General features: G+C 44.4%; 1 protein-coding gene across 1 annotated transcript; it reads right to left on the bottom strand.

Moving 5' to 3' along the window:
* Nucleotides 1–14,602: 14,602 nt before the first annotated feature.
* nrip1b (nuclear receptor interacting protein 1b) lies at nucleotides 14,603–61,823 on the bottom strand. The gene is given in 4 exon segments (XM_078265869.1): nucleotides 14,603–18,206; nucleotides 18,208–19,771; nucleotides 39,846–40,009; nucleotides 61,516–61,823. Coding segments are annotated over 2 exon segments (3,624 nt in total). The 5' UTR covers nucleotides 19,315–19,771; nucleotides 39,846–40,009; nucleotides 61,516–61,823; the 3' UTR covers nucleotides 14,603–15,689.
* Between the last annotated feature and the right edge of the window lie 10,266 nt (nucleotides 61,824–72,089).

Genomic DNA, 72,089 nt, shown 5'->3' with positions numbered 1-72,089 from the left:
TACAAAGCCGACAGGTCTGTAGACGACACAGTCGTCCCCCACTGACATTGACTCTGACATTGATTTCCCTGTTGCTATTATCTTTTATTTTGTGTTGTTTGTTCAATATAGTTTTGCTTGAGCTAGATAAAGGCTGTTATAGCCTACTGCACAACCCAATAGCATGTGCCACTCAGTATACCTACTGAAGATCAAGGTAAATGTATTTATACCCGTAGGTAGATGTGGTTTACAGTGAGTGATGAGTGGGTCAGCCTCCTTTTGTTTGTACACACACACGCACACACACACACACACACACACACGCACGCACGCACACACGCACGCACGCACACACACACACACACACACACACACACACACACACACACACACACACACACACACACACGAACAATCAGCAGCACACAGTAGGACTTAAAGGTGCTGTAGGATTGTGAAGATCCAGGACTTAGCCAAAACATTTGAACATCAACAACTTCTCAGTCCCTCCCCCCCTTTCTGCTAAAGCCCAAAACGGTCTGCTAAGCCCCTCCCCCCACAAGGGAGAATGAATGTGTGTGCATGAGCAGTGATTGACACGCAGTTAGACACACACCCCCCTGGCCCTGATTGGTGCATCTGAACAGGGAGCTGTGGATTTTTGCAAATCTCACTTCAGGCTGTAGGTGGAGCCAGAGGAGCTGGATTTATTATAAATGACCTGCTTCCTGTAGTTCTACTGGAACATAGGGTCAGTTGCAGCAAATATGACAGAAAGCTAGTTTTATAAGTCTTACTTACTGCTCCTTTAACTTGATAAAGTGACAACAGTGCTCCGTACCAATCAAAAATAATAGTAATGATAAAATAAAATGAACACAAATCGAACTGTTACCTCTTGCTCTTTATCTTCAGCTCTTTTAAAGGAACACGCCGACTTATTGGGACTTCAGCTTATTCCCCGTATCCCCCAGAGTAAGACAAGTCGATACATACCCTTCTCGTGTCCGTGCGTGTTGTAACTCTGTCCGACGGTTCCACCGGTAGCTTAGCTTAGCACAGAACCTGCAGGTAACTGGTTCCAACTAGCCTACTGCTCCCAATAAGTGACAAAATAACACCAACATGTCCCTATTTACATGTTGTGATTTGTATAGTCACAGCGTATACAAATGACAAGGTCGCATGAGACACAGCCATCTTCTAACCGTATATAAACTGGGAACTATATTCTCAGAAAGGCGAAGCTCTGCTACTTCTGCTACTTGGGCGGAGTGATTTGCTTTGCAGCACCTGAGAAGCCCCGAGCAGATCAGCAGTGCTTCGCCTTTCTGTGAATATAGTTCCCGGTTTGTTAGAAGATGGCTGTGTCTCATGTTACGTTGTTTTTTGTACACGCTGTGACTATACAAATCACAACATGTAAATAGGAACATGTTGGCGTTATTTTGTCACTTATTGGGAGCAGTAGGCTAGATGGAGCCGGTTACCTGCAGGTTCTGTGCTAAGCTAAGCTACCGGTGGAACCGTCAGAGAACGTTACAACACGCACGGACAGGGGAAGGGTATGCATCGACTTGTCTTACGCTGGGGGTTACGGTGAATAAGTCCCAATAAGTCGGCGTGTTCCTTTAAGTGAAGAACTATCATTTGGCCTCTGGGAGCTGCTATAACAACAGCACAAACTTGTAGAGCCTCCACGTTGCTGATATTGAACCCGTTTTTTTAATTTTTAATTTTTAATTTTTTTTTATCAATCTAGAGTGTTTTGGTGTGAGTTGCCCACTGTTGGTGGATCATCTTGAGTAACAAGGTCATGATTTCTGAAAAGACACATTGCTGTTGAGGTGGGTTTTTTTTTTTAAATGTATTTTTTATGGTGTTTGAGCACCACAAGCAGAGTGCCTTCTAGTTCCATTATATTTGAGACAAGGCAGACATCTCTACAGCTAATATCTCCAACGCTGGGCAACTCACAACTAAACAATCTAGATTGATAAGTAGCACTAGTTAGAGAGAAAATTTAATTTTGGGGTGCACTGTGCCTTTAATGTCATCACATTTTGGCCCACTTGTGTTTGAATATCAACACTGAATATAATGGATAAAGGGACTACATTCAGTTGTCCAATACCTGCCCTAATCATTCAGATAGAGAGAATAACACCTACATCCAAACACTGGGCATTCAAATGTGTCAGCTGTGATGAATTCAGTGCAAGATGGAGGAGAACACAGAACTGGGTCATCCTTTAGATGTTCAGGAATAGCATTGTTGTAATAGTTATAACTGAAGCAGTCAGCGTGCTTTGTTAACATGAACTGTGTCATCTAACTAGCACATTTAAATATTAATGGGAATAGTCAGAACTTTGTGGTTTTAGTGGGGGAAGGATTTAGCAACAACGCAGACGTCATGGAGGAGGATTATTAGGATATATATTTTGCAACTTCATTACAAGAATAATGGATATCAGAAGCATGCTCGGTGCCATTTGACTGCATATGCACAAACATATAGTAGATATGTTTTGTTTTTTTTAAATTTTTATTCAGTACACATTTGCTGTTTAATGTTGCGCTGTCGTTCAGCCTTTCTCCAGCAGATGGCGACATCCTCCTTTGGAGCGGCAGCTTGCATGATGTCACAACCCACAATAGCAGCAGGAAAAGGGAAATGAATCATGAAAATGATTCCACTTGGTAAATCAAGTGGCATTATAAATCACAAAGTCTGTTTCCAATTTTTTCAGCACTGCACCTTAATCAATATTTTATACTTTCTGTGTGCAGCGTGCTGAAATACTGTCTGACCAGCCGAGTGTGTGAAGGTTTCCAGAACACCTCTTCAACACGGTTTGACCTCAAGGCAGGAAGTAGCGCTATCCGTCAGAGGATCTGGGAAGCTGTCAGGAAACCAATCAGAAAATAAGTTGATGAGTCAATTGGCAAAGTCAAACAGGAGCTGCTGCAGTCTGAATGGATCCGTGGCTGACAAGCAGATATATAAAGACTTGTTTGTTGAAGATCAAAACAGATCCGGAAAGTGAGCCCCAGTTCTGTGTAATAATAGCTTCGCTACACCAGGACATGTAAAATGCCCCCACGCTCTCTGTCTCATTCGCTAATCCACCACATATACAATCTGGGTTAAATCACAACTGTACTTTGATGTAAAATTCGAAAAATCAATGATAATAAAAGAAGAAGAAGAACTCATTCCTACCACAGCCAATACAACTTTTTAACACTTTATCACTGGGTATGATAAGACTCATCTACACCACGATACTGCACTAAGTGCAACTTGCACAAACATAGGTTTTACTTACATCTTTATAAATACTATTTACGTAGGCTGTACATTTTTATTCGCCACGTTTGTAAATTTTTTCCTTTGTATTTTTTTTATTTCTATTTTTGAATAGTTGTTCTTGTATTCTATCCTTTTTATTATGTCTTGTATATTCTGTATGTGTGCTGTGTGTCTTGTATGTTGCTGCTGTAGCACTGAAATGTCCCAATTTGGGATCAATAAAGTCTATCTAATCTAATCTAAGGTAATCTAATATTATATAGATTAGATACAACTGATAAATTAAAGGTCTCATTTCTTAACATACAGGTCCCACATGTTTCTCGAATGTATCTGGAGTGGATGTGTGTGTGTGTGTGTGTGTGTGTGTGTGTGTGTGTGAGTGGGTGGATGTGCTTGTGGGGTCCAGGACATCTACCTAACCTGTGGGAAAACCTACCGCGTCTTACTATCTGTATCATGGGAGCAGAGGATTTTTTTCTAGTGCATTAATACCTTCAATTTATTTTTTAAAAGAATATTTTTAGGGCATTTTAGGCCTTTTTCACAGCAGACATTTTGACTTGTCATAGTAGGAAAAGCACAGCTGAAATTGATAACCTTAACGATGGCTCCATTCCATCAAGTGTCCCAGTAAGCTATTTCAGAGTCAGCATGTACAATACCAGGGCCTCTCCTAAGTGGAATGCAGCCACCATTAATGGTTTTGAATACACCTGTGCTTTTCCTACTATGACATGTCAACATGTCTGCTGTGAATAAGGTCTGTAGGACAGCCTAAGACATGAAAGGAGAGAGGGGGAATGACATGCAGCAAAGGGCCACAGGTTGGAGTTGAACCTGCAGCCACTGTGTTGACGAGTAAGCCTCTGTATATTGGCACATGCTCTACCATGTGAGCTACCCAGGCGCCCCTTCTCTGTATTTCTCAGTATGGCTATGTTCAGAAGATTGTGCGCAGAAACTCGAGTGAAGATAATGACCTCTTCTGAAGAGTCCATCATGTTTTTTTAATCCTCCGTGTCCTCCTTGGCTACTAGCAGCTGCGTGGAGGAGGGGTGGGGCAGAGCGCGGTCACGGAAGGCTTGTATCATGTGGACGTGCCGACAGTTCTGTTGTCATTAGACTAGCACTAGTACTAGTACCTAGACTTCCTCATGGGTGCGGCAGAAATTACGCACTATAGCTTTAACTATGAGTATTTTACTTTGGTGTCAGCATTCCTGGGATCCTGGAATCCTGAAAAAGAATGAGCAGGTTTCACTCACTGTCCTGTTAGAGACTCCAAGGCTGCAGATGGATACTGTAGAGTTATTGTGACTAAAGCGATTTGTCTTTTCTTTTTTTTTTATTAACTAAGGCCTTGCGGCAATTATGTGGCTCTGAATCTGGCTGACAAAGCAGAGTCCATTATCATCCACCCGCTCTGGAGCAGCAGACCATTGTGCTGGTCAGTATAAGGAATTGGGTTGTGGTCATTTTTACGAGTGTAGTCTATCACATAAAGGCTTTACGTTCAAAATGAGTTGGCAAGGTCATTATGAAATTTGATAAAATTGTTAGGATCTCTTCTTGAAACAGGCAGTTTTGTCCAAGCATACTGAAACCCATTATCTTTCCCCAATTTAAAGGCACAGAGAGGGCAACTGCTTAATTGGTAAATCTTAATACTGGTTATCCAATTACATATCATTTCAATGTCATACTCTCTAATATAAGGGTTTGTTCATGCATAGGAAACTACAACATTAAGTAGATACACATGGATTAGAACCAGCAAATTGCTTTCCTGAAAAAAACCCCAGTCAAATCTATATATAATAATAATAATGATAATAATAATAATAATAATAATAATCAAAACACACCTTCAGATTAGCTTTCCACATACAATAGTCTTCTCACCTCATAGTTACTGGTTTTATTGTTTTTAATTGCTTTTAATATGCTTGTTTTATGTGTCGGTTTTATTGCTCATCTGTTTTTAATGTGCTATATATGCTGGTTTTACTGTAAAGTGTCTTTGAGTACTATGTAAAGCGCTATATAAATAAAATGAATTATTATTATAAAAACTGATATGTCATCTAGAAGCCTTTTTTTTTCTTCTTCTTCCTCCAGACTAAAGCATGGGACCATATATGCGGTCTTAGTCTTCATATAAGCGAGATAAGCCTCAGTGTGTGTTTTGCAGTCGAGGGAAATTACAGTGCCACGCAGAGATTTTTGCAGCTGATCCTCATATTTAATATCAAATGCAGACACGGACGTCTATCATAGATGTTAATATGTGATACAGAAGATATGAACGCGGCGGATACCCGAGAGAGGCATCACAGCGCAGCGTGAGGTTATAGGCAGTGAACACATATCAATGTGGTGTGTTGGAAGCAATCATGGCAGCAATCATACAAAGTTAATTTCATTATGAACAACACTGATTGTGTCCTTTTCCTTGGCTGTTTTTTCTCCTCAGAGTGCAATATGAGCATTGATTTTATGACAGTGTAAAGGATGAAGTAGTTAAGCCCTGCCGTGGCTGGATGTAGGGCATCCTGACAAGATCTTTATTTGTCAGGATTTCAGCCATTTTCTAGGTTTCTTATTCTTATTATGGCAGACATTGTCCATTTCCACTAGTCAGTCTCCTTCGGTAATATACTACATTTCATATTCATTATGATTTTAAAAAATAAATAAAAAAGCCAAGTTAATGCCCCAAACCAGAATCTGTCCATTTAAATTGAAGAAAATGACCAGTGTTGAAGATAAAGGGAGAACACAGTTCCATGATCCTTACCTTACCTGCTTCGTATCATGTTTTTTTATACTCACCTGTGCTGAGTACAAATATAGTTGAAATCAATGTAATCTATAGTCACTCAATTGTAGATCCTGCATCCTTTGAAATGTAAAACAAAATCACATTTAATAATTTCAAGAGTAAAATACATAGACATCTCATTTCTTCTCAGTCTAGAGCCACGCTATTGGCTCTGTGAGGCTATACAGTGGTGCTATTAGCTAAATGCTAACGAAAGCATGGCAATATGCTCCCATTATGACAATGCTAACATGCTGATGTTCAGCAGGTAAAATGTTAAGCATGTTCGTCATCTTAGTTTAGCATGTTGGCATGCTAACATTAGCTAATTAGCACAATAAACACAAAGTAGAGCTGAGGCTGATGGGAGTGTAAGTTTGTTTTGCAGTTTTTGGTCATAAACCAGAGGAGAAATTGAAATTTGGACCTGATGATGGTGCTAGAGTTAAAGTTGTCATTCTGAGGGAAACATCATTAGATCATTGCCAAATTTCATAGCAATCCATACAATAGGTCGAGATATTTTAGTCTGGGCCAAAGTAGTGGATCAATCTCCATAGAGCCACACTGCTAGCATGGCTAAAAACTCAGTCACCAAACCAAATGTGAGCAATGCCAACAGTTAGATGACACAGACTGTGATTATGATTTGGAGCTTTTATACTGCTGTAGCATTACGACATATAATAAAACATATTTCTGTTCCCTCCTCATACTTTATCTTACAATGTGATGGCTCAAATTTGGTTAAGTGCTCTTTACAATCTTTTTGAGATGTAGCAAAATCCCCTCTGAATGCCAGATGCAGCTTGATTATTATTTTTTCTGTATGACTTGGAACATCAGAGCACAAACTCAAAAGAGTTCAATTTGGCATGCTTGGTTCTAAATGGCCCTAAGCCCCTGCAGCGCAAAGTTCACATCCCAAGCTGCTCTTAGCCAGACTGGTGGACACTGAAGTGCCCTTTGTCATTCTACCGGGGATTTTGAGAAATGTTTACTTGGAAAGTTCATGACCCTGCAGATCAACTGAAGTGTCAGAGTTTGTGATGAGCCATACAGGAAATTAGTGGTAAATACATTTCCTGATTAAGATGTTTGAGAGTTTGAATTTGGTAAGAGATGACTGTTATCATTGCTTTCTCTAGGTCCAAAGTTATTGTCAGGGTGAAGACATTTCTCCCAATTTGGTAGCCAATTACACCCAACCTATTATCCAGTAGCAATGGACTACAGATGGAATGTAACCCTAACATAGGGCCTACTTTTAAGAAAGATCTTAGAAATGTGGGAACATAGGGTTGTGGGAACATAAGGCCTAATTTTCAGTGAAAGACTTACCAAGAGAAGGCTTCCACTTCTGAGCAGGGCTGCAAAGGTAGAAGACAAGCAGACGGGAGACTGACATTGCTAGTTCTCCCCAGCCAGTTTGTAAAACATTTACCCTTGTGCTTATCTGACATGGCAAATATCATCCATGTTCTTCTAGTGTCAGCCAAGATCCCTCAAGCTGACAGACGGCACTGTGGACCACAGGGACTCTCTCTCATCATGAATATTACATTGGGTCTGTTTACTGTACATGCCTGCACATGGCCACCAATAGGGAAGCTTTACAAAATAGCTCTTATTGATCTGAGCAATTCATTTAAAAAACACTGTAAATTCTTGCACTTTACTCTTGTACTTTACATCTAATGGGGTCACAGGTTAAGTTAAGTAATGCTATGTTCACACTTAGCGTCTTTTTGAACCACCACCAACTTGTTTTTTGTAGCTCGGGGTGTCTTTTTGAAGTTGAAAAAAATTCAACTTTTCTGAAAGAAAGCAGCCAGACCTGTCGTTTCCATAACAACAAGAAAACATGGGAGTCGGAGCACAGCGAGTTATATGGAATATAATAACGTTAGCAGCACCACTCTCTCTCTCTGTTCTTTTTCTAGCTCGCTCCACCGCTTTGTTTTATCCAACGTTAGCACCGCTCCACATAGCGCTCTAGCTAGGATACTGTAGCAGTAGCTGTTGTTATACCACACCAGCTCTCTGCGCTGCCAGCTTCTTTTTTTCCACTACAAAATCGCCCTAGTCAACTTTTTCTTGTCAACAACTGTTGACAAGACTGTGAAAATGCGTAATTAGAAAGACTACTCGCCCCAAAGTCGCAACGGTGACGTCTCGCTGAAGCTACGATGTCTGTCTGTGCGTTCATGGACATCGGAAAAACGTTTTTCCGAGTGAAGACGTCATCATTCACGTCCCCTCCTGTGGGAATCAGAGGTGGGAAACTCGGGCCAGATTTTGCTAACCGAGTTTCCCAGTTGGTGACGCGTTGTTGACAACTGACGTTTGATGGAGGCGAATTTGGTTCACTGAACATATTTCAGTGACAATAAACTTATTTATTGTGGACAAACGCCTCTGCTGAGAAACATACACAGACATAACATGTTTAAAATTATTCATAAATAGGCCTATGTATATATATAAAAAAAAAAAAAAACACACCTTATCCGTGTCCTTTCCCGTTCGTTGTCCTGCAGATAACACAAACACTTGACGATGTGCTGTTTGTATGCTCGTATAAGAAAACAGGAGCAAGTTATTGTGGCCTCCATGTTTTCACGCACCTGATGCTCTGGGCTACGCCCAACAGTTGGTGGCAGTCATGCAACAAGTTGTTATGCCAAACGCCAATATAACAGAAGAAGAAGAACACGCATCCTGACCATCCTAACCATGTGAACGCTGGTAGTCGGAAAAACAACGTAATCACGGGGGCGGTCCCTGTCATTCCGAGGTGACATGAACGCGCCATTAGTGCTTCGTACCGGGATGTAACGTTACTCACACGAGGGGACGTCTTGCTCCTTCTTTCGCTTCTTGGGTGGGAAAAAGACGCTGGATAAAACACATCAATTAAGCTAACGTAACATGTGTTGTGGAACGTAGCTAACTAAGCTAGCTATCGAGGAAGCCAAGCAGCAAGCACGTTGTGACCAGGGTTCAAAATAAGCACTATCTATCAGCCAAATGCTGGTAAAATACGAAATTGGCTGGTAGCCAAAAATACAATGGTTTTCTATTGAGTGGCTGGTAAAATTTGAACATTCACTAGCCATTTGGCTGGTGGACGCAAAAGTTAATTTTGAACTCTGGTTGTGACGTACATTGTGCGAGACGAAGAGATGTGTAGTTCACTGAGTGGTTTCACACCAAACTGAGTGGTAGACTACAACGACAAACCTACGACAAACTGTGACTTTCTTCACTTGCAAAATGATCCTTTAAACCACGTGTCAAAACCCGGCCCCTCGCAGATTTTGAGCCGGCCCGCATATCAATTTAGGGTCCAAAATCAATTTTGGCCCACCTCGTTTTCGCTATTTGACGCTTTTTATGAAGTTTCTGTCACTTTTGCCGACGCTGTTGTTCAAAGGTTTTGCCACTTTTCCCTATGTTTTTTCCTACGATTTTGTCGCTTTTTTTCTTTGATAACTAAGTTACTTTTTGGGGGGCTTTATGTCGACCAAGCTGTAAGACTATATAAGATATGCTAAAGTACAGTAAAACATTTTTTGACTCACATATACTGAGAGGCTTATGCCTCAACGCAGCGGTCCAGGGTTCGAGTCAGACCTGTGACGATTTCCTGCATGTCTTCCCCCCTCTCTCTCTCTCCCCTTTCTCACCTAGCTGTCCTATCAATTAAAGGCGGAAAAGCCCAAAAAATAATCTTAAAAAAAAAAAAAAAAAAAAAAAAAAGTTTGACATTTTCAATGTGAATAACCTAACTATGTCTGGCCCTGGGTGTGCTTCTTATTTTCCAGTGCGGCCCTTAGTGAAAGGAGTGAACACACCCCTGCTTTAAACTGACAAACATAACATGTCCATGGCTCAATTCAAACAGGATCAAACAGTATCTGTCTCTCTCCATTCACTACTGGACATATTTTTTTATAAAAGTCCCACGGGGTAGGGATGGGGGCGCTTTGCCTCACTATGGCTCACTATTAGTCATTTATTATGACTAATCAGTTATTATGACATGTGTGTAGACTAGAAGGCCATGGGAAGCAGCAAGAGTCAAGAGGCTATCATGCATTAAGGAAAAGAAAGGACTTCAGCCATGCTGCCACTTCATGTCATATTTACACTAAATGTCAGAAGAATGGGCTGAATGTAATTCTGGAGGGGGAAGGGGGGAGGAAGGTCGGTGGTTGGTGTTGTGTGGTTTGTTTGTGTGTGTGTGAGAGTGTGGAGAGGGAGGGGGGATGGGGGGTGCCACAGCTGCAGGCCAACAGTTGATCCTGTCCCGGGAAACAGGATCAGCCAGGTCAGGGCAAGGAGGGGGGGGGCAGAAAGGTTGCGACCCCGGGGGGGGTTAAGGAACAGACTTCACAAAGAGGTACATCTTCAAAAGCAAAGGCCCCACTGGGGGAACCAGTAGAAGGTTGACAAAATAAACCAATATGACCTCCTTTTCTCAGAGTGGGAGTTTCCCCAGGTGTTTGCTCTAACCTCTTCATTGTTGTCTGACTTGAGGCGCTGCTCTCATGCATGCACTGCACTAGTACATTTACTTGAGTAATGTACTTAAGTACAAATGTTGAGCTACTTGTACTTTACTTGAGTCTTTTCTTTTCATGCCACTTTCTACTTCTACTCTGCTACATTTCAGAGAGAAATATTGGACTTTTTACTCCACTACATTCATCTGTTACAGCTTTAGTTACTAGCTACTTTACACATTAACAGTTTTGCACACAAAACACATGTAGTTTATAAAAATCTGATGTTTTATTATAAATAAAATAATTTCAGCCTATAAGTCCAGCTGAAATGATTAGACCATTAACATTTTTTAGTTGATTGACAGAACTGTTTGGTTCGTTTCCAGTTTCTAAAATGGAGTTTTTTGTATCGAGTTCTTTTACTTTTAATACTTTGAGTACATTTTACAGAAGATACTTACATACTTTTACTTAAGAACCTTTTTAATGCAGGACTTTTACTTGTAACAGAGTATTGTGTGTGTGTGTGTGTGTGTGTGTGTGTGTGTGTATTTACATAACATGGGAGGTCAAACCATGTGCTCAAAGTTCAAACACTTGTATGAGGAGAGGGTGATTGAACATCTGTGAGCATATTTATCACACCAATCACCATGACAACTAGTGACAAGTGTTAGCTCTGTGTGGCCTCCATGTGAATAAACAAAGCACCTATCTATCAGTAAGTATCTCATTTCCACTCCAATCTATGCACAAGAGTAGCTGGTGTTTCAAACAGCTCGTGTGTTCCCCATGTAGCTAAAGCCCCGTGCAGCCATTAAGTTGTTTGTCAGAGAAGGAGCATCTGTAATGCCAGGAAATTGTTTTTGGAGACCTCATGACTATGAAAAAGCCTGTTGTGGGACTTCCGAGTCCTTGGCCTCTATAGTTGAGTCATTGAGGGCCTGGTGTGCAGCATTCACATCCTTTGGGCCTCATGCTGAGTTCAGGAAATCAAAGCGAGAAGCTACAGACAAACTGCCGATTGTCAAGTTTTCACACCTTGACCTCAGCTTCAACTCGCGACTTTATGTTTGCCGCTGCTTCAGCTATCGCAGCAAATCAAAGGGTTACTGGTGGTTCAGCCTTGATAACAATCTTGAAAATGGAGAAGTTCACCGAGGGGAAAGGTTACTTAGAGTTTAAAGAGAGTGCAGTCAGTCATGGGGACTATTAAATAAAAGGAGAAGTCAGGGCTGAGGAGCTGCGCCGCGATTTTGAAAGTGCACTGCAGACAAAAAGCCGTCTGTTCGCTCACTGGACTCCAAATTCAAACGCACAGTGCAAGGGGATGGGGGGAGAGGGAGTTTAGCTTGAACTCATCTTCACCTTTTAGGAAGTCTCACGCTACGGGCTGCTTTTCTCATGCCAAGGGAATGATCACAAAATTGGACAACTTTCTCCACCGCACACAACAAGAATTAAGGTTTTGTATTAACTGCGCAATGAGGTCATATTTGGGGTTCGAAATAGAAGATGTTCCATTTTGTAAGGCGCATCCGTGGGACATTCAGTGTACATCTGGTGACCTGCGTGTGTGCTCCCTCCTTTCAGTGTCTTTCCTGTCTTTGTTAAGACTCAGCACTGCAGTGAACTGCAGCCAACTCAGAAGCACAGGTTTCAACGCAAATACAGGACATCCTCTCACTCTGCTTTAAGATCCTTTGATTTCACAAAGTGCCGTTTGGCTTTGATGTCCTTATCAAATAATACTATTCTTTATTGTGAGGCAGGACAGATATTAGGATGTATGGTGCCAGAATATCCCTATCGGTTGCTTTACTTTGTGCTAGGGGTTTCTTCCATTGAGCTCATCAGAAGCCCTGCTCCACATCTCATCCATCCAGATGTTCAGCATCCCTTCACCACCACACCAGTGTCTAGACTTCATCAGGGGGGCCAACGTCACAATGGGGTCTAATCACCACATTTCTAAACATTATTGTTCACCGTGTCAATCCGGGTTTTTCCTGCATGGACGGATTTTTGGCGCACCCCCCAAAAGAGGTTTTAGCCAGCCCCAAAGCCCCAAAATGGTGAGAGTTGAGAATAGATATAGCAATTCAAATCCTCTCTTAATGTGTTTAAGAATTTCCCAAACAAGCGTTAAACAAGCAGAACATGAACTTGAATGTGAGTGCTGATCTCAGTTGCGATCCCAGCTGTACCGGACTCTCCCGGTGAATTTTGAAAAAATATGAATACGTTATTTTTCTGAACCAGTTTTGTTAATTGGGGTGTCATTTTCTCAAGCCTAATATATATTTCTGTTCATGAAATTGTCAGAAATAACAGGAAAATGCATGGACTTCTGTCAAAAAAGGAAAGAGTCTTTTGTCAGCAGTACGCGGACCCCCCCCCCAAAAGGCCCATTCTGAGCCAGGAAAAAAACCTGTTCAGTACATGTATTCGATCGCTCTTAAAAAATAAGTCTGTCCTGATTTAACAGTAAAAGTGACCACATGTATTGTTTAAAATAGTGTAGAGAAATATGTGTTTTATGACGGCCCTTGAAAGACTAGAGCTTTCCCAGACGACATCTTATAATATCTAATATACATGTCCACATCACCAATTTGTGCATAGAAAAAAAAGAAAGAAAAACACTTCTGAATGGCAAACTAGAAAAAGAGAAACACATTCATACTAGGTCATGCATTTTAGTACTTTATTTTTGAGATATCAGTGCAAATGAACACCAAAAATGAAAACATAAAAAAAAAAAAAATGAAATAATGTTTCAGATCTTCACATGAAAAAATGAAACATCTTTTTTGTTTTTTTTTTGTTTTATATTTGCTGCTACAAATGTATTTCTTAAATGCACAATGCAGATCTATGATTGTACGTCAATCCCCCCCGCCCGCCCCCCCGCCCACCACTATAGCCCCGAGCTCTTTCACAGAGCCTTGTTAACCAGTAACAGAAAAGAAAAATCACAAAAAAAAATATTCAATGCACGTTTATTTTTCACACATCTTTTAAATCAACTTGCTCGACGGTCTGTGGTTATTTAAGGACTGTTCATATTCTTAACGAACCTCTCTCTCTCTCTCTCTCTCTCTCTCTGTGATAAAAAAAGACCTATTTTAAGACTTGACATTTTCCCCCATCACCAGTAGGGATACACAGGTAGTTCCCATGCGTCTGCATGCAACAGGCAGCAGTGAGGAGAGTCAGACATTATTACACAACACAGCGCAGGATAGATTATCATTTACCACATAGAGACACATGCAAAGAACAAACCAACCGAAAAAAAAAAGATGGGCATAGCATCCTCTGCCGTTGTATGTACACTTGTACGCATATAATTCATATTTACATATCAGGGCATTAAAAACTAGGGGTCATATCTTTTCTTAAACATTACAAAATAGTCATCTTTCATACTGAAAGTACTATTTACACAAATATATTTAACCATTGTGAAAATGTATTAATAATCAAAGAGACGTACTTCATTAGGTATATGTATTAAAAAGATCACAAGACTAAATGGATAAAGCAGTGTGTGACGTTAACTGAAGAGAATACCGTACAATCAAAATGAAAAAGGAGCTAGATACCAAATATCCCTCAAGACACCAACACGTCTTGGTGATTATTGGGGAGGGGGGGGCAGGTACACATTTCCAGCTGCTTTGAAAGCAAAGATGTACCTGTGGTCTCCTCTTAATTATCATGCAATTCTTTTTGACATTTTATGAGTTAAGAGACTGCAACAAAAATGAAAGATGTCCATAAACCACAACAGTTAAGAAATTATGAAGAAAAATAAGAATCACAAACTGTCAAATTCTCAACAGATAACACTGACATTTCTTTTTGTATTACATGCCATTAAATTATTCCGAAAAGGACACCAAGGACTCAGCTTCGGTAGTGCAAACTCAAGGTGCTCCTTTATATGAAATGAAAAACAACAGACAGAGAAAAAGCCATGTGCTTCACACTTCACACTTTTGTGTGCATGAAGAAAAGTGGTGCGAGTTTACCCAGGATGGTAAGATAAGTTTCTCAGACACTGCAGCCTTTTAACTGTTGCTCTAGAAACCTGTTTGCACACAGTTGCTCAACTGTACGCACCGCGCACGCACTGTTGACCCATCTGCTCAAAACGGCACAATCCGCAAAAACACATCACCCCTGAATTTGCACTGTCGAATATTGCCTTTAAAAGTTCAATCCAAATAAAAGCATAACTCAATGACTTGTGACTATTCAAACCTCCATTGATATATTCTCCCTCCATTGGTTGTTATCCCACTCTGTGAATCTTGAGGAAAAGCAAGACAAAGCATTCATCATGGTAGGATCCTCACTGAAGCTATTGCAGTGCGAATATTGTTTTTTTTCTTCCCAGGTCCTCCTTTGAATACATTTATCATGTACATTGTTGTAATAGACCGCCGTGTCTGCCCTAGAATGACTTTTTTTTTTGGGAATCTTATCTAAAATTGATGGGACTCTGTCTATCTGAAAATGTTCTGATGGAGAAAAATAAATAAATGTCCACTGAACTGAGCGCTAACATTTTTGGAGTCATCAATAATAAATGTTGCCTGAAATGTTCTCTCTAAATGTTTTATGGCAGGCAACAAAGGGGACATGGAATAGTGATATGTGCACAATTCAGATACAAATAATAAGTGTAAGACCAAATTGTAAAGGAGGACTTCGTCGTTAACTAAATTAAATATGTAGTGCGTGATAATCACTGATGGGAAAGGTTACATTTGTGACAGTTGTGTGGTTTTGGTTGAATCAATCTGTTTTGTACCAATCCATGACCTCACTATTTCAAATTGAGAAACCAATGCAAGTATGCATTTGAATATGAACTTGCTCTATTCCACAACAATAATAATAATAAAACAAATGTTGCATTATTTGTTATTTGTCCCATCAAACCAATTTGGCAAGTCATTAAAAAAAAAAAAAGGGGGGGGGGGGGGGAGGAGGGGAGTCAATGAATGTGATTCCACTTTGTATTTTTCCATAGTTGATACAACTTCTACTCATACGAATGGCTCAGCCCCTGGCTCTCATGGCTGTGCTTGTCATTGTTTTTCGGTGATTGCGGAATGGAGCTCAGACTGTGTTCATAAGCATGCATGTCACTGATTGGCTCTTCTTTAACTCTGACCACAGACTGGGTTCCCTCTGCCTGCTCCCGCACCTCCTTTCTCAGCTGAATGCTGCCCTTCTGCAACATGTAATACAGGATGGGGTTGGAGCGCGAGAGCCGTGGAGAGTCCAGGTTTGAGTCACAGCCCTCCTCCTCCTCATTCTCCTGACTACTCCATCTCACAGGGCTCTCGGGCTCCTGTTTGACCAGAGTAGGGGGGTCCCGTTTTTGAGTGACTGGCCACGGAGCTGGGTGGCGACTCCAGGGGCTGTCACCTGCAGGAGGGGTGGGCAGTGGTCTGAGATTACCCGGAAGCCCTGAGTTTAGGGAACCATGGGGTTGCCAGCCGGGCAGGTGGAGGAAGCTGTGATTATGGGCAGGCTGACTGAGAACGCTGCCGTTGGCCTTGCCGTTGGCCTGCAGGACGGAAGGACTGGGCGTCCCCCGGGGCTGCTGGGACAGCTCCTTCAGGCAGTTGTCAGAGAGCAGCAGCTGCTTGAGCACATTGAAGCCCCGACTCTCTCTGGTGAGGGTTTCACTCGGTGGGCTCCTTGGCGGAGCCTCCTCTTCCTTCACATTCCTCTGCCGTTCAGGCTCTTCCTGAACGGCAGAAGATGCAAAAATGTTCATGTCGCCACTGTCCACTGCTCTTGGAGAGCTGGTATTATGCAAACTGTCAGTCCGATCAGAGCAGAGGCGTCTCTTCTTAGGACTGGGGCTTGGATACTCCCTCTGTTCCTCTTTAACCTGTCTGGGCTGGGACTCAGCCTGCATAGCAGAACTGGTATAGTAGGTAGCAGTCTGTTGTTTAAGCAGCTGGCTGAGGAGGCCATATTTTGCTATGACCTCCGCAGGCCGTGGTTCTGTTTTTAAGTCCTGCTGAGAATCTGAGAGTGGGCTATTCTTCTCATAGCCACTATGTCTCTTTCTGCCACTCGAGTCCTCAGACACGGCCGAGGACTGACCCACCTCCTCCGTGAGCTCAGTTTTGACCTTTACGTCCAATGGGGGCCCATTGGAGCTGTCACAGATGGTGGAGGCACCGGGGCTCTTGTCATAGCACCCCCCTGCAACCTCCACACTCCTCCTGCCACTGCCACTGGGCCTATCTTTGCGGCTGACTGTAGCAGTAGCCGAGCCGGTTCCTAGAAGGAGCTGCAGCACAGTGCGCCTCTCCAGAAGGTTCTCAATCTGTGATGAAGGAGAAGCTTCCTTCTGACTGAAAGGTGTGCCACTGCCGGAGGGTCTGTCAGAGAGTGGAGTGGTGGTGGTCCTGTGGATTGGAGCATTGAGCCTTTCCAATAGGGCAAGGGGCCTACTGGCATCAAGCTCCTGACCCAGCCCTTTGCTGGATGGGATGGGTGGGGAGGAAGAAGCTGTGCCACACTGAGCCAGATTTTGTAACAGTTTACTGGCACTGAAGGCAGGCTCTGAAGCCTTCTCAGCAGGGAAGGCTTTAGACTTACACAAATCCAATGGGCTGGACTGGACATGGGGGGAGGAGTAGGAGTACGGGGATAGCGCACCACTGGGGTCACGACTAAGCGAGTAGAGGGGCTGGGCTGGGGCTACAGGTCTATCTGTGGGGCTTTCTGTCCTGGTCTCCTCCCAGGGCACGAGTCCCTTTGGTTGGTCTCGAGACATGGTGGCCATAGTTATATCAAGTGGCAAATCCTGGTTACCTATGCTTTTATTGACCATCTCATTATTTCTGCGCTCAAGAAGAAGCTGCATAAGTGTGACCTTAGAGTGTGATTTTCGGTCGGGGCTCACTTCAGGCTCCTTGTTCTTGCACACATTTGATCCTGATGGCTCTGGCTTCCACTTTTTTATTAAAGATTCTGTTAGTTTGTCCAGGGAGGAGGTAGAGATAGAGGAGGAGGAAGAAGTAGAAATAGCAGAGGAGACAACAGTAGAGCTTGGTGAAAAGGCGGTGGTCGAGGGTTGAGCAGAAGCTTGAGGAGAGAACGCAACTGGGGTGGAGGAAAACACTGTGGTGGAAGAAGACAGGGTAGAGGTAGAAGAGGAGAAAGAGGAGAAGGAGGAAGAGGGGGTGGACGTTTTGGGCCCTGTGTCTTGTGTACTGGCCCGGCTTCTTATGGAGAGGTCAATGGGAGAGCAACTCCAGTAGGAACTCTCTGCATCACTGCTGTCCTTGGCCAGACTCCTCTCCTGGATGGAGCACTCGCTGTCCGATGTGACTGAAGAGGAGCCGCTTGGCGGCAGAATGCCACAGCTGTCCTCCAGGTGCCCATTCTTGGTCAACTGCTTCTGGTTGTTGTGGTTGTTGAGTAGCAGCAGCAACAAGCTGCTGCATGTCTGGGGGGGACGGGTTGGACGTGAGTCAACGCCTCGCTTCTCCCTGGGGGGGTGGCTGTGAGTGGGGTTTGGAGCATGTGGGGGGGGTGGGTGGGGAGCTTTGGCTATGGCCACGCAGCAGAGAGGGGCTCTGTGGACTGGACAGGGCCGTTCGAGGGAGTGTTGTTGTTACTGTGGTTGTTGTTGTCATCATTCCATTTTGGGTTGTTAAGGAGCTTAGTGTGTCTGGGCCTCCAGGCAGATTCCCTCCCACACTAGGTGGCCTTTTGTCCGGACCATGCTGCTGGTTTGCCATGGCAGCTAGTCTCTCGCTGGCAGATCTCCCGGAGAGCTGGGCTTTGAGTGCATGCTCTCTGGAGTACTGCTGGAGATGGGCTTCACTGGACAGCAGCAGGGCCAGTTGACTGCAGGCCACACTGGGCTTGGGTGAAGGTGCCGGACTAGAACGGATTTTCACCATGTTGGCCACCGCCTTCAGACGCTCCGCACAGGACACCGATTCAGCTGTAGCAGGGGCAGCGGGAGGCGTGGCACTGTGTGCTGACCGAGGTGATTCTGGGGGTCTGTCCTGACTGTGTCCCCGGCGACTGTAAGGTGTGTTGCTGTGATTTTGAAGCTTGCTCTTCCTCATTAGGCCCTTCAAACGGCTTGAGGCTGTCCCGTACACAGGAAGTGGCTCTTTGTCTGCAGGTGGTGCCTTGGAGGGAGAAGAACACTCACTGGGGGGTTTATTAGAGTGCTGAGACATTGCCACACTCTGAAGCCGTGAGCTGAATGACTGAAGCAGGGAAGCCAGCAGAGTACTCTCCCCAGCGTGAGGAGATCCCTCTAGTGCTCCATTTTGCAGGCTTCCCCCTTGGCCATTCAGCTCCATTGGGGGTGAACTCATCCGCTGGTTCCCTGGATCATTCCAGGCTCCAGAGCGCAGTAGGCGGGCCTTCTTCAGGTGCTGCGAAGAACCTAGTGTGGGCCCGTTTGTTCCACCCTTGGGAGCTGCGGGGCCATGGTTGGGCAGTTGGAAAGGCCCGCACACCTTGTCAGCCTGCTCCTGGTTGCTGTGGGCAGCCTCAGACCTCCCGCTTGCCGTGGCCCCAGGCCCGGCTACCACTGGATGCATCAGTAAACCTTCCAGATAAGTTAGAACAGCTGAATCCTTGTGTGTCTCAGGGCCAGGCTCCTCCCCATGAGTCATGTTCAATACTAGGATCCCCTCGTATGGTTCAGCACTGCTACTGGGAAACAAATGTCCACTACGTCATCTGGTTGACAGTGGCATGCACTTCCTAAATACCAAAAAGAAGGCAGGCAATTGCACAGAGTGAGTCTGCAGGGGGGCCGAAGGATGCACTGACCAGATATGATCCCTTTCGGTAGTGGGCAGTCAGCACTGTGGTGAAACTGCAACCATGGTTGGAGGCAATCTGGGGCAGGTGGGCCTCCCAGGCATTGTTGTATGCCTTTAAAGACTGTAGGATTCCAGAAGGCCCAGCTCCAAGCTTATGTGAGGAGCAAGCGAGGAGTCAGCGGGATTTTACCACAAAGATGTTGACACATTCCGTGGCTGTGGATGTTTGGGATGTCTGTCCTAAGGCCTGGCTGTGGTTCTGTCAGTGGCGCCTTCTCAGCTTTGCAGATCTCACATTGGGGACCTATGGGAGTGAGAGAGAAAAGAGGCAGGGAGGGAGGCAGGCAGGCAGGGAGAGATGGTTGGGTGGAGAAAAAGAGGAGAAACTGTGTGAGAAGCAGGGATTTGCACAGCACTATATCACATTCATTTCACCACCTTGTCTGCCATCTCTGTTACTTAGCAACATTTCAGACTGACTGCACACAGCTCCTTCTCCTCTCTGCACTCTCCCCTCACAGCCACCGAACAGACGACAAATGTAGATTAGGCCTGATTGGATCCAAATTGAAAATTCAAGCCCACTACCTTGAAAACATTCAGGTCTTGAGCTGTAAGCCCCTCGCAGCGATGTCTTTCAAAAGTGAAGGGCCTTGTGAGAGCTGTGAATAATTTCTTATGCAGCTTGTCATTTCAGTGGATTATCCCCCCCCCCACCACCACCTCCTGCTCCTTACGCACTTGAGCAGCGTCTCACACGACGCAACCCTCGGTCTACACAAAGCAGGAGCCACCCACCCACTCACTCACCCACATGCACACAAGTAAGCATTTAAGCATTCATGCCTAGACACAAGCATGAAGACATACAGACATGTATGTGCATGCATACGCTTACATAGATTAAGTGAAAACAGGTCAGGTGGCTACCCAGCCTCACCACTGCATTGTGTTTATTAACACTTGGCCAGCGTAAACCTACAAAAAGCTTAGCTCTTTGTAGGTTTAATTGTTTTTAAATCAGAGACGAGGGCTGCAACTGCAACAATGCAACGATTATTTTCAGTGTCGATTGTTGGGTCTTTATGTCAGAATGTGGTGAAAAATGCCGATTAGTGATTCCCAAAGCCCAAGATGACGTCCTCACATGTCTATATTTGTCCACAACTCAAAGATATTCAGTTGACTGTCACAGAGGAGAGAAGAAACTAGTCACATTTACGAAGCTTGAATCGGATCATTTTTTCATAAAAAAATGACTCAAACCGATCAATTGATTATCAAAATAGTCTGAGAATAATTTAATAGTTGACAACTAATCAATTACTTGATTCATCTTTGCAGCTCTTTTCTCTAAAAGGTGCACAAGAGAAAAACACGAACTGATTCAATGTGATGTGGAGCCGTGTTTACGGGTACAGTACAAAGGCAGTCACAGCAAGGATATAGCTAACAGACAGGCTGTATTCCACTGTCAAGTTTGTGTGTGTGTGTGTGTGTGTGTGTGTGTGTGTGTGTGTGTGTGTTGAGGGGTAGGGGTGGCTTAAGGATCAGGTGCACCTGTCACACCAGACCACTGTCAGGAGGGCAGAGTCAGTGACACTGGGGGTGAGCACAGTGCCAGTTGCCATGACAGTGGCAGCGGCGCTGCCCTGGGAGACCTCTGCTCTGAACCCTGTCAGAGTGGTTTCCGTGGATACAGGACACCTCCGACAGTCCTGGCCGCGTCCCATAAAGGTTAATTAATACAGAGCTTCCACCTCGCCTCAGCTGCTGCCCGTGTCCTTTCCCGATGCCGTCCTCACCTTTGGTGTCCGCTGAGTGGACCGACAACGCAGGTCACACGGCAGGACAGCCGCCCTTGATTATGACGAAAAGGCCATGGCAGCCCACGCCGCCACTCGCCTCGATACTTCACAGAGAGCAGTAGCGAGGGCCAAAAGCAACAAGGCAGCGGGCTTCTAACCGGGCTCAAATCCACGGCTGTGGCCAAGGTCCACAGGTTGTCATGACAGTAAGGGCAACGAGGTGGCACGTTTAATGCCACCTTGAAAATGAGCTGGGATTAGAGGCTGGATTGAAGTTGATTAGTGCGCAATTCAATCCGAGTAGCTGTAGGAAAACAATCAGGTTGGGACTTTGAAGACGGTGAGGCATTGTATGGAATATAATCGTTTTATTGAGATTGGCCTATCGGCGTCAATTACAGTTCAAGGCCATTTTTAAACTGATGACCTAAATCTGACAACAACAAAAGCCAACCTAGTCATACTGGGCCATCTGACGTCTGCTGTCATGCTAATCTTAGATGCTCAGGATTAGGGCTATTTTCCCGCCAGTGAGCTTAGCGCAATACTAATAGAATGCCCTGTAACACCTCGTGTGATCAGCACAGTAAACACGTACATGTTTACCTTCCAACTTAGCTGGGAAAAGTCACTAAAATGCTGCGATATGCACACAGTTAGTGAGAAAAGAAAATGTAAATGGGACACTGACACAGGTTTCAACATGGGGAATTCTGTTAATCTCTCTGCTGCTGGCAGTGAACCTTTGGAATTACAGTTGACCTTGTCTATGTTTTTGCCCAAAGAAACTTCAACACAGAGCAGACAAGCCAGCACAGGGACACGATGACACAGCACTATATACGTTTATATGCAACAGAGCTACTGCATTCGCTATCTCACATAAAGTACAAATAGCTCTTTCAACAAAGTGGGCACCTTCGGGCTCTTGAGAGACACGTAATGACAAAGCCGGTGTCAAAAAAGCCCAGCTACAGCAAGGGCAAGAAAAAATATGTCCTCCTCAGTGACAGAGCTCTGTTAACAAATAAATGACCTTAATATAGGGAAAGCTGTCCTCTGTACTGAGCCCCTAAAGCATGCAGCCCTCCTCCTTTCCTCTCTCAGAATGTGTGATGTGTGCATTACTATTACATTATCTCCCCTGGTGTATACATTGAAAATGACCTTACACATCTGTTAACATGTCATCTCATTGGTGGTGGCACCCAAAAAGCCTGACCCCCCCCCACCCCCTCCATGTGGGACACCACAGCACCAATGAGCTGCTCTACGCTTTCTGTGGCGATTATCCATTATCCTTGACAATGTCAGCCAATGACAGAGCAGGCACCATTCTAAAGTGATTTTTACCCCTACAGTCGGCCACGTACATGTGAGAGGGAGGGCAAGTGATGGGAAGGGGTGAAAGCTTCATCATCCCCACCCCTGGCTGGCTGGCTCTTCATCTATTTCTCTCTCTGCTTCGCTCCTCTTGTACTTAAAAGAGACACCAGGAACAGGAGAGGTCACTGCACTCTCAGCTACTGCCTAAGTTACATAGATTAAAAAAAATATATATATTTAAAAAAAATGTACCGATGCAGATGTCATGGATCAGATCTTAATAAGTGACCTTCATTTCCTCCACCGATTACATCCATTACCACCCACTTAGGCTACATCCACTACGTTTTGGTTTGAAAACTAAAATCTGTTGCTACGTTTACGCCTCGCGACCACACTACTCCGGCGGTTCTGAGGCCCTGAAATGGAGACATTTGGAAACACCGCTGCCCCCGTTTCGGTTTGAAAACTCCGGGATTGTGCTGTGGTCTGGACGAGCACAAGCGGAGACCTTCGGAAACGACTACACACACCAGTCAGTCTTCTCTGTTAGGTAGGCTACGTACCTTTCAGTAACAGTTCAACCTCGCCGTCGGTCCAAGCTAATCCCTGCTCTTACTTTTCACCACTGTTGTTCTTTCCCCAAAGTTTTTGCTAACCCTTTTCAACTTATACATCAGTGACTTTCAACCGCAGAGTAACGTCAGACAATCTGCTTCCTGTTTACACCGCATGCCCAGTGTGTGTGAATGGTCATGTGATATGTCTTGTCAGACGTGTTAATATGGACGGAGATTAGTTACTGCTACTCGAGCTAAAACTCTTGTGTGCACGGAGATCGTTGTTGTCTCAAAATGCTGCTTAAAAATGAAAACCTGGGCGCCTGGGTAGCCCTTGACACAGCGACTGTGGGTTTGACCCCGACCTGCGGCCCTTTGCTGCATGTCATTCCCCCTCTCTCTCCCCTTTCAAGTCTAAGCTGCCCTGTCGGAAATAAAGACCTAAAATGTCCCAAAAAATTATCTTAAAAAAGAAAAAAAAAAGAAAAAAAAACGTAGGCGTGTGGATGTAGCCTGACACAGGCATGAACACATTTGCTGTTCCAGACTGATGTCATTTAGTGGCGTATGTATGACACGCCAATTCGTATGCCATTTTTGGGTGTTATGAAGACACATACTCGCTTTTGAGCGTGTTTATCAACGCCGTTTGGCCTCCGTTGACCTACATTACATGTGAATTATCACCGTAGTGAGTAGTATGAAAGGACGGTGGTTGTGTGACGTTCTCGCGATAACACACCAGGCCACGTGGTGTGTATGTTTACAGCGTGGACATACACGTGGATAGCTCAAAATGCGTACAGATAACACGCCATTTGGCTTTAGGAAAGTGACGTGTACGCAAAGTCATGATGCCATGTTGGCTGTTCATACAACCTTTTTGATCTCAAAAAAGTGACTTCCTGAATGACCTCCATTGTCTGGAATGGTAATCCATTTAAGCCATTTAAAATGTATGAGACCAAACAAAATAATTAAAAAGGGGAAGAGCCAAAGGAGCAGCAGTTAAAGTCAAGGTCAGTCATTCCGCCAAGGCTTTTTCCACTTGATGCAACAGCTGGTGTCCATGCGAAGCTCTGGGCGTTAATAAAAAGTGACAATGCTGCCCAAGCCGTGTGTATTACTAATGTCTGACACCAGCCTGGCAGATGTGTTCTCCTCTGCATTTAAGGGGAGTCAAGGTTAAAGGAATTTAAAAAGGAGAGGCGATGCCTAAACACTATTATATCATGTAATCTGCAGCCCAGCTCTGCTGCACATACTCAACGGGGGTAGCTCACTTACACATGTGGCGTGACCGCTATTTGTAAATTCAATATGGCCTGACATGATTAAATAAGACAAAACATAAGCTACCTGACCAAACGCGGTCGTTCCAAGACTTCCACAAGTGAACGACTGCACCGGAGCAAAGTTGAATTAAAAGCTCTTGTTCACCTTGAGAGAGGTGAACAAGAGAGTAACATGCTCCCGAACAGCAGGAGAGCTAGAGCCAGAAAATGGTTGTTTTTGCAGATAAGTCAATCAGGACAAAATAACAATGAAATGCAATATGCAGACACATGTACGCCCACACAATGAGAACTGGGGCACTCTGACCCACTTCTAAGGATGCATTGACCAAACAAGTCATGCATAGCACACATGCCTCCGTGTGCACGCACAGAAACAACGTGCATGTACCCCACATAACGGAAATGTCATACATGAATGCTGGAAAAAGTTAGACCTCTTGTGTTAAGTAGCACAGGCGAGCCATTGGGGAGAAAAAAAATCCTACTCAGAGCACTTGAATGTGAGGAAGAGTGTGCGATGACTGAATGCTAACATTTCAGACATGGACGAAATAGGGCCAGAGTGCTAAAGTTGTTGCCCTGCATCTGGCCTTGGATGAGGAGTGCGGGGGAGGATTTTAACTTCATCTGTACTCATCAGTACAAAGAGTTCTTGGGGTTGAGAGAGAGAGAGAGAGAGAGAGAGAGAGAGAGAGAGCGAGAGAGAGCGAGAGAGAGAGCGAGAGAGAGCGAGAGAGAGAGCGAGAGAGAGCGAGAGCATGGAGGAATTCATGCACACTGATGAGTCATCTAAGCGGTTCAGCGCCCAGCTGACTGGCAGAAGACCCAGGCAAAGTAGCCAGTACAATGATAATATCACTGCGCTGTATCCGAGACATGGACAGTCTTCTCCCCTCACCTTGCATGTCCAGGCGTGCATGGATGTGCTTACAAAAATGTTTGTGTCCCTAGTAAATATTTGTGTGCCATTTGGAAGACCCACCCAAGGGCCATTTCCTGAGTGGCTGAGAATTAGTGCATCAATTAAAACACACACATTCTTTCTTAATGAGCCGTGGCCGCCATCAATCTATACCTCGTTCATTTCTATTGGGCTCCGAGGTAATCTTCTGCTTATATCGCCTGTCCAAAATGGTGCTCATTTCCCTCTCCATTTTCCATTTGTAAACACGGGTGCTGGAAATAGGAACAGATGATTGCCCCATGGCCGCCACGCCAAAAGGCAGAGCTAGGCTCTTGAAACAGACTGCAGTGGTGATGTCTGAGGGAAATGGGCCACTTTGCAATTGAGATCAAATGTCCCACTGTCAGGCTGCCCTGAAAGCTGGATAAAACCAGCTAAACAACATTGGCCTTAAATGAATCATTTCCATAATATCCTTGGCATCAGGCCTGAGAAGGCTATATTGCAATGAGTCGGCAAGATGTCTGCCTTTTTTCGGTTAAAAGAGAACTGCTTTTCCTCTTTTAACTAAGTAATTTGGGATGGTTTGGAGTAATACGGTGTGTGACAGAGGTCTAAGTGACAGGAAAAGAAGGGGACATATCTCTGCTACCATTTTGCCTTTCATAATGCTCCCATTGACCTACTTTCTATTTTTTAAATCATCCTAATGCTTGCTCGGAGTGAGGTTGGAGAACAATAGTACAGGGTACAATGGGTTGTGAAGAGACATTCCATTAGAATCATTAAAAACCCCATTTGCATTTTACTTAAGTAAGAATGCAGTCCTATCCAACGTTACACATTTAAAAGGACTCTTTTAAATGAATTGCACACATACAATTAGCCCACTAAAGTGTAACTGTAAACTGTAAAGTATGACAACTGTGTGTAACCTTTTCCAAGAAGATCTCTCAAGCAGCACCAATCCAGTTGGCAGGGCAGAGCCGACAACATGCCAATGAACGGGATACTTCATTAAGATTAGTCCTAAACCTGGACCTGATGGCCGACCCAGTGCTCACAGACCAATAGCAGGGGCAACCAACAACAACAGTCTCACAATTTAATTTGGCATCCGGGTTAATAACCAAACACACCTTTAAAGTGGCCATATTATGCTCATTTTCAGGTTCATAATTGTAATTTGAGATTGTATCAGAATAGGTTTACATGGTTTAATTTAAAAAAAAAAACATATTTTTGTTGTACTGCACATTGCTGCAGCTCCTCTTTTCACCCTGTGTTCAGGTCTCTGTTTTAGCTACAGAGTGAGACCTCTCAACTTCTGTAAGATCTTTGTTGGCAGTCGCACATGCTCAGTAGCTAGGTAAGAATTACATGAGCTAGCTAGGTGTTTGTGCAACTTCGGCCTGTACAAGGCAGGATTAGCCGGAAGACTTCTTCTAAACGAGGGCGCACTTCCAACTCTGCGTGGAATACCTGCAGAACAGGGACATGGAAGTAGTTCTATACAATTTATTTTGTAGATTAGGGTGAATTTGTGTGTGTTGTAGCAGTGTTTTCCCCTTGAGAACGAGCTAGCATGCTAGCACTAGCATGCTAACGGTAAGCCCCGTAAGCCCCTCGTCTCGGCTAGTGACGTAGAAAGCCGTGCAGATTTTAACCAGCTCACCCGGAGACTGAAGGCAGGACACATTCAGAAACCGTATCTCACTCAAAACAGCATGGATGGTTTTTTTCAAAGTTTGTATATGTGTGGAAGCACCAGAGATACAGATTTTTTTCATAATATGGGCACTTTAAACACAAGTTGGCAATCCAGTGAGGGTGTCACCGGAATTGGTACCTATTATCCTACCTTATTATCCAACTACCCCCAAATACATAAGTGTCAGAGATAAAGTAAACTGCTAATTAATTACCTTAAACTCTAACTCTTGGAGGATTATGTATATGCCCCATAAGAGCAACAGTGTAAGAGAAACAGAATGAGTATCTGCTGCTGACCATACTTCCCCACAATGCAAGGCTTTTGATAACGGATAAAACAAGCAACAATATGCTTGCCATCCTGCCACCCCGAAGGACCTTGTACCACCCTGCTCCCTGTTGTGACTAGGGCTTTGACTTGAAATACTTACTTGAAATAATTACTTGAAATCTGAAATCTGGAGCAGGAAAAGTTAACCCTCTCCTTGATTTCACGTTGTTTACGGAGAAGGAGAACCAGGAAATGAGTCGGGGGAATGCAACGCTACAGCCGAGCGAGAGTTACATTTGCGTGAAAAAGCCTCGGAATCTGAATTGAAAACAACGTTTACAAGCAAACACATTTACAAAAAAAACAATGCCCATAACAGGTTCGAATATTAGGGGCTGCCTAATATTCGTTCGATATATATTTTTTTAAATATTCGAATTATATTCGAATAGCGAAGTTCGGAGTCAAAGCCCTAGTTGTTACACAACCTGGAGAGGACCCAAGTGTCAGCTCTAGATAGGCCACCTCAGCTATTCCAGTTAATTTTACAAGCCTCATAGGATTCCTTTTCAAGCTACAACACTGGACAAAACATATTCCAACCAGTTATTAAGCGCAGATAACCCGGAGGTTATTATAATGGAATACTTTCCATCACTGCTCTGTGGGCAATAGAGTCTGGATCTGTCCGAGCCCGGCCTGCGTCCGACAGCAGTAACCGAGCCCGACCCGAGCCCGACACAGTTAAAATCTCGTTTTCTTCTCATACTAATGACACATGTAGGTTTGTAGGAAGGCATTCGGAAATGTCAACAGATGAGCGCATACCGGCCCGACGGGTCCCGATGGGTCCCGACGGGCTCGGTTCGGGTATACATCCTCTAGTGGGCAAAGACGTTTACTGCAGCATTTTTTTTTTTTTTTTTAAAGCAGGTGTACTAGACAAGTTTTAAAAAAGGGTCGGAAGACATTTTCGGAAAGTTTCAAGGGAAGTTAAGCTTGGGAATGTTTTCACAATGGCGTGTCTTACGGCTGTTTTTGGTTAAAATTGTGCTCATTTAAAATTGCAGAGCCCACACTACTGCCAACACTACTGCACTCACTGACCTGCTTTCATGTAGCCATGTTATATTATATATTCGTATGATATTTCAGTTCACCAGCAGATAACAGCTTCAAGCAAAGCACACAGTTTATACCTGCTAGTTTTCTGTTAGCAAGCTGTAACCATGTGGGATGTAGCTTGAATGATATTTCCATTCATTCTTTATTGTAAAACATGTATTTATAAAGTAGTTGTTCACTTTAAATCCTATGTTTGCACTCAGCGCACATTGTTGGCTCTTTCCCCATTGATGTGGTTGACAAAGTAATGGATCTATTTGGCAAATTGATGAATTCTGTCTGCTTCTGATATGGTAAATACAACCTGGGCAAACGACCCCTATATTTCCATTTTAATCCCGCTATTTCCCATACATTCCTGTTTATTCCCACCTCAAATACTCCCGGTATGTTGTAACCCTAGTCCTAGACAACTTTAAATGTACCATGGGGCCAAAATAAGATACATTTAGTTGTGAATATTTTATATATGCTGACAGTAAACACTCACCACGTGTGTCATACACATGGCCATTGGGATAATAATGGCAACAAGGTTGCCAATGTTACACAAAGGTGACACTACTTTGGATTTCAGTTTAAGCCAACACTAAAGTAGTTCATAAACCCAACTAAACCTCATCAGAGTTATTGCCAGGAAGACTTGGGAGAGAACCTGTTACATTACTGCAAACAGAAGTATAAAGCTTTACCGCTGCCATAAACCCTCTAAGACACACTACCTCTGTTTTGTTTTTACTGCTTATCCAACAGCGTATGAGTCAGCTCTACTGCTGACTACTGCATATAGTCCAGTATTTAAAAAGTAACTGTACATCCCATAAACACTGTAATATAGAATCCTAATAATAGACAGTTGAAACGCTCCATTTAAAACCCACACCACAAGAATCTAGCATGATATAAGAAGGTCCTTGGCCATTTCCATCTCTACAAGACAATGGGATAACTGACCCCATAATTACTGTTGGGGTTCTACAGTGGGACTTCAAAAAATACTGCCAATATAAAGGACTGTTCTTTTTATATCATACATTTATCCAGGCTTGGGAGTTAGATATGAAAAAATGGTTTAAAAAAAAAAAAAGTGTAAGAATGTACACAGTTTTCTTCAAGGATTAAATACAGCGGGAAGTTAAGGTGTGAGATTTTCATCAAACTCCCTCTTTATGTGGTAAAAGTCCCTTTTTTGATGTGTGCCAAGATCACCAATTGAAGTAGAGATAAATCCATATTGTATAGACATGAGGGCAGGACCCACTTTATTTAGCTTGACCTCCTCCTTACATTTAAGCCTCCCCCTCGCAAGTAAGTCTTAAAAGCTAACACACAGGGGGCTGCACTACCTACTAAATACAGCATGGTTACTGGAGCACTACAGAAGGAAAGATGTGAGGCCCTGTCTGAGCTGCTCTTCATCTGTCCAGTATTTGTGGACGAGATGCCCTGGTCAGGAACTCAAAGATTTATAAAATATGACCGTAGACATATATCGGGTTTATCCCAGATCCTTACATAACCACCTCTCTGGATAGTCAACACTAGGGTTGGGTACCGTTTGGATTTTTACAATTCCGATGCCGAATCGGTACTTTTAAAACGATTCCGATTCCTAAACCGATTCTTGAAAAACTGAAAAATGACATCAAAGAAAGGCTCTTTTATAGATGTGGTAGCCGTAATATGCTTTTACGTCCGTTTTGGTGAGCCCAGAGGGAAAATATGGCATTTTAAAAGTAGCCTGCATTTACGGTAGCTAGCTAACGGTAGACTACGGAGAAAGTGTGATATTTTTACATCCGTTTCGGAGCGACAGAGGGAAAATATTTCAGTCGACACATTAAGTGGAACTGAAATGAGGAACCGAAATTTGTGTTCTAATCCGGTCCGATTCCTACCGGTTGAGTAAGAAGCGGTTATATCCATAGTCCATAGTGGAACCGGGTTTCGGTACCCAACCCTAGTCAACACCAGCCATGGTAAATTGGGCAGAGAATTTGGAAAAGAAAAGAAAAATACTTTTTTAATACTAAAATTACTTTTTGGCAACCCAATTCATGTTGTTTGGCTGGTTCAGAGGAAATATTTATCTCTGTGTATCACATGGCGATTACCATGCTGAAATAATGAACCCGCTTCTGCTTTCAAACTGGATCCTTTTAATACAGGTGGACTAGATTAAGACCGCGCTTCATCAACTTCCAACGGTCACATTCGGTCAGTAAATGGAGGGCTCATGATTTGGGTCAGGCCCGGGAGACAAGCAGGGAATGTAAAAGCCCTCACAGTGGCCACTGACTATTGACGACGCCGTGTCTGCAACTGACAAGCTGAACTGATCAGGGTAATTGACTTTTTAATTTCAAATTTCACAGTGGAAGGCCTGTTCAGGGCCGAGGAAATAAATACGAAACTGTCTTCCTTTACAACTTGGTTCAGTCCCCAATGATAAAAGTAGAGGGGCATTTGAACAGAGGTATTGTGTCTGAGTCAGTGGGTGTCAATTCTGGTTGCCATTACTCAAACTACTGCTGGGTTTTTTATCTAAGCAGAGGTTAATTGCAATTAATTGCCTTCACCTGGCAGCCTAGGTGTTATTAGTCCCTGATTGACTAGCTAGAGGGAAAACCAGCAGGGCTCAGGAGCCTGAACACCATCATTGAACCCATCTTTTTTTGTGTGTTGTTGGAAAATCATCAATCAACGAGCAAAACAAATAAAAATTGAATTTCGCTAAACTTTTGTTGCCTCGAAATTGATCGGGGTGCCTTTACTGTAACCAAGAGAAACACAGCAACTGTCAGCCTAGATGCAGACAAGCACGGTGGCCAAGGCTTGCAGGAAATGAGTCTGTCTTCCTTCAGTCAGCCATTGACTATTAAATCAGACAGAGAGACATAGACAAGGCCAGCACCCAACTGCAACCCGCCTATTATTCCTCTGTAATGAAGAAGGAGACGGAGAGGACGGAGCAAACTATCCAGCGAATGTAGTAAAAAAAGTTCCCAACAGAGTAACAACAAAAACAAACTCAACACTAAGCCACCGATTCTGCTGTGGATGGGAGGCGAACGCAGACACATATCATGCTCCCATACCTTGTCATCCTTAGCTGTGGAGGCTGATACAGGTAAAGTGCAGTAATCAATTTGCTCTACTGGCAGAAATACTCCTGTAGAATACTAATCAGGCTTCCAGCCCTCTTCTCTTCCCTACTTCTCGCCATCCCTCCGCCATCGCACCCCCCTGCCTTTCTCCTTCCTCGTTCACCTTTCTCATGACTTGACACCCCCCCAAGTGCCCCAGACCTGACCAAATGCTAAAGGAGGGCGGGCTGTCTTCTGCATAGATAACTGCTGCCACTAATCAAGCCTACGTGCACCGGGCCGTGGGATTAAAAGAGCTTGCACAGCTTGACTCAGGCACTGAATGGTGTTCGTGCCCACACACACACACAAGGCCAAAATAAAAACCTATAGGGAAGCCAGCAGCGTCTCGTCCTAGAAATACAACACACACACACAAGCCTCAGACGAGCAAACAACACAACAAGGTCAACTTAAAAGCTGATGTTAGGTGAACATTCTCGGGCTATAAAAGAACACACACACACACACACACACAAGAAGATTAGATCTAAATTTACTCCGCCAGCCAAAACGGGACTCGGTGGTGAGCCACCCATCTCTATCTCTCAGAACACATGTCACGCAGGGAGCCGCGGTGTTGTGCGCATCTAAAGCGAGAAAAAGGAACAAACTCGACTGTGAATTGATAGGGCCTTAATTCCCGTTCGTTTTTCATTTGGAGAGATGGCTTACAAGGGGAGGGTCTCTACACCACATCAAACACACACCGGAGTAGCCTGGAGGCTGTAACAAAGCGTCCTCGATGTTACACACACACATATGCAGGCAATAGGAGTGTGTGTGTGTGAGAGAGAGAGAGAGAGAGAGAGAGAGAGAGAGAGAGAGAGAGAGAGAGAGAGAGAGAGACAACGCTACCCTATGCATCAGCAGGGATATTTCATTATGTACATAACGAGTGCCATTAATCGCTCTTAACAAGAGGACACAACCTCACCTTGGCAGTCTCACACACACACACACAGCAGGAAGGTGGAGGGGCGGGTGAGGGTGAGGGGGGGGTGACGGGGGTGGGCATGGAAATATCTACAGTGCGCTACAGAAATTAAAATTCGCCACACTCAAGGATCCGCCGCCTACTTTTGACCGACCACATCGCAGCCCCCGGCGGGGTGTGTGGAGGCAAGCCAGCAGTCATATAGACGCGCCTCAATCTGATAGACGCATAAAAACACGTGGGGAAAAGAAAAAAAAAGTTGAAAAAAGGAGAAGAAGAGCAGGGGGAAGAGAGGAAATAAATATATAAATAAAAGGGGGAAAAAATGCCGCAGTGGCGGTTGCCAGCGGGGGCTCGTGCCCTTGACATACTGACACGGGTGGAGGGAGGGAGGGGTGGGTGGCTACTGTCATGTGACACTTGTCATTCGCCTGATCACCCGCCCGCACGGCCACCTGGCAAACACCCCCCACCCCCAACCCCAACATCTCGCCCACCTTGGTGCGACCTCATCCTCCGCTGACCTGACGCCGCCTGCCCCCCCTCCTCCACCTATGCCCACTGCCCACCCCCCCCTCCCCAACTCTGCAGTCCAAGCACCCTATCCGCCCCACCCCTAGCGCTATGTCTCCCCCCACCCCTCTCCCTCCCCCGCGGCTGTGCAGCAAGGTCAGGCGGGTCACCGTGTCCTCATCTGTAATCCGCTGCCATTCGTCAGCAGCCCCGGCCCGAGAGGAGAGGCAGGCGCTCCGACGAGGGGAGAATGCCCAATTAGGCAGCTGACACACACACACACACACACACACACACACACACACACACGGCTCAGCACAGTAGAGCAGGAGAGAGAGAGAGAGAGAGAGAGGCTGCAGAATCAGCCTACTGTCCACAGACAGAGGGTGGGTTGGGAGGGGGTGTACATGAATCCTTTCAGCTGTGTGTGTCTGTGTATTGTTTTGGTGTGTGTGTGTGTGTGTGTGTGTGTGTGTGTGTGTGTGTGGAGCAGTTGGGAGGGGTCAACTACAGTTTAGACATATATGACTGCTATCTGAGGCATGTCAACAGAAGGGGAAGCAGGCTTTTGAGGTTTTAGTGGTTAAATCAAATGTTATGAAAAGGCAAGAGGGTACAGCATTAGCACCAATCCACCACAAATGCTGGTAAATATGCAAGTGGCTGGTAGATTTGCTTCACTCGCCAGCCAAAAAAGCATTGGCAATCTGTTTGAGCGGCTGGTAAAAATGTAAACATTACCTAACCATTTGGCTGGTGGACAAAAAAAGTGAATTTTGCACCCTGAGCTAGTGCTATACAGTTGAGTACGCCTGTATCTGTAACCACAAGATTGATGAGATGATGAGGGAGAAGTGGCTGGGTGCTACTGGGGACAGAATAACACAACAGGTCAAGCCCTGTCTAATGGCCAGTTGGCCATTCAAACAAATCCAAAGGCTGGGTCAACACATACCCATCCAGAGTTGACCGTGGATTTGAAAAGGTTAACCTGGCGAGCCAGAGGGTCTGTTAACCCAGAACCATTTGAGAAGTGGTTGGACACTGTTTGAAAAAAAAAAAAAGGGCAGGCACTTTCAAAAAAATACCCGGCAGGCGATTGGATGAACCATCGGTCTACGATTTCCGCCACTGTTGCTTTGAACAAACGGTCGCGGCCGTCACACACACCCAAGCCACGCCCGTAGCTGCCAGTAGCTCCTCACCGGACGCCGATTGGTTGGGTAGGCTGGTAGTTCAGACACAAAACGCATCACTTGAAGGCCGACAAGATGAATATTCGTGGGATATGTGATCCCCGCGTGATCTCGTGAGACTCCAGCTGCTGTGCAAGGTAGCAACCCCACTGAAATGCTTTACAGTGCCAGACCAGCAGCAGATATCAAATGGGTGACAAATATCCCATAATTGGATCATTCATCACCAGCGAACACACATCTGTTTTGAGTAATGGGGAAACTAATCACCAAAAATGATACAGAGACGACTCCACGCCAGGCACCGGGAAGATTTATGCTGGAGTGATTCAGGACTCGAGCCTGTACCTATTGATTTTTTTTAGTCTAAATGCTTTTCCGTTTAATCAAAAGAAAGAGTCAAAATGGTACTATGCTTTTCTTCCATAGTTCCACTTTAAATGTCAAAGGTCATCAGGGTTCAGTGGAGCTTCAAATCCAGCTTTGAGTGGTTAGTGTTCAAAAGGATTGCATCACAAGTGTGAGGGACACTTATCCGGCAAATCCTGTCTGAGTAGAAAGTACAGTTGGTAGAGACTTAGACTACATGTCATGCAGGCTGGATACATATGTTCACCTACCCTAGGAGAAGGTTTGTCCGGGAGTAAACCCGTCCTCCCTGGTAGATGGTCAACCTACAAAATGGAAGGCAGGACTCAATGCAGGCAGAGAGAAAATGCCCAGTTAGATTAATATAGAGCATGCAAAAGGGAATAACCACTGAAATAGTCATCAAAAGAGTACAAATGCCACTTCCGGTAATTCAAAATCAGTCACACGTTGTGGGTTCATAGCTGGCTTGCTAACGTTAGCCACAGGTACGCGTACATTTAGGAATCCTAGTTCTAGTTTTCATTTTTATTTCATTTAGATCTGGAGGGTGTGTGACTCCTACAGTGCTGTGTGTAGTCACTGAGGCTGAGCTAACTGCTGATGGTCGGTGAATCCCTCCAAACCGTGGGCTACCTGCTTGTTAAACCACAATGTCCAGTTTTAGATTCATACGCTTGTGAAATACAAAAAGGGTGTGATGTCGGGGGTCGGGAAGATTTGGAGTTGTTGAAAGTACCTTGCCCAACACGGTTTAGCAGCATTGGCATGTATATTAACAAATGGTGTAAAGAAATAGTGCAAGTGCGTTATTTCTATCAGTTGGAATTTAAAGATATCTGAATTAATGACCCGGAAGTTATTGTAGACAAACACTGTGATTGGGTCTAACCCTAACTCCACTGGTACCATAGAGGTTGGCTACTTTGACATGCTGGAGAGAAGTTCAGCTTCTAATGCATTTTCTGAAATCAATGTACATGACTATGACTAAATATGACTTTGATTTAAAAAAAAAAAAAAAAAAAAAAAAGAAAAAGAAAATTGCAATCCTACTCCTATTCTTTGTAACCATCTAATAGGAAAAGGAATACTGCGATACCGTATGAGACGACAGATACTATAAAGTTTATTGAGATCGCTCTAAAGTCCCACAGACACACTGCAGGTTTCTATGGGGACACATTAGTAGTTTCTGTTGGCTGTATCACTGCGCGACTCCACCCATCTCTGTGATTGTTATTATAATGACTCAGTGTTTTGTCGGCCAGTTCTCGCTCCGTTCTTCCAGCACTGAAAGTACCTAAAGTGCTCCCAAAGTCTAAAGATTGTAATCTGTGATGTCATATTGATGCATAGCCTGAAGCAGCTCCATTAGCGGCCTGGGAGACTGACTTTGTGGACTCATACAATGTCTGCCTGTACTTTTACATCTACAAGGATTCTTTTAGATGATAGTAGGGCTATTAATTCTGTCCTAGAAAACATAGTCTTATCTGTGTCCAAAAATCATCCCCATTACTTTTCACCTTGTACTTCTTTTCCAATTCATTGTACATTGGTGTGAAATCCCAGATGAGGCATTTCTCATGCTGGCCATGGATGACAAAAACTGTAGGGATAACAGACTATCAAGGCCACATTGTTGGCTGTATAAAATAAGAATTAGATTATATTACAGTGTTTTCTCTTAGCTTTGTGGAAGACTTGGGTGCGCGTATTTGGCGGGGGGGGTTTAAGCCGGCAGCTGATTGGACGGACACATCACGTGGGTCTGGCTGCTCCTGGATTTTTCAACGGGGCATAATGGCGGCTCGTTCAGAATACGATCTCATATTCTACTAAAGTAGTTCACCGAAACGTGTTTCTGAAAACATTTTAAGAGAGAAATAGGCCGTGCAGTTGTTGAATCTGTTTTCATTTCAGATCAAAAGATTTCCGTCAGATTTTGAGAGGCGTTAGTCGCGCTCATCCCACTCGTCATTTCCGGATTAGCACGCCACCAATCAGATTGGTCACGGAGTCCAACTGCCCGCCCTCCGACGCAACATGTCAGGTCGGCCAAAATGAAGGCTGACAGCTCCTCCGACGGACGACGGCACGGAACACACCGAACAGACTCAAGTCACCGACCTCGCCAGACTGTCCGAGGGCCTATTATCGGCTCGGTGCGTCACTACCTTTAGGCGTCCTTCCTCAAGAAAATGTTAACGTTTTTCCAATTTAAAAAATGCAATTTCCCCATACATTTTGTGTCTCTTTGTAGTCGTGTTGTGTCTCTTTTTGGTCATTTCTGTTTTCTTTTGGGTTGTTTTGGGTCTATGTGGTCATTTTGCGTCTCTTTGCAATAGGTTTGTGTCCCTTTGTGGTAGTTTTGCATCATTTTGTAGCATTATTATCACCATATATGTGTCTAAAACATTGGAAAAGCTAGAGCAGATAATAAATAAATTGCACCCAAAAAGCTTAAAGACAAAACTTAAAGCTAAAGAAGTCCAATTACAGTAATTTGATCTGAGAAAAGTCTTTTAGTTACATTCATTCGGCTTAGGTGCTGCCCAAAACGGCTCGGGTGCTGCACCCAAACCTTATAATGGCAGGGAAAACCCCCGTGTGATACTTCATTGAGGAAAATCCTCTTCACTTTTCCCGACACAGGGAGGTCAGGGTCAGCTACATAGCTGAGCCCCTGGACTTCAGCTGGTAGTGATCTAGTGTTTCTCTTAATGGCAATGCAGCACAGCAGAGATCTTCAACAGAGAAAAGGGAGGTCCCGTAGAATTAGTGCAAGTTATCTAAACAATATATTTTTTGAAAGTTTCAGAAAGTCTGAAAATAGACATTAATATGAATGTAAAATTTTAATAGCAGAGATAAATTGGCCTATTTGTGAAGAAAACATTGTTTACACATTGAAGATAAGCTTACTATAGGTAACTATGGTAGCCATACAGTTAAGCTTAGGGAGTCACTGTGCCTTCCAGATGTATGTTTAACATTAAAACATGATGCATAAATAATATCCATTTCTTTTCATCCATTCTGCCCAGTTCAATATGCAACTCAATTATATATGCGGTAGTGGGTCCCTACTCGGTCTCTCTTTCAGCTTAGGGGTCCTTGGCCTAAATTTCGTTAAAGACCCCTGGCATTGGGCCAAAAACAGGGACTTGAACTCAGGCTGAAGAGGCTAAAGGGCGCTCTCTCAATTCACCACTCTGATGCCTTGCGTGCAACCCTGATATGAGTGCTGTCGTAGAACAGCACATTGTTCTCACTGTGCATTCACAATGTAATGGGCACTGCAAGATGATACCCGGTTGTCTGATGGACACATGACTACAATGTAAACAACAGAAAGTGGATGAGCAAGTCTACACTGCATTTTCTATTCTGTCAGTGCACCTGCATGCTATCCAGTGAGGAGCGCACTTTTGTTACTATCAGAGCAAAACATCGCAGTGAAGGAAACGACTGAAGTTTGTATGAAACAATTCTTAGTCAAGTAACACTCACACGATTTTGTCGACTAACTGATTAGTTGACTTCATCGACAGATCGGTAAAACGGAGTTTCTCCACAAAGAATCATGCAAAAGCCCCACTTTAAATCTCGTGTTTACCAGAGATGTGCTCAGACGTTTCTTGGTAACAGCATGACAAAAAGCATAAAACATGAGTAATTGAGTAAGAGTCAATTACTCACGTTTATTAGGACTAAGAGTCCCTAATAAAAAAAATGGCTATTGATGTAAAAATCAAGTTGACTTTGTAATGTCTGTAGACTAACTACACATGAAAAATGACCTTTTGGCTAACTCACATTAACAGCAATGATTATTAATGTGCAATCGCCCTGATAAATCATTAAATCAAATAAAATAGTGGCAAACACCTGTCAGAAAACGAGAAAGGCCAACGCTTATCTTAAATCACATACAGATATTTTTCTATCATGATATAGGTCATGTGTCATGATATTCAGGCCTGCCCACACATAAGCTATGTACTAACAGTATAAGGCACATTTTATGTATGCTGTACTTTATCATTATCAGTCATGTAATGTATTTATCATGCATCACTCCAAAAAAGGACACCATTACAGTATACTAATTAATATATTACACAAATCTCCACACAGCGATTTTGACTTGTCATAGACGGAATAGAAACAAAAGGTTTTTACTAATGTCATTGATGATGGCTGTTCTACTCCCAGTAACAATACCTGGACCATGAAACTCAAGCAGCTAAATGGAATTCAGCCATCATCCATTGTGCTATTTACACCTGTGCGTTCCCTACTGACACTTGTCAAAACATCCTCTGTTTAAAAGGCCTATCACTAATCAGCATTCCCCCCCCGCCCCAGACTTCACCCCAAGCATTTTACTGATTCGTGGGAAACACTAAATGTTCAAATGAGCCCTTCAGGAACCCACTGGGTGTGCAGGATACCTTTGTTCTGTCGGCTTGACGTAATGAAAATGATGAGTAATTGTACCAAACAATGTTTGCATTCACATTGCGGCCATGTAGCTGCCGCGGCTAATCAAGTGTGACTCACAAAAGGTTAGCAACAGTTACAAAGCATTTAAACACCTGGACCTGCGACCACAACTCTGACACCTAACCCATTTGAAACCATCTGCTGCTGCACTATAGTTTGCCTGTACAGCACAGCGTTCTGTGCTCTTTAACTGAAGGCTGATTGGTTAGAAGTTTAGATTCACTTAAGCTAAAAAAAATTAAAAAAAAAAAAAAAAACACACTTTAGCCTCAACCCTCAACTGCAGATCGTTTGGAAGTGTCTGCCGATGGCTCGCTGTCCCTTTAAATAATTTGTAAGACCTTTTTTTCCCCCCCTCTCTCCTCTTCCTCCCTCCCCTGAGGTTTATCACTGTGACTCTTCTCTCTCTCTTCCATCTTTCCCCCTCTCTCTCTCTCTCACACACACACACACACACACACACACACACACACACACACACACACACACACACACACAAATGCCGCCTGTATGTGTGTGGCTGGCAACTACAAAGCAGTTAGCCAAGCATCTCTTGGCTCTGTGCAGGGAGAATAAGACACTCTCATTACTGCCCTTAAAAAGCTCTTGGCCTCACAAAAATCCGCTGTAGACCCAGACATCGGTGCAGAAAGTCACAGGAAAGAGTCAAGGAAGTTAAAGGCTACTTTTCCCCCCTTACAGCTCAATTCTGTGCCAGAATGCGTGCGTGCGTACATGCATGTCTGTGGTTCCCCTTTCGTGTTCCTCTTTAATGTCACAGGGCTGGCTCATATGACCTTGAGTACCAGCGTTGGCACGGCGATAGCAAGAGCTGCCTCGCCTGCGGGTGCCCTTGAACTGGATCTGCAAGACACAAAAAAAAAAAATAAAACCTTCACGCGGCCTGATAGACATCTCAGCCCTCCTCCTACCCCCCCATCCTATCCTCCCCCCTTTCTCCTCAGCTCTTTTATTCAATCTACGCCACTCCTTATCTGTTCCCCCTGGTGGGAAGAGATTTATCAGAATGCTGTATCTTTAACCTCTCTGTCACACTGAGATAGAAACAGAATTTCAAAATGTCTGACCGGCCTGCACAGATTTATTTTTAAACCACCACCACCACCCCTCCTCCTTCATGCACAAGCCCTGTGCCATTTCAGGAAAGGGGATTGGGTGGAGCGAGGGGGGGGGGGGCTGAGGGTAGTAGAAACTTGCTTTTGTGGAATACACCTGTGTGATGAGCTGGCCATCCACTCCAGAGGTGTTGTTTACGTACAAGGGCATTCCAGACTGTTTTTCCTCGCAGCTCTGCTCTGAGCCATTGGCACAGAGTGACCTGTGGCTTCCAAACAAACACCCCAGCCTCTGTTCCAAGGATGAGCATCGGCTTACCGGCCAATCATGGCTCTTCGACTAAAAGAGAGAGGGGGGGTTTAGTGCCTTTAGAGCCAGTGTTCTGTTCAGTGTTGACAGGCTGATGATGACCTGCTGGGTCCCAATCAGTGATGCCAGTAAGTTACTTAGTAACGCGTTACTCTAATCTGACCACTTTTTTCAGTAACGAGTAATCTAACGCGTTACTATTTCCAAACCAGTAATCAGATTAAAGTTACTTATCCAAGTCACTCTGCGTTACTATTTTTGTCATTTTCCTTAGTAAAAATATAGATTTTTGCTTTCTTCTTGCGTCTCGGGGAGTGAAGTCACGTATGCGACAAGTCACGTTTTCAGCATGAGGACAGTTCACTTGTACCACGCTGCGACCCAAACGTAAACAACAATGGAGGGAGGAGAGAGAGATGCGCGTTTTCTAGCTGGAAATACAGTCACTATTTTGACGGCAATATTAAGGTTGGTTGTACACTCTGTGCTGGTGGCGACAAAGTGCTATCTAGCTACAAAAACACTACGTCAGATTTGAAGAAACATTTGGAGTCGCAGCACTGCAGTCAAACTTACAGAGCAAGTCCCGCCAGGTGGTGCGAAGCAGAGAGCAGGAGGTCCCCCACCACCCAAACAACAAAAGCTGGACCTCGGTGCAAAACCAGTAAGTGGGGGAGAGTTGAAGAAGTTGATCGGGCAGTATGTTGTAGCGGAAATGCTGCCCTTAACACGGTTGACTCGCTCTCTTTCGTGCCATAATAAACAAGATCCCTACTACTGGCCATGCCCAGCTGCCTCACAGTAAACTTCGTTACTTTTAAAATCAAGTAATCTGTAAAGTAACTAAGTTACTTTTTCAAAGTAACTGTGGCAACACTGGTCCCAATGAAGACCTCTGATTGGTCCGATGGTCCGCAGTCCAAAGTCTGGCTCTGCACTGTCGAACTCTGCTCTCGCATGAGAGCTGAGCACAGTCGACTGTAAAAGCACAAAGAAGGGGTTTTATCAGCATGCAAATATTGCGGCACCCTCCTCCTTGCGACTGCGGCCACCAAGGTTCAAGTAATACAGTAAATATTTGCATTGCTCCGCTAGAAGCAATGTGTTCAATACTGGGTGTTTGAGAATTCATGAAAAGGCCTTTTCTTTTGAACAGAACGCACACACACGCACGATAGTGTGTGTGTGTGTGTGTGTGTGTGTGTGTGGGAAGAGGCCTGTATTGGAGGTTTGGTTTAGACACTCGGAGACTGGCCTGGCCCTCCTACTGGTTCTCTTCATGCCTGACCTCTCAAAACTGTAATGTTATCGCATGTCATACGCAGGCCTGCTGGAAACCATCTGCTAAAGGCACTGTGGTGGCTCCCTATCAACAACAACAAAAAAGAAAACCTCAACACAACACTGGCTGGAGTGGCCAAGTACTGGTTCTGACTGGTTTGCTGCTCAGCATGTCTCACCTTCACACACACACACACACACACACACACACACACACACACACACAGAAAGACAGACGGCAAACACCCCCTCAGAGGGCTGTTGTTGAGCGACATGAGCCATGAGCACTCTCCTCAACTAACGTTAAGGGGCTTTTGCACAGAGACATGAAGTTCTGGGGCTAAGAATAACATTAGACAGGTCTGCTGCCCGGCAGCGGCAGGGCTTTCGGGAGCTGTGGCACTGAGGAGAGCCGGACGGGGTGTGTGTGTGTGTGTGTGTGTGTGCGCGCAAACCCGAGTCTCGCTGCTAATCCGATCCCCCGCCATGTTTAGCCCCACCTTGGGATATTATGTTATGTTATGTTTGTTAGTGTGACACCTTGGCTAATAGGGCTGTTTTTTTTTTGTTTTTTTTTACACGGAGCAAAACCAATATGATTAATATTACTCGGGACTGATACAGGGTATGAAAGAAAGACAAACTTAGGAACTTGTGTTTATTTGCTGTGAAAATCCCACAATTTTCTAAAAAAAAAATAAATAAATCTAGTTTTTATATCAGGGAGATGGGTGTGTTGAAATATTAACAAGGACCACTATAGATGGCCTCGTGCCCCGCTTCCCCCCACCGCAGAAGAACCAAAAAAGCAGACTTGGTTGTGGAGGCACCACAGGGTCCTGGGAGATTCATTACAGGCAGATTTGTTCCACGTAGTGAAATATGAGTGAACTCTACTGCCTGAAAATTGCATTGCTCCATAAGCAGTACCCAATGCTAGAATACGCCCCCGAATCTCACTCCTAATTTGTCCTATTTGAGCTCAACACAACAGCCACAGCAATTGGTTGTGAGGAGGAGATCAAAACCAGTGTGTATCCCGCTTTGTCTGTCTGAGACGCAGTCGGACACAAAGCATATGAGACAACGAGCGATGGCACACACCCATTTCAAATCAATATAAAAACAAAATATATATATATACACACATGTGTGGACTGTGGATAACGTCTTCCCTGCGGCTCGATGGCAATTTGCCAAAAATCAACATGAGCAAAAAATGTACCCAGCACTAAGTCTTGTTCTTACACAAATCAATGAGCGGTCCAGTTTAGCCAGCACTGCAGCGATACTGGGGGGTTTTCTGTTGAAAAGTTCACCTGAACCAGATAATTTTGGTTGGAAAAAAAAAATAAAAAAAAAAATAAAAAGGTCTTATGCAAATTATCTATTCACATGTCTGGCAATGGCACAGATGATATGCAAAGAGGTCATTGCAGCTGAATAAGCATCTGTATTGCTCATTTCTAAACCACAGTTGAACTTGGTACAGTAGATAACCTGACCTGAATAAAGTCGCGCGGATCGGCGAGAAAGCGGCCTATATTTAGAAAACAGCAACCCAGTGTATCAAGAGAAAGAGAAATGTGAATAGATCCTTTATTTCTAAGCACGCAAGGCTCGGGCTTTGAGCTTGTCAGGTCTGACTGCAGTAATCAAACACTATTAATGGAGACTGAGAGGGGAAGAGAGGAACTTTTAGGAGGTGGCAGTGCTTCAGAGACTCCTGCGCTACTGTACGGCTTACATGTGCGTGTGGGTTTTGTGGTTCTTTTTGAAGTGTGGGGCTGTGGGGGAGTGAGGAGAGACCTCGGTGCTCAGCTTGGGGCGTATAATCTATGGTTCATTTGCAGCTTTTCTCCCCAGTATGACAAGCCGTTTACAAGACGTAGCCTCTGCCGCTGACCCAGTTCTGAGTGGCTGCGTCTCACGACAAGGCCCTGCCTCCCCATCAGGCCCTGCTCCTCGTCTAACTGACGATAACACCGCCACCCTCTGCCTCCGTGAACTGTGGGGGAAAAAAAAAAAAATAGGTCGCCCTGACCCACTTTTCGCCTTCTTTCCCCCCCCCCCCTCTCTCCTTCCTAACATCATGCAAGAGCGTGATCGAGGGAGACAGTCAAAGGGAGGGAGAGGGAGAGAGAGAGAGAGAGAGAGAGAGAGAGAGAGAGAAAACAAAGCAAGACTCAGAGACTTCTCTGTGTGATGAGTCCCTGTATTTTGCCGATGTGTTCCTTTGGAATAGAGGCGACCCTTATCAGTTTGCCTGCTGTATGTTTGGCAAAAACCCTCCCATGCCTTGATACAACAACTGCTCCCTAGGTTAAAACACCATCGGCAGGCGTCATCGGCCCAACCCCACCTCATAGTTGCTACGTCTCCTCTTCTAGGTGGCCATTATCTCATGGCTTACTCAGAATGCTAAATGGGATCCCCCCGGCCTTATTTAAACACAGACGTACGCACTTTTGCTTTTTGCAGTCATCCAACACCCATGAAGGTATGACATGTCACCCGGGCCACAAGAGTTACGAGCCTTTCTTGGCTAGGGGAGTTATTATGGGGCTAGCTGAGCCGCGTCTGCCCCTAATGCCCGGTAGCGTGACACTGGCCCCCTACGAATGCCTCTGTGTGGGTTAGGATGGCTCATGATGGATCTCAGATCACACACGGTGCTCTCATGCAAACCCGTCTCTCATTAAACTCTCGCTCACGCATTGCTTTTGTAATCCCTCCATACATCAGCCGCGGCTCTCCTCGACGGGCGCGTTCCTGTGACATCAGCCGAGGGCTTCATTCATTTATAAAAACAGATCGTTTGTTCTGCAACGCCCTCTGTATCGGCGTTTGAAGCCATTGTGAAACACCTAATCAACGCACACCTTTGACTGCTAATTTAAATATTAATGCGCCTGCCAAAAATCATCACTCACTGGAGCCTCGGCGTCGCCTGGCAACCATTGTTCAGCTTCTGTTCCGGAGCTACATTTGTAGGAGTAAGAGTGGCATTTAATTATCACCTTTTAAAACACCTTTTAATTTTAGAAAAAGAAGAATAGTTTTTTTGTAGCAGTAGTAACCAGGGCTGCAACTAACGATTATTTTCATTGTCTATTAATCTCTCGATTATTTTCTCAATTAATCGATCAGTTGAAAAAAAATGTGGATCAGTGTTTCCCAAAAGCCCATAAGACGTCCTCACGTGTCTTGTTTTGTCCCCAACTCAAAAGGATCGTCAGTTCACTGTCACAGAGGACAGAAGAAACTAGAACATATTCACATTTCACAAGCTGCCATCAGAGAATTGTTACATTTTTTTCATAAAGAAATGACTCAAACTGAATAATCGATTATCAAAATAGTTGGCCAATAATGATATAGTTGACTCATCACTATGCATTACAGGGATTTTACACATTTTACAGTGAAACCACAGCATGACTTGTGGTATGCACTAGGGCTTTTTAACGTCATCGCAATGTCAAATTGCGCAATATACACATCGCAAAAGGCTGCCACGTATCGCAATAGAGACTCCGAGATTTTTTGTTTGATTGTTATTGAAAGAAAACATCAGTAGAAAACTGCATTCATTCTTTGTTTAGCCGTGCCTTTTATATATATATATATATATCTCATTTAATGTTCAATTTGTTCAATAGAAGAATGTTGGAAATTATTTCCTTTCATTTGTTTTAAACTCAACAAGCGATGTGCTGTATTTAGCAGAACATGGAAGCAGCAGCAATGCAGAACTGAGTACACTTTAATATCTTTTAATTTATCACAAGCAATATCATTATCGGCATATTCAACAACGTTACTGCATATTTTCCTCATATTGCGCAGCCCTAGTATGCCCTTTTTTTGTTTTTTATTTGGTTACACAAACCTCTTACAAATAGACTGCCAAACAGCTCTCTGAACATTTGTGCGCCTCATGTTAGCACCCTAGTGTTTGCCCGTACAAGACCATTAGTCCCACCAGATGCTAGCCCGACATGTGTTTGCGTGTACGTACTCATTTGCATCAGCCACAGTTTGACACGCCGCTTTCAAAACCAGAGGAGGGCTGACCTGCCGCTAAAACTCTCACCAGCCCCGGTGCTAAGCCCCTGCGTGCTAATGGTGACCTAGTGCACACAGACAAGTTGGTGCCTCGGAGACGAGTCATGAAGCCCGCTGCTCCACTTTCCTCTGCTGCCAGACACGCTGCAGAAACGCTGGCGCTGTGCTCTTTCTGACTTTAGAAATGTCTAAAGTGCAGCACATATGACCAGAGACGGAGAGAAAATGGCTGTCGGAGAAAGTGGAATAGGGTGTCTGGTCTCTTTAGGCTGCGGGGGGGGAGAAGGTTCTAGTTCCAGTTCAGGGGGTGAATGTGGGTCAAGCCCTGCCTCCTTATAAGCACCAAGGTCAATGCTGAATGGAGGGGAAGGTGGCTTAGAGAGAGAGAGAGAGAGAGGCCCCGGATAAAGCACATTCGTCTGGCTATGGTGCCAGCACCGGCCCCAGACGTGTAAACACAGTTACACAAGCACACAGCTCCTCTGTGCTAGCCCTAGGTGTGTGTGTGTGTGTAAAAATAAATAAATAAAGATCTCACACGTTATACAAGCTTTACCGTAGCTTCCATAACCTTTAATAACCCAAACAAAGGCTCAACTTAAAATGACATTAGCGACACCTGTGTTGCGCTGCTCTCTTTGGACATAACACAGTTACACAAGAGGAACACCTGATGGGCTGAGGCTGAAAATCAACATCCACAGCTCCAGGTTCCCTCTAGGCTCCTTTATGTGTGTGTGTGGGGGGGGGGCTAAAGGTGTATCCAGGCGGGCAGCAAATGATGTCTGATTTGAAATGTCAAATCCTAGCAGGCGATCACCTTTTATTGCAGTTGTGTCTAACAAGACAACTCTCTCCACATAATCAAGACAGTTTATGAAGTGTTTGGACCACAGGGGAGAGCACTGTGCTAACGATGCCAGGATTTGGAGTTTGATTACCAGTGGGGCCATCTATGATTTTAAAAAAAAAAATAAAAAAATGTACTGCATAAAAATGCCAATATTTGTCGAAGAAAACTTGGTTATACAAAAGTAAAAAAAAGAAAAGAAAAAAAGTGAAGCGCACTCAAGCTAAAAAGTGCGAAAAATGACAATGGGGATTCATCAGGGTTAGGAGAAAGTTGATCGGAGTATAGAGATGCCCTTTATAAAAACCTGGTCCAAAGATCTCAGGACCTCAGACTGGGCCCAAGGTTCACCTTCCAACAAGGACAAGGACCCGAAGCACACAGCCAAGACGACACAGGAGTGGACGAGGGACAACTCTGTGAATGTCTATGAGTGGGCCAGATGGGGCACGGACCTGAACCCAATCAAACATCTCTGCAGGGACCTAAAAATGGCCGTCCAGTGCTGGTCTCCATCTAAGTTGGCAGAGCTCGAGAGGATTTGCAGAAAAATCCCCAAATCCACGTGTTGCACACACCCAAGAAGACTTGAGGCTGTAATCGCTGCCAAGGGTGCTTTAACTAAGTACTGGGTAAGGGTCTCAATATTTCAATACGTCAGTTTTTTTCTTTAATACATGTGCAAACATTTCTAAAATCCTGTTTGTCATTATTGGGATACTGAGTGTAGATAGATGAGGGGGAAATGAATAAGGCTGCAACATGACGAAATGAATAAAGGGGTCTGACTACTTTGTGAATGCACTGCATCTGGATGACGTATCCCCCTTACTAAAGCTGGTGTCCTTCCTGACAAATTGAGGCCTTTCGAAACTAATGGCAACAGCCTTGCATAATGCCTTACTCCTTCCAGCACATGATCAGTTTTGTTTTATCAAAGCTGAAGACTATATGTCTCGGCCTGTTTTCTAGTAACGCTACAGTGAGAGGAGCAGCACAGCATTTGATAAATAACTGACATTTGGCTCCACAGAGAGTAAAGACATTGCTGCGAAAACGAGACTGGAAATGAGTCTTTGCTTCTTCACATAGTTGCCTGAGACCCTGTGTGCAGCCTCTCATGTCAGACACGATATTATATTCATATCTGGGCGTAGCTTTACTCAGCGGCACTGATGACATTAGGAGTTGTTTTTCATCATTGGACAAAATGCCCTTTTGTTTTGCTGAATTCTATTTAATTCCATTCCATTTTTCATCGGTTCGTTACATTGTGTCATTTGGATATTGCATTTCAGCTGCGGATTAAAAGGTTAAGATTCACTAAATTGTAAATTGTTACCCTGCTTTTTTGCCGTCTGATGGCAAACGCCTGAAATGACAAAGACGTGAACTTTGTCCAAGTGGGCGAGTTAAGAGGTGAATGGTGGCACTACAAAAACCCAAATAAACAAAGTTATGCAACCGGATTCAGGTTCACTGACTACATAAATAGTTTTAAATTATACTTGGTCATCATCTCAGAAATAAAGTTACATTTGAAACAAAGTTGCACAGGCAGCATATCAGAATGGAAACTTTGACTCACACTATTTAAGGAGTAGATCAAAACGGTAGCATTTTCTGTCACAACACACCCTATATGGAAACATGGCATCAAAATAGGCTGCAACAAGCCTCAGGGACCTCAGGGAAACAGTCCAGATTGCCCAATTCTACAACTATAGTGTACATTTAAAGCAGTGTGTAATATTCTGAAAAAAGTCACAAGTAAGTACTCTTTTGTAGAAAGGCATTTGGCTATAGGGTTGATCATAGTAGGGCCGCAACTAACGATTATTTCCATTATCCATTAAAGGAGCAGTAGGTAAGACTAAGGTAAAACTACCTTTCTGTCATATTTGCTGAAACTGACCCTATGTTCCAGTAGAACTACAGGAAGCAGGTCATTTATAATAAATCCAGCTCCTCTGACTCCACCTACAGCCTGGAGTGAGATTTGCAAAAATCCACAGCTCCCTGTTCAGATGCACCAATCAGGGCCAGGGGGGGTGTCTAACTGTTCAGATGCACCAATCAGGGCCGGTGAGGGGGTCTAACTGTTTAGATGCACCAATCAGGGCCAGGGGGGGGTGGGGGTGTCTAACAGCAGAAGAAAGGGGGGGGGGGAGGGACTGAGAAGTTGTCGATGTTCAAATTCTTTGGCTAAATCCTGGATCTTCACAATCCTACAGCACCTTTGATCTGTCCATTATTTTCTCGAGTAATCAGTTGTTTGGTCTATAAAACGTCAGGAAATGGTGAAAAATGTCAAAGCCCAAGATGTCGTCAAATGTCCCGTCCACAACTCAAAGATATTCAGCTTACGGTCACAGAGGAGAGAAGACACTAGAACATATTCACATTTAAGAGGCTGAAATCTGAAACGTTTTACTTTTGTTATTGTGAAAAATGACTCAAACCGACTAATCGCTTATCAAAATAGTTTGCGGTCAATTCAGTAGTTGACAACTAATCGATGAACCGATTCATCTCTGCAGCTCTGGCTCACAGCATGTTCTAACAAAGTGGGCTGGGATCCCGACTCACCCAGCCATATGGTAATCACATCCAGGGGGGGCAGAAACATTAGCGTGCTAGCATAAAAATACTCTGAAGCAGAGACAGTAGTGTGCTCTAAAGCAAGACAGTGAGCCAGCGTGCTTTTTAAACAGCGGGGCAGCTGGAGGGAGGGAGCGAAGGCAACTGCAATGACACAAATCCTCGCAGCCAGCTCACCCTGGACATGAATCACTGTGGACATGAAAGGACCTTTCCCTGACACAAGCTGCTATCAGTGATGGAGAATTGAAGGGACGACTGAACCTGCTTGCTTCGTCACCACGGTCAAACGGGGGTTGGAAACTTGTGGAGGAAGAAGTATTCAGATCCTTTACTTAAGTAAAAGTACTAATGCCACACTGTAAAAATGAAAACGCCGAAATTTCTGAAATGTAGCGGAGTAGAAGTAGAAAGTGGCATGAAAAGAAAAGACTCAAGTAAAGTACAAGTAGCTCAAATTTGCTTAAGTACAGTACTGGAATAAATGTACTTAGTTACATCCCACCACTGTGTGCTATCAGTGATTGAGAATTGAAGACTAACCCTGCCCGGTTCGTCCCCATGGTCAAACGGGGTGGAAAACTATTGGGTCAGCCATTCCAAACTTCAGTCTGGGTCTGAACCTTGACCCCGTTTGACCTCGGTCGGCAATGACCCGATTAAATGACAGCGCCTGCAGCTGTCTCCCCCCCCCCCCCCCCCCCTCACCCTCGCAGACATACAAGGTCAGGCGAGAGGATAGGGGCCAAGGCCGGTGAAGGGTGTCACATGATTGGATCTCCTTCAGGAGAGTTCCTCAAACGGCCTCCTCAGCAATCAGGTCAAGGTCACGCTCCGGCCTTAATGCCGCAGGAAGAGACAAGTCTCTGAATGTGCACAAAGACGGATGAGATGGAGGAGGGGGTTAGTCTTGCATTGCAGCCCACAGCGCTGGGGAGTAAGGTCTGGCTACACCACGCTCTGGGTTGTTGGCATTTCTTTAAACCAATCACGATCGTCTTGGGCGGCGCCAAGCTCTGGATGCAGCGACGGTGGCTCTGCTAAATAGTCTCAGGAAGGAACTTGTTTTGGTGGAACATTTGCATCTCGCAAAAGAAAACACCACATCCAATATTAATGAAGTTAACTGTTCACACAATACAGTAACGCAAGATATTTAAACCTCATTGCCTCCTACCAGTGTATCTCCGCGTGTACTTCGTCCACAGCGATCCCACCAATCGGTCCCAAAACGTCCCAGTTAGAGAGGAAATGCCGTAAAAATATTCTTTGTAAATCTTTACAACCATTCCCTGAAAGAACCAAGCAGGCCTGCCTTGTTGCAACATCCAAATGTTCTTCAAAACTTTCCATTTTCAGCGTGTAGCTTCCAACTCGAAGGTTGTTTCCTGTAGCGAAGGGATTTTGTGAACGGCAACACACAGAGGGCGGGAGGTGAGGGACATGATGTCAGGCTTTATCCTGGAAATATACTTCCGTTGATCCACACACGAGGAGGGATGACGACGTACTCCTCTACATGTTCAGCAGAGAACTTGAAAACACAAGCCATTACTCTATTAGCCGTATTAATCTTCCTGCTTAGTGGACACTTTTATTCAAAGTCACTTACACGATTATCACTCTTGCACATCTCTTTTCCATTTCTACAGCTGGATATTTACTGGAGGAATCCAGGTTAATTGCCTTTGCTTAAGGGCAGAGGCTGAGCAGAGCGTGAGCCAGCAATCTTCTGGTCACCAGTCCATTTATCCAAAGTAACGGGTCATATGGCTGCCTCAAGTCATCAGCCCAGTGCTCTCCCATCTCTGAAATGGCCTCTCTACTACTGGGCGCCTTCTAAACGCGGTTACGAGAAAGCTGCACTTCTTAGCCACAGTCTCTCGGTCTGTTTACCCAGCTCTGGTGAGCACGCACTGAATAACGCCACCTCACAAATGGATTTACAAGTGGGCTGGAGGGTTCACAAAAGGATAGCATCTTTCAGAAATTCAAGAGACCACTTTCATAGCTGGGGTTATGCCAAGTGGCCTTGCTCTTTGCTTTGTGGTGTGGGAGTGCATTCATTTTTTTTTTTATTAAGAGATGTGCCACTTATTTAACCATGTTCTTTTAAAAGCTGTTCATTGACAGTGCAATCAGTCATTCATTTATTCATTGACACATTTAAAGTGGAGTGAAGGATATCTGTAATGTCACAGTCATTACAAAGCTGGTCTTTATGCACCTTTGAAGACAGACTCTTTTTGGAGGAACGAGAAATAATCAAAAATTGGATGACATACCTAAAATAAGGTGTTTCAAGGCAATTCAGTGACATTCCTCTATTGGAAACCCAGATAATGTGCTGCAGATCTGAACTCGCGTAGCTTCAACTCTCCGAGGCCACCCGCACAGGTCCCTTGTTGCCCAGCAACAGTTCAGCTCATCACCAGAAGCCAAAAAGTTACACAATTACAGTTCAAGCCAAAATGAGTTGGGGTGTGCAGCATGTAACATCATTCAGCAAGTTATATCCAGCCACTATAAGATGTGGGTCTGAATGAATAAGGGAGTGGGGAAGCCCCAGTTCTTGCATGTTTCACCCATCCTGCGAAAGCCAAGCAATGTGAAAGTATGCAAGCCTTCACACCGAAAATAACCCAAATACTGACAGTGGAATGGTGTACTATGAACTCTGTTGTGTTTTTGCGCTGGGGGCATAAAAGAGCAGCTCTCAGGTACAAAGTTTAATGATGAATTTCCCCGAACTTCACCCGTTTCGCAATGGAAATAAATCTCAGGGACACAACCTCGCAGCATATACTGCATATGCATCCCCGCTCCCCCTCTCCCTCCCCCCCGTTCCCCCCCTGTCATCCTGTGCAATATATCCATCATTCATTCATAAATTCAGAAAAAAAAACTCCTCTTTAGTTAATTGCCTGGGAAAATTTAATTTCAAACGAAAGCTTTCAAAAGAGAAAGATATAATTAAGTTGCAGGGATCTCTCTGCCCCCTCCTTGTCCGGGAAGGGGGGGGGGGGCGGGGGGGGGGGGTGCGAGGGGACATGTGCTGTGAGCTGTGCAGCTCTGCACCGCACTGCTCCGTGTCAGGGAAGTCATACACCCATGTTTAAAGCAGAATGTTACGTAAAGCCTCCCCCTCTGCACAGGCTTACTGCACCAGACGCTGTGTCCTTGCCTGGGCTGCTCAAGGTTCCCAAAAGGACAGGCTGCTAAGAAGTTGGGAAGGACGGGGCCCTGTGATAGCCTGCAAAGAGGGAGAGGGCGGGAGAGGGGGTGGGGGTGGGTGAGGGGGGGGGGAGCTGCTGCCTGTGACAGCTTTGGACTTTGAATTCAGCGCCAGACAGGCTCATGCATCAATCCCTCAACTTACAAAGACAAGCCACTAACCTTGACGAGGCCAGGGACTCTTCAGGAATGAGTGGCATTTTCACTTAGCCCCAGCTCTCCCCTGCACTCCTGCCACCTAACCTGGTTAAAATAAGACACAGTTGAATAACAGCCCACATCAGCCCCTTAGGCTGCTTAGACCAAGTCAGGGACATAAGCAATAACACACAAATAGCATTAGTACACAAGGTGCAGTAACCTTGTCTGATGCTTAGGGTTGGGTATCGTTTTGTTTTTTTTTCGATACCGGTGCTACAACGATACTTTTAAAAAGGGTGCCAGTGCCTAAATGATGCTTGAACCGATACAAAAAAAAAAAAAAGAGCACAAATCAACAGTCGGCGACATTGAAGAATGGCTTGTTTACAGCTAACGTTACCTGCTGCCAAGTGCAGCGTTAACTAGCGCCACGTGCAGCGATGCTTCTGTTGCCTCTAACGTCCGTTTCGGAGCACCAGAGAGCAGCGCAGGCATTGACATGGCACCAAAATGAGGCACCAGAATTTGCGTTGGCTTTCGGCCCGGTAGATACCGGTCTTCAGGGACCAAGTTTCGGTACCCAACCCTACTGAGGCCTGTCACGAGCGGTTTTGTTGGAGTGAGGCACGACGCGACGTCATGTGAATCCACGTTTGCTATGATCCTTGAGATCAACGATAGGATTATCGCAGACTTGCATGCTCCAACTGCAACAGAAGCTACGACCACACACACCAGTGTCTGCCATCTTTCTCCCATGTATTCCTCTGTGAGAAAACAAAGGCAGACGCTCTCCATCACATGCTGGAACAGGCTGGGTATATTCCTCCTATCTGTGAGCGTCTGTCCTCGTTCCTTTTTTGCAGCCCGCCCACTCTGTCACGCCTGTGACATTGGCCTGCTCGTGGCAAAGCAGAGACCTTCCCCTGCTGTCTTGACTGCAGCATCCTGGCAAGCACGCTCACCACAATGGTAGAGAAAACCTTTTTTCCTACTGCACCTCAACAGCCCCGGGGGCAGCAGCTCTGCTACAGGAGCAAGAGAGGCAGAGAGGGAGGGAAGGAAGGAGCGAAGGAGGGAGGGAGGGAGGGAGTCATTTCCACTCCGCTCCTCTGCTGTGACCACACCAGCACCCGGCCAGGGAAAGAGTCAGCTCCTCTCACATCACCCAGGAGGTCTGCTGCCCCACACTACATCTCCACCGTCTTTACTTAACGTAGCAGAGGAGAGGGACGGCGGAGATTGGGTGTTGAGCTGGTAGCTCCGTTACCACAGCACAAGGTAGCTGGATGCCGTTTCCCCCAGCTCTGCTTCATTGATCGGCACAGTTAGGCTTCCACAGCTGTTGTTTGCCTATAAGGGCCGATACTTCATGTGGATAACGTGTAATTTATTTGACCCGCAATATCTTCCCTCTTTTCGCTCTCCCTCCCCTTTAGCGAGCAATTTCAGCAAAGTCTAAATAATTCACGGCAATTGCAATCAGCCGCGATCAATCGGTGGAGATAATTGAGGGGCCTGTCATTGCGCCAAGGCCAAGGTGAAGCGGGAAGGCAGAGGGGTGGAGAGTTGGAGGTGAGGGTGAAGAGGGACGAGGAGGAGGAGGTGGGACGGGAGCCATTCAACAGATGAGCTCTGGCTAGTATAGCTCTCCGGGGTTGCAACGGAAGGTGTCCCATCTTTCTTCCTTCGCATTTCGCCATTCCAGCCCGCATCCAGGAGCGATGGCAGTAAAAGACGCATTTAGCACTTCCTGCCTTGTCATCAAAATGAGTCCCATTGACTTTGGTTGCCTCCTGTTCATGGCAGAAGCGCCAACAGGAGCAGGAGTGATTGTCTCTAATCAGATAGTGCCGCTATAACGGAGAGCCCTCACTAAACCCTATCTTCTAAGCTGCACACAGTGGGAATACTCACCAACTGCCCACACAATAATCTGATTTCAGAAAGCAACACAGACTTCATTCATTTTATGCCTTTGTTTTCTGACACACTCTCATTCTTTGGGTATTCTAGTGGCAGAATATTCAGAGAGAAAAAATACTAAAATGCAGTATAAAAATGAGTAAACAGCAAGTTTCCGCCTGCCTCTTTATGTACGCGTCTGCCCAACTCATTTCACCTTTAGGATAGCACAGCTCCATTTTAATGTCTGTATTGTATTTTCATTTGTTTTTTTATTCAATTTTCTTGGCTTCAGTCGCTACATCGTTCTGTTTACACATTTAATAGCTCAAGCCTTGACATTTTAGCCTCGTCTTCGTCATATCCATTTCAAGATTTTTTCCATTCCAATTGTATGCAATCTGGTCCTGTTGTGGTATCGCGCCGTGCGTGTACGATACTGTAGTCTGTAATATACTTGCGCGTGTGTGAGAAATGCAGCAAGAGATAAGCAGTGTGGAGGAGGAGGCCAAGAGAAAAGTCAAGATACTAAGGAGTGCTATTAACAGTAAGATGCTGAACACTTTGTTTGCAGTGCAGTGCAGCATTGTCTAGTCTTCTATTGGCTTGTCAATTTTGAGACAAATGTTTTACTCCGACTATGACATTTACAGCACAACTGTTGCGGTGTAAATCTCGTCCCAGTAACAGCAGCAGTATAGAGTATCGTTATTAGTAGAGAGTGCCTGCCCTCTGAACCAACAAACAACAAAATGATTTGGCTTAATGCATGCTCCACACAAATATTATAGAGCCCAAACAATTAGAGAAATGAGCTTGTGGCCAAAAGGTCTCTGGCTTGAATCCTCAGTGGGCTGACAGAGTGCGGACCTGTAAGTGGATGAGAAATACTTCTATTCCTCAACATCTACTGTCAAAGTGCCCTTGAACAATGTTCGTCAGCCAACAACACAAGTGCTGGGCAGCTCCCAGGTCTATAATAAATCAAAAAACTCTGCAGTAAAACGCATGACACTTGTTCAGGTAGATTGCACATTCGTTTGTTTTTGTTTGCACAGTATCTCAGAAAAAAAAACAAAACAAAAAACGGATGCCACCTCTTGCAACTGTGGCATCATCCTGTATCAAAAGACATCAAATTACTTAAAAAGGGGAACGGAGAGTCACTAAGTAACAACAAGCAGGTGGATTCTGTAGGGCTGTGCAATTAATCAAATTCTTACAGCGATTTCGGCTCCTAACAATCACAAAAACAATGCCATCTGGAAATTATTTTGCACTCTACATTTTGCAAGCTCTTACTTTGTCTTGTGCTCTGAAGGGGAATTCAAAAAGTTCTGCGAGTAAAGTATTAAGGAAAATGTCACAGTACAAGGTGTTTTTTTTTACTGTTTCAATGCTTTTTTTTAAAGTTCAATAAATGCGACATCTTTCCAAAAGTCAATGAGCAATTATGTTTAATAACCGTGATTTCAACATTGACCAAAAAAAAAAAACGTGAATGTGATTTTTTTCCCCCCCATAGTCGAGCAGCCCTAGGATTCCGTAACTACTTCATGTTTTTTGTGCTATAATGAGAACACCTGGACGAGCACAATCACACACACACACGCGCACACACACACATGCACACACACGCACACCAAAACATGCCACGTTCATACAGCAGCAGTGGTGTTTTGATGGCAGATAAGATTTGCTGTCCTGAGAGGCAGCCAAGGGGGATAAGGCAGTGCAGAGTCCAGTCTTGTGACTCTTCAGCAGCCTCAACATCATTTGCATTTGGCCATTTGAATGTCCTCTGGTTCTGTTGCCAGCTATTGCACACCACTCAACAGCAGCTCCCTGGACTACAGGTCAAATCAAGCTCCATCCAATGCACAGGATCCTTTGCGTTACAGCACACCGGTCAGAACACTCAACACACAACTTCTTTCAAAGTACGACTGTGAAGTTGGGCTATAAATGTGCAGGTTTTTAGTTATCTGTGGCAAAAGAGGACAAGCCGAACTACCTTGAACATCTTGTGTAAGTCAGGTCAAATAATTAAGCAGCTTAAATGCTCAACAAAAGAAAGGCTGAAAAGGCAGACCTCCAGACACAGACAGTATTTAGAAGGCTTTAAAAAAGTTGAACTGTTGTCCACGTTACTTTAGGTCGTTAGTCAAAGTTACAGTAGTTGTGCGGAAGGTAGCACATTAACCGAACACAGGGCACTTTGTTTGTTTTTTTTATCCTCATATTACGACATCCAAAACAGGTTGCTGCTGGGAAGCTTTGTAAATACCCTTTTGGAACCTGAACTGAAGTTCTCTGCCCTCTTTTCTCTAACTCGCAGCAAACTCAGCCCCTGACCTTTTGCCTCCACGCCGATTCAAAGTCCAATGAAGCAATAGGACATTTCAGAAAGGGAGGAAGGAACACCTACGCAAAGGCCATCGAAAAAAGTCCTCCCTGGCAGAGAGTGAAAAAAAAAAAAACATCCAAGTCCATGAAGTCTATCAAAACATATCTGACATGATGACTCAGTGATGTGACAGGCTGCAACAGACCAACTTCAACCAACTGCACGTTGGTCCGCAGTCCGATACCCTTCCAAACGCTTGAAGGGACCTGCCATTGGTTACACAAAAGTTAAGGATGTGGTGTTGGCAGCAAGGCAAAAGAAAATGACCATTAATGGGGATCATTAACTAAACCATGAATCCAGATCCTGGCTGTTTATGGTGCATTGAAAAGACAAATGTCACCTTCATACTGACTGTAACATTGCCTTGTAGTAAAAGACACACTGCTTTGTGACATGTTTAACTACCTTCACCTACACTGGATTTACTTTACATGCGCAGGGGCCTTTGTCACCGACACCACCCCCCCCCTGAGTGGCACTGCAGAGTAGAACACAGAACATGTCACTACAGGGGCATATAAAATAGATGCAAGGCACATTTAAGATTCTTTCAGACATTAATCCAATTTAGAACCAATTTCAAATCAAAAGAAATGAGGAGTAAAAAGCCCCCCAGTGATGTATGAGGCTGGCCAACCAGGTAGATTTCTCATTAAGTAGCGTAATGTACCCTGTGGCGGATTTGGCATTTTTTGGGGGGCCCAAGGCGAACACAGGAGCCCTCCCCATCTGTTGTTCTCCACCCTTTTTTCAATCTTTATTTAACGTTTTTCAAAACCAACATGAAAAAAAAAAAAAAACTTAGTATAATGTTCCCTCAGCATTTGGTTTTGTTTACAAGCTGTATGTTAAATGCGGTGACGTTAAATCAGCCGTTTTCATGTAACGTTGTTCTAAGGTACCGTCTATGTGCTGGAGCGGTGTTTAATGTTAAAATGTGGTCTGAGATGTATCTGGAATTGTTCATTTACTCTGTGGGATATCTGTAACGTTGAAGATGAACAGACTCACAATAGTAAAACTGATTTTATTCCGATCCAAAGACTATCAGTCCTAGTGGAAACACTGTACAGTGGTGTGAAAAAGTGTTTGCCCCCTTCCTCATTTCCTGTTCCTTTGCATGTTTGTCACACTTAAGTGTTTCGAACATCAAACCAATTTAAACAAAAGTCAAGGACAACACAAGTAAACACAAATGCAATTTGTAAATGAAGGTGTTTATTATTAAAGGAGAAAAAAAATCCAAACCATCATGGCCCTGTGTGAAAAAAGTGATTGCCCCCTTGTTAAAACATACTATAACTGTGGTTGTCCACACCTGAGTTCAATTTCTCTAGCCACACCCAGGCCTGATTATTGCCACACCTGTTCACAATCAAGGCATCACTTAAATAGGAGCTGCTTGACACAGTAAGGTCCACCAGAAGATCCTTAAAAGCTACACATCATGCTGAGACCCAAAGAAATTCAGGAACAATTGAGAAAGAAAGTAATTGAGATCTATCAGTCTGGAAAGGGTTATAAAGCCATTTCCAAAGCTTTGGGAATCCAGCGAACCACAGTGAGAGCCATTATCCACAAATGGCGAAGACATGGAACAGTGGTGAACCTTCCCAGGAGTGGCCGGCCGCCCAAAATTACCCCCAAGAGCGCAGCGACGACTCATCCAAGAGGTCACAAAGACCCCACAACAACGTCCAAAGAACTGCAGGCCTCACTTGCCTCAGTTAAGGTCAGCGTTCATGCCTCCACCATCAGGAAAAGACTGGGCAAAAATGGCCTGCATGGCAGAGTTCCAAGGAGAAAACCACTGCTGAGCAAAAAGAACATCAAAGCTTGTCTCAATTTCTCCAGAACACATCTTGATGATCCCCAAGACTTTTGGGACAACATTCTGTGGACCGATGAGACAAAAGTGGAACTCTTTGGAAGGTGTGTGTCCAAGTATATCTGGCGTAGAAGGAACACTGCATTTCATAAAAAAGAACATTATACCAACTGTAAAATATGGTGGTGGTAGTGTGATGGTCTGGGGCTGTTTTGCTGCTTCAGGACCTGGAAGACTTGCCGTGATAAAAGGAACTATGAATTCTGCTGTCTACCAAGAGATCCTGAAGGAGAATGTCCGACCATCTGTTCGTGTACTCAAGCTGAAACGAACTTGGGTTCTGCAGCAGGACAATGATCCTAAACACACCAGCAAGTCCACCACCGAATGGCTGAAGAAAAACTAAATGAAGACTTTGGAGTGGCCTAGCCAAAGTCCTGACCTGAATCCTATTGAGATGTTGTGGTATGACCTTAAAAAGGCCGTTCATGCTCGAAAACCCTCTAATGTAACTGAATTAGGACAATTCTGCAAAGATGAGTGGGGCCAAAATTCCTCCAGGACGCTGTAAAAGCCTCATTGCACGTTATCGCAAACGCTTGGTTGCAGTTGTTGCTGCTAAGGGTGGCCCAACCAGTTATTAGGTTTAGGGGGGCAATCACTTTTTCACACAGGGCCATGATGGTTTGGATTTTTTTTTCACCTTTAATAATTAACACCTTCATTTACAAATTGCATTTTGTGTTTACTTGTGTTGTCCTTGACTATTGTTTAAATTGGTTTGATGTTCCGAAACACTTAAGTGTGACAAACATGCAAAGGAACAGGAAATGAGGAAGGGGGCAAACACTTTTTTCACACCACTGTATGCGTGTGCTAAGAGAGAAAGACAATGTAGTATTTTCCATAAGACCTTATGAAATAAACATGCTTGAGTATTGTAGATCTTATAGTATTATTTTTCACATGCAGTCACACACTTAAAAAAAGAATGTGGCTGGTAAAAAAGTTGAGTGGCTGGTAGAATTTGGAATCCACCAGCCAACAGTGGCAGGTGGACAACAAAGTTCATTTCCATCCTTGCATACAAACCGTACAGTACAATGAAGTAGAGGGTGACAATTTCACTGTTGGTAACGTGATAGGGATGGAATAGAGCATAGAAATCAACGTTGTCAACGTGTTTTGAGTGTGAGAAGATCTCCGTTAGGAATTACGTAACGAAATGGCCTAGGCCTGCAGGTAATGCATGTATAGCGTAGCCTAAATTTCGAGGCAACCTCAGTGATTTGACCGCGATTAACCAAACGCACACACGCGTCATCAACTGGCAACATCTCTTTTTCTTTCTCTCTTTTCCGCCAGGTGGCGCGCAAGCCTGCTCGCGGTGTGAAGCGCGCGTCGGCGACAGAGTCTGATAACTTTAGACAACATATGGAACGAAACGGGAGCGGGACGGGATTCGGGAGTCTCTCTCTTGGGATTTTGCAGGATAGGATTTTTGGGGGGCAGTATTTTTTTTATTTTCATGGGCTCGGGATTGGATGGGAGCGACAATTGATTCCCGTGTCACCCTCTACAATGAAGTGAAAGGGGGTTGTTGATGCCAATTGGTCTTGTCAGACATCCATGCGTTTTAGCGTATGGATTTTTAGAATGACATGATTAATTATTGAAGAGTAAAAATAAAAATAAGCTTAACCGTAAGTTTAATAGGTGTTAATGGGGCCCCTGGTAGTTTCTGGGCCCGAGGCATATTCCCTGCCTTTGCCTAATGATAAAGTCCGCCTCTGAATTACGTACCCTACCCTGGGTACCCTGGGTAGCTAGATTTTAACACCTTGGAAACCTCATTTAGGACTCAAGCTCAACATAGCCGATAACTACAACTCGAGGTTGATTTAAAACCCTTAGAGATCTTTTTTTTCTTCTTAAAAAGGAGCAGGACTTGCCAATAGTCCATTTACAGAATAGTGCAACTCTGACGTGTTTCCCATTGGTGGTGCTAAAACTACTTCAAAATAGGAGGCTGTCTACTGTTTTGACCCGATGTGATTAACTACATGGTACTAACTAACGTTACATTGCAGCCCCTGTGACATGGACAGCCCTACAGTGTGTATTGTTACTAAATCAGCCCATCGAGGGACATTATTCATTCAGTGTTCATGGTCAGTCAGTGTGACAGTAGCGACAGTTAGCGTCACTTAGAAAATTAGCAGGACGCTTTCATTCGATTCAGCTGCGGTCGGTCCGTATATGAGAATACATTAACTACAGTTGACATTCATTTTCATCAGATGTTCACACAGATAAATGCCTCTATTGTAGGCCTAATTTACTGCTTATGGTAGCCAGGAATTAGAAAATACAGACACTGAACGACTCTGTGGGCTAAAACAGAAGCCTATAGCACCGCACGTAGCCAGGTCTATCCTCCACTTCTTTATGCAGCGTTTTCAGCTATATCCATATGAGCCTCTGCTCGCCTTACGACACACAAACAGCCTCCCCTACCCTCGACAAAACACGCTATAATCTAGCATAATCCTCGACACCGTGTCCCATATGCGTGTATTTTTCACCCCCAGAGGTAATAATTATTCTCCAGATATGACGGTGCGTTTATCTGTAGCACGTACGTTAGCTAACGTTAGGTCCCCTACCTGCGTTGTCCACCCCACAGTCAGCCGGAGAGCCGCATCGATATTATTCGACAGGAGGAGGCAAATCCAATGAAAACGGCCGCATCTGTCTTGACACTTTTGGCACGGAACAAAAATGGCGAGGCAGGCTTTAGGAAAAAAAAGAAAAAAAAAAAAAAAAATCAAAATTTTAGTCCAAAAAAAATTGCCTCGTTTTCTTGTGTGTGTTGCGACTGTGAGCGCGCTGAGGTGTGTAGCGTGCAGTCTGTGGGAATTGTTTATTCTCGGAGTCCCCTCGCTGTGGAGAAGTGAGCGGAGACAGGCACACTCCTCCTCCTCTGCCTGCCGCTGACACCACCCTTAAAGGAACAAGCCTTCAGTCCAGGGGCGGTTCTAGGGGGGGGGGAGCCACATACTGGGCTCTTTTAAAAGTTTTTGTTCCTTTTTAAGGTTTTTGTCTAGAACTGCCACTGCTTAACTCAGCTGCTGCCCACACACTCCCACTGCCAATAACAAGAATCATAAGGCTCATAGGCGCCGATACCGTGGGTGCTCCGGAGCTCGAGCACCCACGGGAAATACTGAGCACCCATGTGTGCCAGACTGCCAGTAGGCTACATTCATTTACGTGCGCCCGTAAGCATCCATGGAGGAAAACATAAATCGGCGCCTATGATAAGGCTAATGACATAATACAAATAATAATAATAATACGCTAATGATATAATAATCATAATAATAATAATAATAACATAATAGTACACTAATGACATAATAATTATAACAGTTATGATAATAATAATAATAATATGCATTAACTACATATGTTTTGTATGTTCATTTAGTTGCTCTTAAGCATAACTGTTTGTACGTTTTCATTGTCATTGATTTGTCATATTGTTAATGTGAGTAGTAGTTGTTCCAGGGACAGTAGTACTGTTAGTATGGCTCAGTAACATTAACAGCAGCTGTAACAGTGGCAGCACTAGCAGTATACTGTATTTTAGCACTTTTGTGAAACGCCACAATCTCCAGAAAGTGCCTCACAGAAAATATCAGCAGGACACAGAGTCAAGGCAATCTTAAAAGTTGGGCTTTACAGAATAAGTTAAAGGGGCACTCCAGCGCTTTTACACAGTTAACAGTTTCATATCGTTGTCAGGGGGAGTAGTCTACCACGCAACCTGTGAAAACAGTTATACAGTATAATGTCTTCTGTGGCTCTGGAGGAAATGTCTTAATGGAGCACTGTGTAGGATTTAGAGAGCTATATGGGCAGAAATAGCATACAATACTCATAATTATGTTTTCATTAGTGTAAAATTACCTGAAACTTAAAAATGTTGTGTTTTCGATAGCTTAGAGATTAGAATATCTAAGCTAACCTTCATGTCTACATAGGAAGTATATAGTAGCCCAAAACCTCACAGCGGCTCTAGAGAGGGCCTTTCACGTTTTTACGTTAGGCTACCTTAAGGCCACTGCAGGTTCTACTACACCATTGGAAAGGGAGGGGTGAGCGGAAGGGTAGTCTCACATTGCCAGACCATACTCCACAGCGCTACGGAGGAGGGTCTGGCTAGTCCACACAGCATTCTGGGATGGGAGAAAAACATGCTCTGGTTTATTGGCATTTCTTTAAACCAATCACAATTGTCTTGGGCGGGGCTAAGTGCCGGACGGAGCCACGGTGACGCTGCAAAATAGCCTCGGGAAGGAACTTGTTTCGGTGGAACGTGTGTACGTTCAAAAGTAGTTTTAGTCGTGCAACAGAAAACTCAGATTGGACAGATAGTCTAGCTAGCTGTCTGGATTTACCCTGCAGAGATCTGAGGAGCAGCTAACCATAGTCCTCACAAATCCACCTGAGTTTAGAACGCCAACACAAAGAAAGAGGAAGGTGACGGACATCTGGGCGAAAATGAGGGACATCCGGCGGAACATCTGGCAGCAACGGAGCAATCCCGGAAATGAAACGTCGTCCTGATGATGTCATCAGGAGGGTTAGAATCGGTCTGGGTTTGGAGAATGAAAGCCTGCGCTACATACTGGGGCAAGGGAGTTTGAAAGATTGTAAGCATTTATCGGACAAGGCAGTTCAAATAAATATGCTATTAAGTTGTTAAGTAAATGTAGGATCCAGTGATTTTGAAGCTTGACCCATAGCAAAGAGTAAAGATCAGAATAGCTCAGCCTGAGCTGCATCGATTCTGATCTCTTGTTTTATTAATGGGACTCTCAGGAGTCTCCCCACTTTGTGGAGGTGTAATACTGAATCACTATTTTAGGGACTGCTCAAATATGAGATTTACTTTAACCTGACTATTAATGTCAAATATAAAGCATGGCATATTCTAATGGTGCATTATTATTAACCTGCGTTTCTTTTCATTTCTGGAATAAAGATTGTTGTTTGTTGGGCCAACATAAAGCATAATGGTGGAAAATGGAATTTACATCATTCATTATTATAGGACACAGTAAGTACCTTTGTACAAATGAACAGTCCAATACCAATTAATGTGCAGTCTGAAATCAAAAACCATAATGGAGACTGTACAATAATTCCATAACCTATGCCCATATAACAACAGCAGGTTAATAAAAATGGCATTTCAGTTAAATGAAGAATAAAGTAAGAGATGGCACAACCAACAACAAATCATTAGGCCTCTCCTCGGATAAGGTCCAAACTTTGAGAGTTAAAAGAATATATCTGCCACAGGACTGGAGATTTACTCTCTGCCTCAGCACACAGAGACCAAGTGGAGAAAATGAACAACATCATTGCCATCGAGGTGCCCTTGAACACGGCACCGAGGCAGCTCCCAGGTGTGAACGCGTGTCACTAAAGTGTGAAGCAGCGTGTCATTCATAAACAGCAGATGTGACTGTATGAAAACCTCTTCAATGACTTAAAAATATATCGCGTCATGTTTTTTTTCCGGTCATCATTACGAGGGAATCGTTCTCACAGTAGTAGTTTCAATCTACACTTATGATTGTGCACCACATTCTTTTCTGACATCTCATGCTAATCTGTGCTATCAGGTCCACTGGCCTGCAGTCAGTCTCCTCAACATGGCCTTGAACAAAATGTCTCTGAGGACCTGGGGAACATCAGTGTTCTCACGAATAAGAACACAACAACATAACCTACTTCTACCCATCCCTGTCTCTGTTTCCCTTTTCAAATATCCAGGATGGGGGGTAGTGTGTGTGTGTGTGTGTGTGAGACAGTGTGTGCATATGTGTGTCTGTTTGTGTGTGTGTATATGTGTGTGTGTGTGACAGAGCGTGTGCATGTGTGTGTGTGTGTGTGTGTGTGTGTGACACAGAGCGTGTGCATGTGTGTGTGTGACGGAGCGTGTGCATGTGTGTGTGTGACGGAGTGTGTGTGTGTGTGTGTGTGTGTGTGTGTAACAGCGTGTGCATTTTTGTGTGTGTGTGTGAGACGGAGCGTGTGCATGTGTGTGTGTGTGTGTGTGTGTGTGTGTGTGTGACGGAGCGTGTGCATGTGTGTGTGTGACGGAGTGTGTGCATGTGTGTGTGTGTGTGTGTGTGTGTGTGTGTGTGTGTGTGTGTGTGTGTGTGTGTGTGTGTGTGTGTGTGTGTGTGACAGAGCGTGTGCATGTTTGTGTGTGTGTGTGTGTGTGTGTGTGTGAGACAGAGCGTGTGCATGTGTGTGTGTGACGGAGTGTGTGCGTGTGTCAGAGCATGTGCATGTTTGTGTGTGTGTGTGTGTGTGTGTGTGTGTGTGTGTGTGTGTGTGTGTGTGTGTGTGTGCATGTGTGTGTGTGTGTGTGTGTGTGTGTGTTTGGGAGGGGGGGGCAGCTCCTCCTCCCACTGCTCTGCTATCACATCACGCTGTGTTATTGGCCACTTGCATTCAGCCAGTTGGACACTGTGCCTTTCTAACCTGCAGCAACCCCACCGAGGTGTTTAAACTGTAATTCAGTTCATTGCCAGTAGTATAAACAGAGGTGGCACTTAACATGTCAGTCAGGTAAATTGGATAGTTTTCTTTTTACAAGGCTGTTGTTCACACTAGGTGTTACCTCCAATTTGCATTTTGAGCACAACAGCAGTTAAAAGTCTGATCAAAGTCCTCGCCAAAGTGCTATTCATAAAAAGTTGATGTTGCTGCGTTTATTGTTGTTGTCGGATCGCACCACGAGTTGTGCGCGGGACAGTATTTTTGGTGTTCAGTCGTTACCATCCGCCTTAACTTGAGATGAGCAGACCGGCTCGGTGATTTGGATGGTATATCACCTTGTAACCTCTGAACTGCAGTGACCTTTCATCTTTGAACTCCGACCCCGAATGCCACATAAATGGAGATACAATATCCTCCCTTTCATTCCTTCCCCCAGCCAGAACGCACTGAACTTTGCCCCCTGATGCTTTTTCACAGAAATGTGGTTCAGGAAAACTTTGTCCTTTGACCTGCTCAAAGTATATGGACAGATTGTTGCTAACAAAAAAAAAAAAAAAAGTCTGAGGCCTGTTTGAAAACATTTTGTCATGATTTTATTTATGTACGTGATTTAACACACTGCGAGGAAGTGCAGGAAAGACAGCTGGTAAACAGGCCGGTTGCAGCTGTGGCTTCAGAGACAAAAGAAGTGGAAGAAAATGGAAAAAGTGTGTCGCGATATAAAAAGGGAAGGGTTAACAAGCATTTAAATGTCATTAGGACAACAGACTTTGTTGTTTAACAAGACTGACTTTTTACAATGCTGTTAGCACAGTTAACAGTCGTAGGAAGTGAAAGTGAGTGGGACTTTGGGACCGAATTGGATCAAAAATACAGTGAACATTTGAATTTCAAATCGCAGCGGAAGGCATTATTCAACAAACGAGGCACGTTGTCATGTAGAATATTGTTTCTCTAATCAAACGACTTCAGACTTCACAACTGATTGAAACAGTAGAAGTATTTTGTGAAAGCAGCGATACTTCAGTTGACAAACACATATATTCCAAAGCCATGCACCAGATCTTTTTCCATCTGTATAATACTGTAATATAGTCAGTTCATCTTTAGCATGAGTTCACTGAGCGGCTACCAGGGGCAATTGGATTATTTGGATGGGATGTGTAGATTTGATTTGTTCCTCCATCCAGGAATAGAGGCATCTGACCCCAGCCCTCTTTAGAATGTCTATACTGTACTGAACTGAATGTAGAAAAAAATATAGAGATGGGAAACGAATGCGTGGGCAAAGGTCGGCCCTGCAGTGGTGTTCTTTTGGCCCGGCGGTACAAACAGAGGAGAGTTTAGATTTAGACGCCTGATTGTCTCGGAGGGAGGGAGCTGGAGTGTCAGCAGACATTAACCCTCCACCTTTGACCTGTACTCCCCAATTTAAGCTGCAGTCACTCCCAAGGTTTTGGCGTGAAGGAAGGCCCTTCCTTGGAGGAGGCAGGTGCGAGGCGCAGTGGGGGGTGGCCTGCTGGAAGTCACACCATACTGTAACCTTTGAACTGAAATGAGTATAGGATGGTTGTGACATTCCCCATGTATACAGTTGCAGGGAAAGGTTCTACTAAAAACCATGTGACGCAGCAAAAACCTGCCCCACAAAGAGACAGCTGATCCACATTTGGATTCTTCAACCCTGCCGAGACCACATGTTACATTCAACAAGGTAAATAAAGGAATGAGCAGGTAAATCTACCTTCGCTTTTCTCAAAGTAATCTTGACAAGGCCGGTGTGCCTGAACTTGCCAAACATTGAACATGAACGTGACATCTTTTTTTCCAGACTCAACATCCCCGGCCTTGTGATTACAGTAGTGGATTATTCATTAACGAGCAAAACTGTCTTTTATTGGAGCAACAAACTATGGATGGGGGAAGAAAAATGCGTGACCTCTGTTCAAAATCAACAGACACGAGTGATTATGACTGGATTATGGCCGACATGCTAAACAGCCATCTCAGTAAATATTCCACTTTTGTCCTTGAAGAGTGTCAGGGAGATGAAACTATGTCTGATAGACAAGATAGATAATTCCAGTGCAACGCTAAGAGAGGAGGTACCTGAAAGTCACAGCTGCCACTGTCAGGAAAGGTGTGCCAAACTGCTGATGCCGTGTGATGACCCCCCCCCTCCCCATCTCTCCCATTTCACATTTATTCTCTCATCAGACTCACAATCAGCACGTTTCTGGGAGTTATTTAAGTTTGCACTGCCAGGAAAAGTGCTCCGTTATACGTTATATTTAACTGAGGTCATCGCGGGACGTTGAGAAATGTCTCCTGACGGGGCCTCAGACAGTTGATATCACGGTCGCCGTCCAGGTATGCCAGTGTTATTTAGTGCAGCATCTCCGTGTTGAGTTTCTCTGGAGGGGCAATGATCTTTCACTGAAAGGATCCACACTCCGCCGAGGGATATCATGATGTTGACCTCACAATAGGGATGGTGTCTGCTTTCCCATTCAACCGCGTCTTCAGTCCGCTACCCGTGAAGAGAAGAATACGCTTCATAAAGTCTATGGTTTCCAAAAAAAAAAAAAAAAAAAGAAGGAAACAATCTCCATGGCCATCCTGCCTGGAGCTGTTTTGTTAGGGTGTGACTGAGACACTGCAGAGAGGTTATTCAATAGTCTACATGACCTGAACGCACACGGCATGTAAAGTTCCGAGGTGAAACAACTAGAGCTTGCTCCAAAAAAAAAAAAAAAAGGGGACATCCTCACTTGATTAAAACTGTTCATCTCATCATTTTTGCTTTTACCCCTGCAAAGCAAATCTTCTGCCAGGGAATCAATTGTGAGGCTGCTGACAGCAGTGGGAATGTTTACATCTCCCTACGCCTGTCCTCATATCTGATGCTTAACCCATACCCACTTACTCTGAAATCAGAAAAAAATCAAGAGGAATTTTGGAGTTGTTTTTGGATAACTGTCAAAGTATGGGAAAACAGGTCACTGCGTAAGCGTGGCTGCCTCCGTGTGAGAGCACTGGGTTTGCATGTGTGTGTGTGTGTGTGTGAGTGAGAGAGAGAGAGAGAGACACAGTTTGCGCGTGTGAATAGGAACGCAGGCAAGACTAGGTCGACTCCTGTGTGGGTGAGTTGCCTCGCGTCCCCCTGAACATGCACTGGCCCTGCATCTTGTTGACCTAGTTGGTGCTCTTTGACTAATCCCTGATGATTCTGCGGGTGTTTTGGGAGGAGCGCTTCTCCAGTTTCCTCCACATTTGAATATCAGATGGCGAAGGCGTGGCCTCGCCGAAAAAAAAAGAAGAAAAAAAAAAGAAGAAAAAAAACAAAAAAAAACCCATCCCTGAACTGCCAAGGGATTTAACTGGAGCGCCTGCCAACACAACATGCAATGTTGTTTTAGTGCTCCCTGCACCCCCCCCTCTCAATTCAATTCAATTCAAGGTAGCTTTATTAGCATGACTGTAGGTACAATGTTGCCAAAGTACAAGCAAAACAGCATAACACAGTAACAATTAAAACATTGACAGTATTAAGGGAAACAGTAACATGTAACATGAAAAATTGCGTGTACACACACACACTTTCTCTCTCTCTTTCCCACACACACACACACACACACACACACACACACACACGTATGCATGTACACACACACACACATAGTGCGTCTCACTATCTTTGTGGGGATCCGTCATTGACATAATGCATTCCCTAGCCCCTTACCCTAACCTTAACCATCACAACTAAATGCCTAACCTTAACCCTTACCCTAACCCTCACCCTAACCAGAACCTCATTCTAACCCTAATCCTAAAACCAAGTCTTAACCCTCAAACAGACCTTTAAAGTTGTGGGGTCCAGCATTTTGGCCCCACAAAGCTGTCGGGACCCCATAAGTATACTGGACTCCCGGTTTTTGGACCCCACGAATATAGTTAAACAAGAACACACACGCACACACACACACACACACATACACTTAGACAGTCTATGCATTACAATACATTAGATTAAGTACAGACATTAAGTCGGGCATTGTGGCAAGGTGTCTGAGGGTCTCTCTCTCTCTCTCTCTCTGCTATCATGGGTCTTCTCCTTTCACTTACTCGTCAGACATAAAAAGCACCAATATTTTTTGCTCATATTGACCCCACTGGTTCAAAGCGACACTGATACTTTAACTGTGTTTGTCCCAGCGTGTATATTTGTGTTTTTTCTTCTAAAGCGATTAGAGGCCGGGTTGTAGGTTGTGCTTGTATGAGGTTTTATTACTTATGTTTGGGCAATCCGATTGCTCTTTAACCTTGTTGTTTATGCCTCTTCTAACCCACTCTTTCACTAAGTATGGGCCATTTGCGAGCACAATGAGTCGCAGATGTGCTGTAAATGATATAGGCCGCAATATTTCTGTAAAACACCTTCAGAATGAGAAGGCTGGGAGTAAAATGTGAAAACAAGCCTCTTTTTTTAAAGCTATTATCAAGTTTCTAATATTGAGCTTTGATACGACAGTGGACATATGATGTGCATATTTGTTTCACATGCGTGTGTGACCAATGTAGCAGTAGAGCGACGCCTAATCTGCAGTCAAAAGCCGCTGTTTTTTTATGCATGTTTTACTCTGGATGAGTTTTGTTTGACTGAGGCTTTACTGGGCTGACACAGCGGGGGACGCTGAGCTAAAAGAGTCAAATATCAGGGGCACCTTACTGTCCCTACTCTCTCACACACACACACACACACACACACACACACACACACACGGTGTAGAGCGAGAACAGGGAAAACACAGCTCAGTGTCCCTGGGCCCTTCGTCCTTCCTCCGCCCATCCACCACCAGCTGTTCCCACGGGGCCGTTAACATCCTATTGACCCTGCTCACTCATTATCAGATCAGCAGTGAACACACTGGGGCACTTTAACCCACTCTGTATGCACGTACACACGCACACACTTTCACACACTCTCACACACACACACACACACACACACACACACACACACACACACACACACACACACACACAAACCCTACCTTCAAACCCACAGTAGGGCACTAAGATAGCTCCAGCGATCGCTCCTCAGAGCTCCACGCCCACCGGTATGTCTCCTACACAGATGCTGGCGGGTCCCGTGGGACAGCCACGGCTTCCCAGCATCCCCCCCCCCCCTTCCTGCTGATTGTCAGTAAAAGTGTTGACATAAATGTAGTGTGGCTACTAATGAGCTGCCAACCAACAACCACTCTCAGACCTGTCAATATTTTAGCTCATTACACTTAAATGTCTAACAATAGATTAAAGCATACAGATCACAGTATAGTATTCATCTGGGGGGCCAAATCATCAGCCGGGAAAATATCACCGCAGACTACATTAGAATTCAGAGTGGACATGGAATTGAAATTCATGACAGGTCCAAGGTAGCGTGATACTCATGTAGGCACAAAGCCTGCACATCTAATGTTTATTGATAGCAAAGCCTACATAGGCGGTTATTATTTCAAGGCAGTATGGGAAGGCTCAGTTTCAGCGTCTGCACGCGGTGTGTATGTGTACGCGGCCTCAGTGTTTGTTTGTGTCACACAAAAAACAGATTAGTGAAAACACTGAGGTAAAATAAGCAGCCTGACCTTGCTCTGAAACTGAAAGGCAATCCTCTGAATGATCCGCGGGTCAGTAGCTTTGTCCTTCAGACAGTTAAAGTCTATCCTTCTCATCCCCCCCCCACACCCCACCCCTGCCTGTCTCACTGTTTCCTCCTCCATCCCTCTCTCTTTGCCTTTCTTCTACCGTAGTTGCATTCGCATTAAATCCCTCTTTTTCGGCACCTTATGTAAAACGTATTCTCCTCTATTCTCTATCCCTGCAAAACTGTCTGTCTTAATATGACACACACACACACACACACACACAAAAATGCATTCAGAACACTTGATATGCGTGTCGTCTTTTCATGTCTGTTCTTTGAACGCAGGCTGTTTGTGTTATATCAAGTCGTGATTGTTCCTCATGACAAGGCGTGATGGCACTGATGTGTCTGATCTGCCGCTACGCCTCAAAGGCAGACGAGCAAGACGCAGCGGTAGCAGCAAGTACTATACCAGCCATATTAAAGACTTCCCCCGCAAACTCTTTGAGCAGTGAAATGTTTGACACGGGGAGTGCCAGGTGAGCACTGGCAACCCATCTTACCCCCCCACACACACACACACACACACACACACACGCCTCATCCCTTCATGTATATGATGCCTCAAGAGTTTCTGCATTCACTGGAATTTGTGACAGCAAGCTCCAGATGTCAGTTATGCAATGTGTAATTACAGCAAGAAGCGTGGCTTGGTATGTTACTTAGAAAGTGTGTGTGTGTGTGTGTTCTTCTGTGCGCCACTTGTACATATACATTATTAGTATAAATTATTATGTACTCAAATGCACGTTTTAGATGTCAGCTCATTGGAGTTCTGTATTAAGGACAGGCTTGTATTTATATTAATATTGAGGGCCCTAAAATGTATTTAAACAATTGTGGTACATCATTTTTTGGTATGATTGAATTCCGTTTTAAATGTGCATCTTGTGCAAGTCGTTAGCCATTTTTGACTCAGAGATTCCGCTATACTAACATAAAGAACAT

Source organism: Sander vitreus, chromosome 13 (assembly GCF_031162955.1).
Source record: "Sander vitreus isolate 19-12246 chromosome 13, sanVit1, whole genome shotgun sequence".
NCBI lineage: Eukaryota > Metazoa > Chordata > Actinopteri > Perciformes > Percidae > Sander > Sander vitreus.
The sequence above is the reverse complement of the archived record's forward strand: the minus strand, read 5'-3'. Positions and strand labels throughout refer to the sequence as shown.